At 38.0% G+C, this 72,089-nt stretch overlaps 2 protein-coding genes across 3 annotated transcripts; both read right to left on the bottom strand.

Moving 5' to 3' along the window:
• Positions 1-31,813: 31,813 nt before the first annotated feature.
• On the bottom strand, positions 31,814-33,655 carry LOC103713530 (uncharacterized). Its single transcript, XM_008800491.6, has 3 exons — positions 33,187-33,655; positions 32,974-33,103; positions 31,814-32,811 (listed from the first exon to the last, which is right to left on the bottom strand). The coding sequence occupies exons 1-3, from the start codon at positions 33,314-33,316 to the stop codon at positions 32,082-32,084; spliced, it is 990 nt and encodes a 329-aa protein (XP_008798713.3). The 5' UTR covers positions 33,317-33,655; the 3' UTR covers positions 31,814-32,081.
• A 3,960-nt stretch (positions 33,656-37,615) lies between these two features.
• On the bottom strand, positions 37,616-56,595 carry PNG1 (peptide-N-glycanase 1). 2 transcript variants are annotated; one of them, XM_089925336.1, is made up of 18 exons: positions 56,405-56,595; positions 56,243-56,296; positions 55,992-56,150; positions 55,818-55,916; positions 55,624-55,710; positions 53,774-53,856; positions 50,932-51,045; positions 49,115-49,169; positions 48,898-48,984; positions 47,269-47,324; positions 47,095-47,154; positions 46,864-46,951; positions 46,019-46,762; positions 45,860-45,920; positions 43,412-43,465; positions 39,710-39,812; positions 38,001-38,132; positions 37,616-37,925 (listed from the first exon to the last, which is right to left on the bottom strand). In XM_089925336.1, exons 1-18 carry the CDS (start codon positions 56,480-56,482, stop codon positions 37,841-37,843), a joined length of 2,199 nt encoding a protein of 732 aa, XP_089781462.1. In that variant the 5' UTR covers positions 56,483-56,595; the 3' UTR covers positions 37,616-37,840. The 2 variants fall into 2 exon arrangements, with proteins under 2 accessions (XP_089781462.1, XP_089781463.1); XM_089925337.1 differs by lacking the exon at positions 43,412-43,465 and having other exon boundaries at positions 56,405-56,593.
• Positions 56,596-72,089: the final 15,494 nt, after the last annotated feature.

The raw sequence follows: 72,089 nt of genomic DNA, 5'->3' as shown, positions 1-72,089 counted from the left end.
TTTTTGTCCAGGCCCGACCCAACCTTATAAATCTGGTCCCAGGCCCGACCCGATAGGCCCGATTTTTTTTTTTTTTGGGAATCTAGAAATGGGCCAAAATGGCCCAACAGCTTAATGGGCTCTCTAAAACTGGATGTATTTTTCTACCTTTATTTTATTTCTCCAATGGTTAATTGGTTAATGTTAAGCATATAACTAGCCTATTTCAAATAGATAGTGTTGGTGGTGGTTTCAAACTTTGGAATTTGGATATATCTACAAACATTAAAAAAGAAAAAATTTGCATCTTCAAGCCAATAGAAAGAAAATAAAATGTATGAAATATTATTGTCCAGCTGAAAATTACAACCCAACAATAAAAACTATAAACTTAGACAATTACATATTTAGACAAAATACAAATTACATTGTCCCATTAACATTATAACAAACATGCATCTTTGTGCATTCAAAAGTAAATGTAATCATAATTCTTGAAGCTACTTCCATAATAGAAAACTGTAGAAGAACATCCTTGCATCTTCTAACTCTCAAAACCTACAAACACAAAATTGAAACATTAGCAATTGGGATAGTAGTATTTATCATAATAAAAATAAAGCCCCATCCAACCGGCAAAAAAAAAAAAAGGGGGATCAGGAGCCCATCTCAGCCTGATAGCCGCTCCCTGAGATTCTCAGGTCAGGGGAGAAGAAACCGAGAGGAGAAAATTAAAAGAATCTGCACCCTCCAAGAAGTCCATCTCCAATTCCCCTATCTTTCTTCCTGATGGCCCAGCTGGAACCGGAGCAATGTGAGGGAAGGAAAACCAAGACCAAAACCAAAAAAGAGAAGGGATGAAAGATCACTCTCTTCCTCAGAGTTCAGACGTGTGTATCAACTATCAAGCCAACCAAATCCCTCCTCCCTCTTTCTGTCCAGTCTCCACCGGTCCACCCAAAACAAAATCCATCCGGGATCGAGCTCGAAGAGGAGGAGAAGGAGGAGAAAAATCTTACCGGTGACTGTGAGTCGGTGACCGGAGCCGCGGAGGTTGCCGTCCGGGGGAGAAGGACGCGAAGAGCCGCCGGTCGGTCGTTGAAGAGGCGACGATACCGAGAGGAGGCGGCGGCTACAAGGAAACCGGCGGAAACCGGCTACAGGGAGCGGCTATCAGGCTCTCAGCGAGGGAGGGGGGCTCTCAGCGAGGGAAAGGGAGGGGGGGGGGGGGGGTTTGGGGGGGGGGGGAGGGGGGGTTTGGCGCTTTAGTTTTAGGGTTTCTTAAATTTTTTTAATATATTATATTTTATATCAGTGTTTTATAGCCGGGCCAGGCCGAACCGGGCCATTTTTAAAAATGTCCAGGCCCGACCCGATTTTTTTGGTCGGGCCATTTTTCCTGCCCAGGCCCGACCAATGGGCCCTTTTTCAATGCCCAAGCCCGAAAAATTTTGGGCCGGGCTGGGCAGGCTGGGTGGGCCAAAAGGCCCGTGATCACCTCTACTTAATATACAAGGGGTGTTAGATAAAAAAAAAATGAGGAAGAACACTCAAGAAGAAAGTTTGGAAGAAAAATAATTTTCATTTAACTCACATCCAAACACAATTAGAGTACATGGATATTTATAGGGACTTTAGATGGTCTTTTAACCTCCCTAATTGAATTAGTCATTACACCATTCATAACCCCAAATAAATCTCAAATAACTCTCTCTAAATAAATTTCTTATAACTCCATGTAACTCCCACATGACCAAAAAACCAAAAGACATGTAACTCCTCACCATACTAATATGCAATTATTGAAATAAAACCATAAGTTACTAAATATTATGTGGAGTGATTGATTAAAACCCTATTTGATTTTGATGAGCTCAAAGCATTTGAGTATATTTCTTGTTTACTAATGAATTCAATTAAGTGTTTCAGTGAAAATCTTGTCTAAGTGTCTCAAGACTTGGTTCATAATTTTTGGATAAGTTAAGAAGTCAGCTTGAACCAAAGTCTGAGACTCGAGTCGACTCCAGAGTATCACGAGTCGACTCCAAGCGTATCAAGTTCACTGGCACGAGCTCGAGTCGACTCCGGATCAGTACGAGTCGACTCCGACTGAGAACAGACAGACGAACAGAAAGCTTCAACTCAGAACCTGTCAACGAGTCGACTCCCGAAGTGTGCGAGTCGACTCCGATGTTCACCGAGTCGACTCCAGGGTAGTAAGAGTCGACTCCAAGAGGAATACAAAGAAAAAGTCAGAGAGCAGTTTTCGGGTCTGAGATTCGAGTCGACTCCAGTGGAACGCGAGTCGACTCCGATGGTTGGCAGGTCGACTCCAAAGACAGCAAGAGTCGACTCTCAGCAGTACACAAAGAAAAAGTCAGAGGGCAGATTCTGGACTCTGAGATTCGAGTCGACTCCCGCATTACGCGAGTCGACTCCGAGACTCCGCGACCACAAAGAAGACAGAAGACCAAGTTACTGCCTCTGAGATTCGAGTCGACTCCCAGACAGCTAGAGTCGACTCCAAGGCAGCTTCACATCAAAAGGGCAGAAGACCAAGTTTCGGAAACTGAGAGCCGAGTCGACTCCGAGGAAGCTCGAGTCGACTCCAAGACTGGACGAGCCAAAAGACAGAAGATAGGGAGTTCGGGCTCTGAGCGCCGAGTCGACTCCCAGGACAGTCGAGTCGACTCGAGTGGACCAAATTCAAAAATACGTCCACGGACTTCATGGGATGAGCCGACTCCGAGAAAGCCAAGTCAGCTCCAGAAGTTGGCGAGTCGACTCTGGGTCAAGACGAGTCGACTCCCAGTCGCGAAGGCAACTTTAATTCAAATCTGGAACAGTTGCAGAGTCGACTCCGGAAAAGTATGAGTCGACTCCCGCTACAGACGAGTCGACTCCTGATCGCGCGAGTCGACTCCAACCCACCAACGGACACATTGTCAGACTGTACAGACTGTGCAGAACGGGCAGAAAAAGCTCTCTAACGGCTAGTTTCCGTGGGGGTTGGTTTAAATAGCCACAGAGGACTGTAGCAAGGGAGAGAACAACCATTCCACTCCAAGTAATCAAGCTTTCAATCTCTGCAACTTGTTCTTCAACGAAAAAGAGGGAAGAGCAGCATTAACTGCATCCACCTACTTCTTCCCAACATTGAAAGAGCCTTCTCCTGCATTCAAGTCGACTACACATTCAAGAGGAGACCCGAAGTTCAAGAAGCCCTTCCTCTTCTCCAACTTAAAAGCGTTTGAGGGCTCTTAACTTCGTTATTGTTCATATTGCCATTTATCTGCTTTTGAGAAGCTGTATTTTTCTGTTTGTCTCTTTTATCTACACCTTTGTCTTTGCTTGGTTCAATCGGGGCATTGAATCAAGAGTATTGAGGTTGGTTGGTGAGCCGAGTGTAAAACCAACGTGTAAGGGTTCGATTGTGATCCCGGGAAAACAATCGGGGTTGGTTCTAGTCGGTGAGCCTGGGAAAACCGACCGAGTTCGTTGTGAGCTCGTAAAACAACAAGTTTGGTTGTGAGCTTGGAAAACAACTGGCTGTAATCCAAGGGGTTATAGTGAATTCCCAAGAGAGACTTGGGGAGTGGACGTAGGAGCAAGGGTTAGCTCCGAACCACTATAAAAGCTTTGTGTTTGTGATTGCTTGTCTCTTACCATTACTCTCATTTCATACACATCACAGCAACTAATTAATCATCTTGTAAAAAGCATTAATTAGTCACCCACAAACGCTTTAATAGTTAAAATTATTTTAAAACCCAATTCACCCCCCCTCTTGGGTTGTCTATCTGGGCAACAAGTGGTATCAGAGCCTAAACTCTTCCACCCAAGAGTAAAAGATCAAAATGACAACCCCATTTGGATCTTCCCACATTGAGGGTCAGTCCACCCAAAGACCCCCATTCTTTAATGGATCCAACTACTCATATTGGAAGGCTAGGATGAGAATATTCATCCAAGCCCAAGACTATGAGATGTGGACCATTGTAGTAAATGGGCCATATATCCCATCCATATATGTAGAGGGTGTCACGGTACCCAAACTAGAAAAGGATTGGGATGAACATGACATGAGGAAGGCACAACTAAATTCTGAAGCTATGAATGTGCTTTATTGTGCCTTAGATAGAAATGAATTTAATAGGGTCTCTACTTGCAATTCTGCAAAAGAGATTTGGGACAGACTTGAAGTGACCAATGAGGGCACGAATCAAGTCAAAGAATCCAAAATAAATATTTTGGTTCATAAATATGAACTATTTAAAATGGATTCTAATGAAACAATTACATGCATGTTTACTAGGTTTACTGACATTGTCAATGGCCTAAAAAGCCTTGGCAAGAACTATACTAACAGTGAGCTTGTCAGGAAAATCCTTCGGTGTCTACCAAGGTCATGGGAAGCTAAAGTGACCGCAATCCAAGAAGCCAAGGACCTGAACAAATTACCACTTGAGGAGCTTCTTGGATCCCTAATGACGCACGAGCTAACCATGAAACAACACAACGAGGAAGAGTCCTCCCATAAGAAAAAGGTAATAGCTCTAAAATCTACTTTATCTAACAAGGACTTATCTTGCAGTAGCAGCAAGTACAAGAAGAAGAAGGCTCTTGTCACGACACTATCCGACTCAGACTCATCATCCTCTTCATCGGATGAGGAACAAGAGGAAAAGGCCAATTTCTGCTTCATGGCCAATGAAAATGAGGTAACGCTCGAATCGCCTTTAGATTTTACTTTTGATGAGCTTTATGATGCCTTTAATGAACTAATGATTGAATATAAGGCTATAAATGTTAAAAACAGAGAATTAAAAGTAACTAACCAAACTTATATCCGTAAGTATGATTCATTAGTTAAGGATAAGGATTTAATCACCAAAGAAAATATAGACCTTAAGACAAGCAACCAACTTTTAACTCAAAAGACTAATACCTTAACTAAGGATAATGAAAAACTAACTAAGGAACTCTCAGAACTTAAAAACCATAAACAAATCTTAAACAAGGATCTCACAAAAGAACTAAATGATCTAAAGGCAGAAAATCAAACACTAACCAAAGAACTTAACAAATACAAACCCTTAGTTGAAAAATTTACATATAGCTCAGAAAAATTGAATATGATACTAAATAGTCAACGAGCAGTATTTAATAAAGCGGGTTTAGGATATCAACCAAGAAATAAACAAAAACTTCTTAGTAACTTCTTTGTTAAAGCTGGAGAAAGTAAAGCTAAGAAAATAACCTGCTTTTGTTGTGGAACTATAGGTCATAAAGCAAATGTGTGTAATTTTAGGAAAGGTAAAACAAAAAGGAAAATTAAAAGGGTATGGGTTCCAAAAGGAACCAACTTGACTAACCATGAAGGACCCAAGAAAACTTGGGTACCTAAGATGACATGATTTGCTTGTGTAGGAGTGTCTTGCAGCCAAGGTCAACAAAAACTGCTGGTATTTGGATAGTGGCTGCTCAAGACACATGACGGGTGATAAGGATCAATTTTTCACCCTTGAAGCTAAGAAGGGAGGTGCTGTGACTTTTGGAGACAACAACCAAGGTCACATCATTGGTATTGGTAAAGTTCAAATCACCCCTTCTACTTTTATTGATAATGTTAGATATGTTGATGGTCTTAAGCATAACTTGTTAAGCATTAGTCAATTATGTGATAAAGGGTATGATGTTATGTTTAAACCATCACTATGCATTATAACAAACCCTAATGACAATAGTTTAGTCTTTAAAGAAATTAGACGTGGAAATGTATATGTTGTAGACCTTGAAGATCTTGCAAAACATAACCAATGTTTAGTTGTTAATGAAACTAAAGATAATGATGCTAGTTGGTTATGGCACCGTAAGTTAGGTCATGCAAGCATGGACACAATAACTAAACTAGTTAAAAGAGATTTCGTGATAGGTTTGCCAAAATTAAAATTTGAAAAGAACAAAATATGTGAAGCATGTCAATTTGGCAAACAATCTAGGAACTCATTTAAATCCATAAAATGTGTCTCTACCTCTAGACCTCTAGAATTATTACACATGGACCTATTCGGACCAACTAGAACAACAAGCCTAGGTGGAAATAAATATGGTCTAGTTATTGTAGATGATTATTCTAGGTACACTTGGGTTATGTTCTTAGCACATAAAGATCAAGCTTTTTCAGTATTTAAAAAGTTTCATAAGGAAGTAACCAATGCTAGAGATACTTCAGTAATAGCCATTAGAAGTGACCATGGTACCGAATTTGAAAATCAGTTATTCAATGAGTTTTGTAGTAAAAAGGGAATAACTCATAATTTTTCTGCACCTAGGACACCACAACAAAATGGAGTTGTGGAGAGGAAAAATATAACTCTAGAGGAAATGGCTAGAACTATGTTATGTGAAAGTAACCTCCCTAAGTACTTTTGGGGAGAAGCCATTAATACTTCTTGTCATATATTAAATAGAGTTTTATTAAGACCCATTATAAAGAAAACACCTTATGAACTTTGGAAAAACAGAAAACCAAAGGTAAACTACTTTCATGTTTTTGGATGTAGGTGTTTTGTTCATAATAATGGGAAAGATAATCTAGGTAAATTTGACTCTAAATCTGATGAGGGCATATTCTTAGGTTACTCTACAACTAGTAAAGCCTATAGAGTCTTTAATAAAAGAACCCTAGTTATAGAAGAATCTATACATGTTGTATTTGATGATTCTAGTGACATCTCCTCTAGTAAGAAAGTTAACTTTGATGATGATGCTGAAATTCTTGAAGAAAAGATAGATGAAATGACATTACAAGATGATAATCAAAAATTGATTGAAGGAGCATCATCAAGCCAAGAGGCTATTGTGGATCATGGGCTAACTAAAGCTTGGAGGTATGCTCACGGGCATCCTAAGGAACTAATTCTAGATGAACCATCTCAACCGGTTAGGACTAGAGCATTTCTTAGGAATTTAAATAACCATCTAGCTTTTGTCTCACACTTTGAGCCCAAACATATAGAAGAAGCCGAAAATGATGTAAATTGGATAAATGCAATGCAAGAAGAATTAAACCAATTTACTAGAAACAAAGTATGGAATCTAGTTGAGAGACCTTCTGAATATTCAATTATAGGTACAAAATAGATTTATAAAAATAAACTAGATGAAAATGGAATCGTAATAAGGAATAAGGCTAGACTAGTAGCAAAGGGGTATAATCAAGAAGAAGGTATAGATTTTGATGAAACCTTTGCTCCTGTAGCTAGACTTGAGGCTATTAGATTATTATTAGCATATGCATGCTCTAAGGACTTCAAACTATTTCAAATGGATGTAAAAAGTGCATTTTTAAATGGGTATATTAATGAGGAGGTATATGTAGAACAACCTCCTGATTTTGAAAATCATCAATACCCTAATCATGTTTATAAATTGAACAAAGCACTTTATGGTTTGAAACAAGCACCTAGAGCATGGTATGAGAGACTTAGCAAATTTCTATTAGAACATGAGTTCTCTAGGGGTAATGTAGATACAACTCTATTTCTGAAAAAGAAAAACCAAGATATGCTGTTAGTACAGATTTATGTTGATGATATTATTTTCGGTGCTACTAACAATCGTCTCTGCGAAGAATTTGCTAACTTGATGCAGAGTGAATTTGAGATGAGCATGATGGGAGAGCTGACTTACTTCCTTGGACTCCAAATCAAACAATCTGAAGGAGGCATCTTCATCAATCAAGCCAAATATATCAAGGAGATGCTCAAGAAGTTTGATATGGAGGGAAACAAATCAATCAGCACCCCCATGAGTTCATCATGCAAATTAGACCAAGATGAATCAGGTAAATCTGTAGATCAGAAACTGTATCGAGGTATGATAGGATCCTTATTGTATCTTACTGCAAGTAGACCTGATATTATGTTTAGTGTTTGCATGTGTGCTAGATATCAGGCTAATCCTAAAGAATCACATCTAGTTGCAGTTAAGAGAATTTTTAAATATTTAATAGGAACTAAGAATATAGGGCTATGGTACTCTAAAGAATCTAGCCTAAACTTAATAGGATACACAGATTCAGACTTCGCTGGATGTAAGCTTGATAGAAAAAGTACCAGCGGGTCGTGTCAATTTCTAGGAGAAAACCTTATCTCATGGTTTAGCAAGAAACAAAACTCGGTTGCATTATCTACTGCTGAAGCTGAATATGTTGCAGCCGGGAGTTGTTGTGCTCAAATCTTGTGGATTAGACAACAACTAGAAGATTATGGCATTAAACAAGATAAAATTTCCATTAATTGTAATAATACAAGTGCCATTAATCTAACTAAAAATCCAATTCAGCATTCAAGAACTAAATATATTGAGATAAGACATCACTTCATAAGAGATCATGTATTGAATGGTGATGTGACACTCCAATTTGTTTGTACTGATGATCAATTAGCAGATATTTTTACAAAACCCCTAAGTGAAGAGAGGTTTAGTGTGCTTAGGAGGGGATTAGGAGTGATTGATCCATCCTAGTGGTAGTTTCCACTAGATTCGTTGATTTTGATGATTAGATTGTGGTTAAAATAGAGTTTCTTTTCAATGTTCATCAAATCAGATCATAATTTAGTGATTTTCTCTCATTCGGCACGAACATAGCATGATTTTTAGGTGCGTGCCAAAGTTAGAGACGACTCGAGTAAGTTTCAGAGTTGGCTCCTAAGGGGGAGTCGACTCGCGCATTTGCGGGAGTCGACTCGCAAAGATGGCAGCAGAGGGGGAGTCGACTCGCATATAGTCGGGAGTCGACTCGAGGTCTACAGGCGCATAAGAAGAGTCGACTCGCGCATATTCTGGAGTCGACTCGAGGTCGAGTCGACTCGCGACTCAGTGGAGTCGACTCGCAGTCGGGATCCGACTTTTTAACCCTAGCTTTGTCGTTTCGAAAACACTTTCTTTCTCAGCCGCCACTGTTCACAAGCCCTAGAGCCGACTCCTAGGTCGTCCCCGATTGTCTCCAAGCCCTTTTCCGTCGACCTTTCACCGTCCCTTAGGGTTTTCCTCCCTTTCTAGGTCGTCCCCAAGACTTTCCCGTCGGTTCTTCACCGCTCATTAGGTTTTCCTCCCATTTTAGGTCATTATGCCGCGTAAGACCGTAGTCCGGAAGAGGTCCCAACCCGAGGCCCGTCCCGAGCGGCGCTCCAAGGCTCGGCACGATCCCGCGAGGCCACAACCTCCGGCTCGTTCCCCGCCTAGGGCGGTTCCCGCGAGGCCATTAGCCGGGAAGGCCGTCTCCACCGAGAGATATGTCGATTTCGACTTCCTCTCCCGGGAAGGGTTCACTATAGGTGATAGACTTAGGGCCCAGGGCTTAGAGTACTTCCTCACCTTAGATCTCCCCACATATCCAGGCCTCATTAGAGAGTTCTACGGTACCGTCCATCGGGGAGATGGAGGTATCGAGGGCACAGTAGCCGGTGTCCCTCTGTTCATTACGGAGGATCTCATTGCCCACATCCTCCACCTTCCACAAGTCGGGGTGGCTCCCACACACCCCGAGGACAGGGTTGAGGCCCTTACGGCCGTACTAGGGCATCCACCTCAGTCCCCCCTAGACGAGGTATCTGCTAGCTCACTTCCGATTGAGGTGCGGATCCTCTTGAGTATATTGTCTAGGTCCATCTTCCCTAAGACAGGGAGATTTGATTTTGTAAATGAGAGAGACCTAGCTCTTATGTTTTATATTCTTCAGGACACCCCAATCAACTTCCCCAAACTCATCTATAGGTATCTGTGTGAGCCCCTAGATAGACCTAGGCTCACCCTCCCATACGGCATGATATTCGCTCTTCTGTTCTGGGAGTACGAGATTCCCATTCCTGAGGGGGAACCCTCTAAGGCATTGCGATGGACAGATCGCATGCGAGCGGGGACCCTACACAGGATGGGGTTTCGGAAGAGAGAGGGGATCTGGGTTAGGAAGTCATCCATCACCACACAGACCACCAGACCTTCCCCCAGTCCTGAGCCCGATTCTGACTTTCCCGACGTACCAGACTTTCCATCCACTTCTGCTCCTACCACCTCCGCCGAACCCTCCTCCTCAGCTCCACCCACTCAGCCTATGGAGGTCCGGATCTCGTCTGAGCAGCTCCGGGAGCTGCGGCAGGAGATAGTCTGAGATCTGCTCCAGGAGCTCCGGGGTTCAGTGCCTGCTCCCACTCCTGCACCTTCGTCAGCGTTGGTCCCTTCCTTGACAGCCGTGACTGACATGACGGCCCATGTGCGGGAAGAGATCGACAATATACGGTTCCTGGTCCAAGCCCAGTTCTACAGCATGAGTGAGGTCACGAGCACCACTCGACGGATGCGGGATGACATCGGCCGTGACATGTCCACCACCACCGCGGGGGCCGAGCGCTTGTCGAATGTGCTCATCGACAAGCTGGACGGACTGCAGAAGTCAGTACTCAAGCTGGATACGACACAGAGCAGGGCCATCCAGGCCATCATTCGCCAGCTAGAGAACGTGACCAATGCGGTCCAATCACTCGTGGAGCGCATGCCTCGAGGAGATACATCCTCGAGAGGAGGAGCCACATCCTCGAGAGGAGGAGCCACATCCTCGAGAGGAGGACCTACATCCTCGAGGAGACCGTAGCTACTTTTTGTATTTTGCTTTGACATGTATTGCTTTACGTTACTTATTGTATTCTGAAATGTACTTACATACAAATTAATACAATGAGTAGCCGCATTTTTCTTCAATAATGTGCCTTTTGATCTATGTTTGATTGTGTGTTCTGTTTACCTCCTTTTTGATATGATGACAAAAAGGGGGAGAAATATGTATAAAATATGTAAAAGGGGGAGAAATATGTATAAAATATGTAAAAGAAAAAATATGTATAAAATATGTAAAAGAAATCAATGGAAATCAATAAAAAGATAAACTCTTAAAACACACAAATTTGTTCTAAGTGGATTCGGTACCTCGAGGCTCATTATCTCTCTTTTGGGGCTCCTAATGGAGTAATCTCCAGAATCTATTCAAGGGATATTCGGAGATTAGCTGAATCCTACTCAAGAACAAATTGACAGATTTTTCCTCTAAAAACCAAAATTTCAGTTCAAAAACTTCAAAGCATTAAAAGGAAATTCAAAGAATCAAAACAAAGTAGAATGCATATGTTGAGGGGGAGAATCTGAAATTTTAAGAAAGCTAAATCATTAATTATATATAAGCCAAACAATTGAATGCATGATATGAAGGCTTATATAATTCCAAATGAAAGGGGGAGCTTTAACTCCGAAATTTATTGTTTCACTCCTTTCAAGCTTGGATAAATTGAATTACCAGACATTTGAATTCATTTATGGATTTTATTTGATTGTTTATTGTGCAATTCACTTTACATATACTCAATGTTTTGTCATCATCAAAAAGGGGGAGATTGTGGAGTGATTGATTAAAACCCTATTTGATTTTGATGAGCTCAAAGCATTTGAGTATATTTCTTGTTTACTAATGAATTCAATTAAGTGTTTCAGTGAAAATCTTGTCTAAGTGTCTCAAGACTTGGTTCATAATTTTTGGATAAGTTAAGAAGTCAGTTTGAATCAAAGTCTGAGACTCGAGTCGACTCCAGAGTATCACGAGTCGACTCCAAGCGTATCAAGTTCACTGGCACGAGCTCGAGTCGACTCCGGATCAGTACGAGTCGACTCCGACTGAGAACAGACAGACGAACAGAAAGCTTCAACTCAGAACCTGTCAACGAGTCGACTCCCGAAGTGTGCGAGTCGACTCCGATGTTCACCGAGTCGACTCCAGGGTAGTAAGAGTCGACTCCAAGAGGAATACAAAGAAAAAGTCAGAGAGCAGTTTTCGGGTCTGAGATTCGAGTCGACTCCAGTGGAACGCGAGTCGACTCCGATGGTTGGCAGGTCGACTCCAAAGACAGCAAGAGTCGACTCTCAGCAGTACACAAAGAAAAAGTCAGAGGGCAGATTCTGGACTCTGAGATTCGAGTCGACTCCCGCATTACACGAGTCGACTCCGAGACTCCGCGACCACAAAGAAGACAGAAGACCAAGTTACTGCCTCTGAGATTCGAGTCGACTCCCAGACAGCTAGAGTCGACTCCAAGGCAGCTTCACATCAAAAGGGCAGAAGACCAAGTTTCGGAAACTGAGAGCCGAGTCGACTCCGAGGAAGCTCGAGTCGACTCCAAGACTGGACGAGCCAAAAGACAGAAGATAGGGAGTTCGGGCTCTGAGCGCCGAGTCGACTCCCAGGACAGTCGAGTCGACTCGAGTGGACCAAATTCAAAAATACGTCCACGGACTTCATGGGATGAGCCGACTCCGAGAAAGCCAAGTCAGCTCCAGAAGTTGGCGAGTCGACTCTGGGTCAAGACGAGTCGACTCCCAGTCGTGAAGGCAACTTTAATTCAAATCTGGAACAGTTGCAGAGTCGACTCCGGAAAAGTATGAGTCGACTCCCGCTACAGACGAGTCGACTCCTGATCGCGCGAGTCGACTCCAACCCACCAACGGACACATTGTCAGACTGTACAGAGTGTGCAGAACGGGCAGAAAAAGCTCTCTAACGGCTAGTTTCCGTGGGGGTTGGTTTAAATAGCCACAGAGGACTGTAGCAAGGGAGAGAACAACCATTCCACTCCAAGTAATCAAGCTTTCAATCTCTGCAACTTGTTCTTCAACGAAAAAGAGGGAAGAGCAGCATTAACTGCATCCACCTACTTCTTTCCAACATTGAAAGAGCCTTCTCCTGCATTCAAGTCGACTACACATTCAAGAGGAGACCCGAAGTTCAAGAAGCTCTTCCTCTTCTCCAACTTAAAAGCGTTTGAGGGCTCTTAACTTCGTTATTGTTCATATTGCCATTTATCTGCTTTTGAGAAGCTGTATTTTTCTGTTTGTCTCTTTTATCTACACCTTTGTCTTTGCTTGGTTCAATCGGGGCATTGAATCAAGAGTATTGAGGTTGGTTGGTGAGCCGAGTGTAAAACCAACGTGTAAGGGTTCGATTGTGATCCCGAGAAAACAATCGGGGTTGGTTCTAGTCGGTGAGTCTGGAAAAACCGACCGAGTTCGTTGTGAGCTCGTAAAACAACAAGTTTGGTTGTGAGCTTGGAAAACAACCGGCTGTAATCCAAGGGGTTATAGTGAATTCCCAAGAGAGACTTGGGGAGTGGACGTAGGAGCAAGGGTTAGCTCCGAACCACTATAAAAGCTTTGTGTTTGTGATTGCTTGTCTCTTACCATTACTCTCATTTCATACACATCACAGCAACTAATTAATCATCTTGTAAAAAGCATTAATTAGTCACCCACAAACGCTTTAATAGTTAAAATTATTTTAAAACCCAATTCACCCCCCCTCTTGGGTTGTCTATCTGGGCAACATATTAAAAACTAAGTTTAGTAACCAACACCCCCCCCCCCCCCCCTTAAACTTGGTTTTGCAACTCCAAGCAAACTCCTTAACTTGCAAAAAGTTTCACTCTTGAGGGGCTTAGTGAATATATCCGCTACTTGATCTTGAGATTTGACATGTACAAGCTCGATCTCCTTGTCCTTCACGTGCTCTCTTATAAGATGATATCGAGTATCAATGTGCTTGCTTCTTTCATGATAGATGGGATTCTTGGCTAGTGATATGGCAGATTTGTTGTCAATGAACAATTTTGTAGGTTGTTTTTGTGGACATTGTATCTCCTTTAGTAGTTTCCTTAGCCAAATTGCATGACAAACACCGGAGGAGGCAGCTACATATTCGGCTTCACATGTAGAAAGAGTAACAATTGGCTGCTTCTTCGAACACCATGTGAATGCAGTGTCTTCCAAGTAAAATACATAGCCGGAAGTACTTTTTCTATCATCCAAGTCTCCTCCCCAATCGCTATCCGAGTAACCTACAAGACAAAAATCTTTGGAAGAAGAATAAAATAAGCCTTGTCCAATAGTACCTTTGATGTACTGAAGGATTCTTTTAGCGGCCTTCAAGTGATATGATTTTGGCTCCTCCATATAACGACTCACAAGTCCAACTCCATATAATATATCCGGCCTTGTGCATGTCAAGTAACGAAGACTTCCAACTAGGCTCTTGAACATAGTAGGATCAATCTTTTCTGTATCACCATACTTCGTTAATTTTGTGCCACATTCCACCGGAGTGTTTGCTGGATTACAATCTTCCATCTTGAACTTCTTTAATATTGCCTTTGCATATCCTTCTTGTAAAATGAAAATGCCATTTTTAGTTTGCTTCACTTCTATGCCCAAAAAGTAGGACATAAGGCCAATGTCTGTCATTTCAAACTCCCGAATCATAGATTTCTTGAATTGCATAAACATGTTTGGATTGCTTCCTGTGAAGATCAAGTCATCAACATACAAGCAAACAAGAAATATATCTCCATTTTCATTCACCTTACTATAGAGTGCATGCTCATAAGGACACTTCATAAAATTATTTTCAAGAAAGTAAGAATCAATTCTTCGGTTCCACGCCCTTGGAGCTTGCTTTAAGCCATATAAAGCCTTATTTAGCTTGAGAACTTTCTCCTCTTCTCCTTTTTTGATATAACCTTGTGGTTGTTCAACATATATTTCTTCATCAAGAAAACCATTCAAAAATGCCGATTTTACATCCATTTGAAATATTTGCCATTTAAATTGAGCCGCCAAAGAAATTATCAATCTAATTGTTTCCATATGAGCAACGGGAGCAAATACCTCTTCATAATCAATACCATAACTTTGACTATATCCTTTGGCCACCAACCTTGCTTTGTACTTTTCTACATCACCTTGTGCATTCTTCTTCATCTTGTATACCCATTTTACTCCAATTGCCTTGTGCCCATCTGGTAAAATAGCTAACTTCCATGTGTCATTTTTCTCAATAGCCTTGATTTCTTCATCCATAGCCTTCTTCCATTTGTGATCTTTAATGGCTTCTTCAAAATCTATAGGCTCACAATTGGCAAGAAGACAAACAAGAGTTAGATTATTTTCATTCTCTGTTACCTCATATATTTCACTTAGTCTTCTCATTTTGCTTGGCCTTGAACTTGGTTCTGCTGGGAATGAAGATGAAGATGGTGTAGGTGCTTGTAACTCTTCATTTTTTGGTTGCTCTTCTTCAATAAATGTGCCGGATTGCCTTTTTTCTTCTTGAGAACTCCAATCCCATATGCCTTCTTCATCAAATTCAACATCTCTACTAACAACAACTTTTTCATTACATGGATTATATACCCCTTTGAGCGAGCATCATAACCAATGAAAACATATTTAGTACTTCTATCATCAAGTTTAGTTCTCTTTTCTGCCGGTATATGAGCATAAGCAATACTTCCAAAAACTTTTAAATGAGAAACAATAGGCTTCTTACCGGACCATGTTTCTTGTGGTGTGATATTCCGCAAGCCTTTTGTGGGGCATCTATTCAAGATGTAAATGGCATAATTTGCTGCTTCGGCCCAAAATTGCTTTGGCATACCTTTGCTTTTCAACATGCATCTCACCATATCAAGAATAGTTCTATTTCTTCTTTCTGCAACTCCATTTTGTTGTGGAGAGTATGGAACCGTCAAAGGTCTACGAATTCCATTCTCTTCACAATAAGCTTCAAATTCTTTAGAAGTAAATTCTCCACCTCTATCGGATCTTAAGGATTTAATAGTATAACCACTTTCTTTCTCAACATATATCTTGAATCTTTTGAAAGTACTAAAAGCTTCAGATTTGTTTTTCAAGAAATAAATCCATATTTTTTAACTGAAATCATCAGTAAAAGTGAGAAAATATTTGTGCTCACCAAAAGAGGTAGGAACAATTGGCCCACAAACATCTGTGTGCACAAGTTCTAGTGGCTCCCGTGCTCGATATATTGCTTCATTTGGAAAGCTCCTTCTATGATGCTTGCCGAGAAGACAACCTTCACAAAGCTGCTTTGGATCTTCTATGAATGGCAATCCCTTCACCAAATCATGCTTAGATAAAAGCTTTAAAGCACCAAAGTTAAGATGACCATATCTCAAATGCCAAAGCCATGATGAATCTTTAAAACATGCCTTCAAAGACATAGCAACTTCACTTTGAATGTTTAGAAGAAACATTCTATTCTTTGTCATTTCAATATTTGCAATCAATCTATTTCTTGAATCTCTTATAGAAAGAGTACGATTTTGCATTTGAATATTGTAACCTTTTTCCAAAAGTTGCCCCAGACTCAAAATATTATTCTTCATATTTGGCACATAGAAAATATTAGAAATAAATGTATGAGTGCCATTCTTCAAACGAATCAAAATAGTGCCTTTGCCCCTTACCGGAATTTTAGAAGAATCTCCAAAAGTAACTTGACCACCGACTGATTCATCAAGCTCCACAAATAAGCTTCTTTTGCCACACATGTGATTGCTCGCTCCAGTATCAAGATACCATGCTTCCTCTTTGTTGCTTTCTTCTCCTTTATATGCTAATAATAGAAATGGCTCTTCTTCTTCATTTCTCTTTTCACCATAATTAACATTCTCATCAACTTGATTAGTAGCACTCCAACAATTTGAAGAGTAGTGCCCAAACTTCTTGCAATTATAACATTGAATATTAGATTTATCATACCACCTTCTTTCATGTGGCCTTCCTCTACCACATCCTCTTCCTCTTATAGGATTTGAACCTTGCTCCTTCTCTTCATTGCTTGATGAGCCACGATTGATTCTTCCTCTTCCTTGTCCTCGGCCACGGCCACGACCTCGTCCTCGGGCTCTTTCTTGAGTTCTCCCATAATCTTCTTTTGTAGTAAGCTTCGTTTGTAGAACTTGCTCCAATGGCTTTTCTTCCTTTCTTTTGTTAAGCTTTTTCTCATGAACTTGCAAAGAGCCCATAATTTCTTCAATTGTCACTTCCTCCAAATCTTTGGATTCTTCTATGGCTGCAACAACAAAATCAAATTTCGGGTCCAAAGACCGCAACACCTTTTCCACCACTCGAACATTGGTTAGAGTTTCACCATTCCTCCTTAATTGATTAACAATCATCATAACTCTTGTAAAATAATCAGCAATAGATTCTGAATCTTTCATTTGTAAAGACTCAAAATCACTTCTAAGGCTTTGAAGACGAATCTTCTTTACCTTATCAATACCCTTGTATGCTTTTTGAAGAAATTTCCAAGCTTGTCTTGATGTTGTAGTAGCTCCAACAGTCTCAAAGGTGGCTTCATCTAATCCTTGATAAATCAAGAAAAGAGCTTTCTTGTCCTTCTTCCTTGACTCCCTTAGCGATTGCCTTTGATTCTCCGTCAAAGTCGCCTCATCTTCAGGCTCCACATAGCCTTTTTCAACCATCTCCCATGCATCTTGCGAGCCAAGAAGTGCCTTCATTTTGATGCACCAATTTTCGTAGTTGTCTTTGGTGAGTTGAGGAACCGAAAATGCCATCGTATTGTTGGCCATTGGATCAATCTAGCTCTGATACCACTTTGTTAGATAAAAAAAAATATGAGGAAGAACACTCAAGAAGAAAGTTTGGAAGAAAAATAATTTTCATTTAACTCACATCCAAACACAATTAGAGTACATGGATATTTATAGGGACTTTAGATGGTCTTTTAACCTCCCTAATTGAATTAGTCATTACACCATTCATAACCCCAAATAAATCTCAAATAACTCTCTCTAAATAAATTTCTTATAACTCCATGTAACTCCCACATGACCAAAAAACCAAAAGACATGTAACTCCTCACCATACTAATATGCAATTATTGAAATAAAACCATAAGTTACTAAATATTAAAAACTAAGTTTGGTAACCAACAAGGAGGATCACTTTTAGGTAATTTTGCATATAATCATGAAAATTAAAGAAAATCACTTGTAAAATGGATAGTTAAGGATGAATTACTTTTTAGTTTATGTGAATCTTTTAATTTTGAAGAATATGTTCAATTAAACCTACAACCTGCTTACAAAAGAACTAGTAGGCGTACATTTAGAAGAGTAGCTATGACTAACTTTTTAGCAATGAGACAAAGTTTAATTGAAACACTCTCTACTTTAAATGTAAAAGTTTCATTAACTTCTGATATTTGGTCAGCATCTGTAGGTAGTAATTGTTTTATTGCTATTACTGCTCATTATATTGATAATGATTGGCAATTAAATAAACGTATTCTTCCTTTTCGTGCTTTTGATTTTTCACATTCTGGGCAACAAATTTCAAATGCCATTTATCAAACTGCATGTTCATATAATATTAATGATAAAATTATGTCTATGACTTTTGATAATGCATCTAATAATAATTCTACTGTTATATTATTAAAGGACTCATTGCATCCCATGTTAAATGAAAATTTATTGCATATTAGATGTGCATGTCATATCTTAAATCTTTCTGTTCAAGCTGGCATGGGTATGATTTAAGATGTCATTTCAAAAATTAGAAATACAGTTTTTTTTTATTCATTGTTCAAGATCAAGACTTTAAGAATTTAAGAAACTATGTATAAATCATGGTAAACGTTTTAAAAAATTTAAATTTGATGTAATTACTCGTTGGAACTCAATATATAGCATGATACATGATGCATACCCACATAAAAACTTATTAAGTGCATATATTAATGATCGTGGATTAGGCTTTACATTGACTGAAATTGATTGGAATAAAGAAAAAATTTTGGAAGATTTTTTGCTTAGTTTTTATAATGCTACTAATGTTCTTTCTGGTATTTATTATCCAATTTTATGTTCATTTTTACAACAAGCATATATGATTAGTCAAAAATTTGCGGAATTTAGATATGATGATGTTTTAATGCCTATTATTGAACAAATGGAATTTAAATGGAATGAGTATTGGGACAAGATATGTCCTATGCATAACTTAGCTGCTGTATTTGATCCAAGAGTTAAATTGAATGGTGTACTAATTTTACTTGATGCATATTGTGAAAATATGATTCAAGATCCTGAACCTGCTAAAATTGAGGTAAAACAACTTCTTTATGATATTTATGCTATATATGATGAAAAAATTCGTGGATCTAGATTCTCCGTACAAAGCTCTATTTCTTCTTCTAGTAGTTCTCGTTCGTCATCTATTTTTTCATTCATTGCACAGAGAAAACACAAACATGCTTCAAGTTCATCTTCATCTTCTTTATCTTTAAGTAGTGAATTAGAATTTTATTTACGAAATGATCTTCAGTTTGCATATGATGAAAATCAAATAGAGAGTCTAGATGTATTATCTTGATGGAAGAGTGTTAGAAATCAATATCCTGTTATGTCTGCAATTGCACGCGATATTTTAGCTGTGCCGATGTCCACAGTAGCATCAGAATCCGTTTTTAGTGCAGGTCGGCGTGTTCTTGACGAAAAGAGAAGTAGGATGACTGGCGAAACGATTGAGATGCTTCTCTGCTTCAAAGATTTGTTGGATGCTGAGGCGAGACTTCAAGATAAAGGTGGACATGATACAACATCCTTTGATGATGATGATACAAACACTACTGAATAGTGAATACTGATGATTAGTAAGATTTTGATCATTTATTTTTATTTTTAATTTTTTATAATTGTACATTTTTATTTTTTTAATTGTTAAAGTGAGTCATCTCTATTTTTTCTCCTTTCTTATTGTATTCTGGAGGTCAGACCAAGGTCCAAACCTTCCTTCATGTACCATTTTGATTTAAATTAATAAACTGGTAGGGGTCTATGCCAAACCCCCCACCATTAAGGTGGCTTTATATTAATAAATCCTTAGTTCCCAATATTTATTAATTTATTAAAAAAAATTTATTCCCATTTATTTTAAGGGGGGCGAGCCGTGCCTGGTCCGGCCCAGGCCCAGTTCATGCCCTTATGGGCCGTTCCGGGCTGGCTCGCGGGCCGTGCCGTGCTTGGCCCACGAATCGTGCCAGCCCAGGCTCTTATGGGCCGTGCCGGGCTGGCTTGCGGGCCGTGCCGTGCTTGGCCCACGAATCGTGCCAGCCCAGGCCCTTATGGGCCGTGTCGGGCTCGGCCCGCGGGCCAAGAATTCTTAACTCAGCCCGACCCCCTTTTATGGGCCGTGCTAGGCACGGCCCGTTACTGTAGCAAGCGGGCCGTGCAGGCCATGGGTGGCCCGACCCAATGCCCACCTCTAGTAAGGACTCAGGTGGACCTGGCAGGAAAATGGGATGGGATACCATCCCGAGTACTAGGATACGACCGTACTGCCATTGTTCCAGTATTCCAATCGGCATATCTTGAGACATCTACTGTCCTATGTCGGGACAAGGTGGGACGGCAGCGCATCTCATTTCATAAAAAAACTGGGATAGCTCCATTCCATAGGATTGAAAATCTTGCTCGTAAGTATAATGAGTTAATTGAAAGGAACCCTTGCGGGCTGGGCTGCATGCATGATTTTAAAAAATTCCTAAAAATCAGTGGAAGCAATTAAAAATTAAACTCTTTAATTTTCATGCATGCTTGAGATCTAATCTCTATCATAAATTTAAATACCAAGATTTAAATGTTTATGTAAAGCATGAAACTATGATTGTATGTCCAACATACAATTCTGAAATTTCAGCAAAAATGTTTAAGATCTAATCTTAATTTTTAAGATCAAATCTCATATCTAATTCACTGGAGGTCTTTGATGACTCCTTGACCATGCTTTATTGCCGTACACGCGTCCGGCCTCTATGAATCATCCACGCAAAGTTCTCGGAAGATCGTCGTCTGTGGGAGTGCTAGCTTGCGCATAGGTGCTGCAATGGTTGAACATTTTCTTTCGAAGCACTCAACCTTTAATTTTTCTTCGAGAAGATGAAGGAGAGGAAGGAGAAGAGGAGGACGACCCAATCTTAGAATTTTCAGAACCCTTTTGAAAACCCAATAAGCATATCATGAACCCTAGGCGTGGAGGTCCTTTTATAGTCTTGGACCCACCCACGCCACACCTCTATTTTTGCGAACTTATTTGGTTGATAAAATCCAAATTCTGAGAAATACGGCAACTAAGAGGAGAATAATTACTTTTAATTTCATGGAACACTCCTTCTCTAAGAAGGATTACCAAGGGGATAAGGATGAGGTGTCAATTTCCTTCTCCAAGAAGGAAAGCTAGGTTCCTAAATTTTAGGGATTGATCTCTAATTCAAATTATGAATATTTGAACTTAGAATCCTTATCAGATAAGGACCTTGGATCAAGCCCAATCCAATTGGGTCAAGTCCCATTAATTAGGTCAAGCCCAATCCACTTGGGTTGTACCTAATCCAATTAGGTCAAATCCAAATGTAGCCCAAATTGAATCTAATTCAACTTGGCTCAACCTAAGCCCAATTACTCAATCAAATTGAGTTCATTAGCAATCTAATTGCTAATTAATCCTCTAATAATTCAATAATTATTTTACTGCAACTTTTGCTTAGGGTAATTTGTCAATCGAATTGACCAAATTACCCCTGAATGATTCTTAATCATCAATCAATCAATTGATCAACCTAGAAACTTCCATGCGTGTGACCCTATAGGTTCGAACCTAAGCCGGTAGCATAAGAATGATTTCCTGTACTAATCGAAGTAACCATCTAGCAATGGTACCCGACGTCCGGATTGGCCGAATGATTGTAAAGCAATATTCTGGAACCCTTGGATTATGGTTACCGTATAATTCATCCCTATGACTCCAAATGCCTAGGATGACTTCAGAGTTCACTGTCAACTCTTTAATCAGTTCTTCCAATATGTGTTTCAACTTTACAAATCCTGTGACTCCTCACAAAAATTACTCTGGCCAAGGTTTTACTAAATTGAACACAATGTCATTTTCTTCTGTCACCAGAAGGGGTCAATTCTGTTTGTTATAGCCGAGTCATCCGGAGGGTGGGGAATTAATTTCCCGTATATTAATTATATCGGACATATACAAGGGAAGAAGCATACAAAACCAAAGATAACAAGATGTATCTAGCATGACATTCTAGGCCAACTTAAAATTAGATAATAAGCGAACAGTCAACATAATAAACAAATTTTCTTAATAAACTATTCCATTGAGTTCCAGCCAGAGACGACATAGGATCAGGGGCGTGCCAGGAAAACGTAATCCTTACTTCTGCAGAGTGTCGTCTAAAGATTTCAGAAATCACATGAACCTTAATTACTCTGTAGCACTAAAGAATACTAGATGATGATGCTCAACTGCAAAGCAAGATTTATAGAAATATATGAAATGATACTAACTGTTGAAAGTTCCCTTGCATGAATTGGCTGGCAAGAACGTGCAGTCACAGGTTCCTGATATTCACTGAATGTAAACCAGTTGTTAGACTGCAAAGACAAAAAGGAAAAGAACATGTATAATGTTAGTATTGCATCATATAGCTAATTTTGCAACTAGAATGGGTTCATAAATAGCATATCAGATTTAATTGGAGGCAACTATGATCATACTAGATCAATTGCAAACAGCACAGGAATATTTTTCACCAGTGATAATTCTTTCCTCAAACGAACTACAACCCCAACTGCAGCATGCGTGTAAGTAATTCCAGTTTGAATTAGATCATATAATGTAGAACCTTCAAGCGTTGCCATGGAATCAACCCCTTTCATCATTCCAACACCAGCACCTTCTCCCAAGGGAATGGGATCAAAAATTTGGCAAGATAATTTTTGTAAGAAAGACTCATTGAATTTCAGAAAATCCTGGAATTAAAGAGACCCTTAAATTTTGAAGACTCTATATAGTAAGAAAGTTTTGAGGATGATTTTTTTTTAAGAGGAGAGAATGCAATACCTAGCTCAGCTAATAAGGAACTGAGCCTAGTTCACTTGACTGACCCAAATATAAGAGTTGGAGTAGGAGACAGGCAAAAAAACAGATAGAGCCCTATTCAACTTGAAGTAGGAGATGAAAAAATGTTTAGGACCCTATTCGACTTGGAATAGGAAACAAACTTTTTTCTCTATCATGATTTTCTACAAGAGCTAGAAAATCTAGCCTCTAATGACTATTTAAAGAACCTCACACCCCCTTTCGCCTCACTACCGACAAGTTTTACCGATCGCCACTGCTAAACCACTGCCAATTTCTTTCTCCTTCTCCACTGGGCGTCCCATGGCCTTGAATCCAATGACCGGAGTCTTAGGTTCTGAGAGGATCGTCAAAATTAATTAGATATGTAGTTTGGTTTTGCTCTTAAATTAAGTATATCTCTTTTTCTAGATTTATCAACAAATTATATAATATTTATGTTACTGAGTTTTGAGTCGTATTATTTGTGATTTATGAACTTAAAGCATCGTATTTATTTGTTGAATATATCTTATTATGGAATATTAATTGATGCATATTGAAGGTATTTTTATTATGAATTATGTTTAATTAAATTCGATATTGAATGGTTTTGCATATTTTCGATTTGAAACATGAAAATGATTTATGGAAAGATTATTTGATTCAAGATGGTTTCGCAACTTGACTATGTATCGATACCTCGCCAATGGAGTTTATGCACTAGTACATTGATTCCCTACTAATAGATGTTATGCATTGGTACGTCGATACCAGGCTAGTGGGGGTCATGTGCTAGTATGTCGATATCACATCAGTAGGGGTTATGCGCTAGTATATTGATACCTCACCAGTGAAGGTTATGCGCTGGTACATCGATACCCTGTCCGTAGAGGTTACGCGCTGGTACATCGATATCCTTTCAGTAGAGGTTATACACTGGTACATCGATACCTCACTAGTAGGGGTTATACGTCGGTATATTGATACCCTGCCAATAGGGCTTATGTACTGGTACATCAATACTCTGCCAGTAGGGGTCACACGTTAGCATATCGATATCCTACTAGTGGGGGTTATATGTTGGCAATTTGATTAATATTGATCTCATATTCTGATCCAGCCATAGGGTATACATGTGGTCATAGTTTATGACTGTCGAGATGAAGTTGATGATCTCGAAGAATTTAGACTTATGAACAAAATTTAATTTTGAGAAAGATTGAATTTGGCATGCATAATATTTTGATAGTGTTGCATACTGAAATTTGGTTTTGAATCAATAATTATTTTATGTAAATAATTATTTAAATTATTGTTTGATTAATCTGGTTAAAGTGTTTATTACTTATTGGGATGTCTAGCTCATTACTCCACATCTTACTATTTTTACAGATTCTAAGAACTAAGATAATATGGAGTTATGATCCGGAGAGAGACTAGAAGCCAAATTTGATATCTTTAATTTAGATCAGAATTTGACTAGAGTTCGATGTAAGTCTTTTAAATATTGATTGGTTGTATGAGATATTAAAATTTGATTTTAGTTATTTAAATTAAAATTTAAATATTGATTATTTAAATTTATTCTGCTGCTTGCTTTAAGATATCGTGTTGAGATATCTTGCATGCTTGAATGAAGAGTTTTCAATAAGTATGGGGTGGTTGTCTGACTCCCCCGACTCATGATCTCGGTTCGGAGGTTGACAATATTATTCCTTAATACTAAAAATTAAAAATAAAAAACTCCATTAAGTATTTACTTCTAATAAGAAGTGTATTATCTGAAATTTTAAAAGTTTTTAAACTCTTAAGTAGTTTTTTGGGAAACTTCTAGAACGTTAAAAAAGAATACGTAGAGTTGCATTGTTTCTGAAAAGATACAAGCGTAATATTTGGACTCCAGAAAGTTGCACCGCTCCAAACATATGCAGTGTTTGGACTCTTATAAATCTATCAAAACATGAGAAACCGAGATATAACTTGCTTCCTTCTTCCGACTTTCTATTTTACTGCTTTCCTTTTCTCAAACTTTCCTTCTGCACTTCATCTTTTTGGGCATAGGTTCTTGATCCAAGGTGATTAAGAAATGTAATCTTATATCACCTTTGTGTTGGGTATTGTATCCTGGGGATAGGATTTTCAAGAATCCTTTTGCACCTATAAAGGAAGAAATCAATATCTTTTAAGAAAGCTTTCTGAAGTGCCTTACCCAGCTAATTTTTTTTTCTCCATTACACTCCTTTCTTTTTCTTTGAACCAGCACTACAGCTTGTCATCCTGGCATTCCTTTCTCTAAATTCTAATTACAAGAGCTACCTTTTGGTTTCTTCTCCTCATGCTGGTGGACAGTATTGTCCACAGCCCAGAGTAGATGTCAGCATTATCTTCACCTAAGATCTTTCACTCAACGCTCTGGGGGAGCTTGGAATCTTGGATGAACACTGTAGTATTCCTTTCTTAGATTTTCAGCATCGACAAAGTCCTCTGCATAGAATTTGTTTGTAACTAAAGTTTTATGCGTGATGTCTACAACTGTACTACATTTAGATGAGCTTTGTCGTGAGCATGAAATACCTGACGCTAGATAGTGTTTTTTAGAAGAAACTGGTTTGGTAGGTCGTCTAGTTCTTGTTGTCACATCCAGCCCTCGGAAAACTTCTCTCACTCAATATTTCACAGTCCACCAGCACGTCCGATAGCATGTTGGAAACACACATCTAGACTGGTGGCATGCTAATCTCTATCTTAAAGGGGTAGGTAAATCGAATTTCCACTTTTTGAAGGCTAAAAAGATGGTCTAGAATATTGTTGCTCAGTCGGGGTTTAGAGGATCAAAACCGTGTAAACATGCATTGATAATTATTTTCTTGAATCCTACGGAATCTTGGTGATGAAAAGTTTACACACAGAGCCTGTCGCATGTGAACATGTTTGGGTTCCAGATTGGGTTCCATGGACTGAGTTTTTCCAGTCCAAACATGAAATTAAATGATGCTCATGTTTATCATTTTATATACGTATTTTATTAAGATATTTTCCTGTAAGGTTTATAAAGCTTTTAAAATAGGTGTTGTCCCACTAATACTCTTTCTTGCATCTTTCAAATTTCTTCCTCCATTTAGATTACCATCCATTGCACTTTTAACTTGTTTAGATACTCAGCGCGTAGAGGATACTATACGTTAAAGTTTTCTTGACAGAATCTCCAGAACAGGACATCAAGCTATCCAAATAGTTTTTCTTTTCTTTTCTTTTAGAGACAATTTTCCCCTTGCATCTGGATTTGAACTTTTCTGTACATCTCTCCTCTCTAAGAGCTAACAGTTTTCCAATCTACAGGATTTTTTTGTTTTTGTTTTTTGTTAGCTACAGGTTTATGGTATTAGAGAGCACTTGTCTGCAAAGGCTGTAATTGTTGCATATAATTTTATTCTCCATTTATTTTCTTTGAAAATGGTTCCCAACAATATAAATACAGCTCTACACCATAATAATAACAGAACAATAAATAGAATTCCAGAATTCAATAATCACGAACAGAAATGCTTGGGCTCTATCATGCCTTCTTTTACAGGTGGGCGGCTTCACTCTTCAGCAATATTTGCTTAGCGTCGCAATTCTCTAATCATCTCAATCCATGCAATGGCTTCTCCTCAGTCAGCTATATCTCCGGCTTTCCAAATCTAAATCCATCAACCAGCAGAACCATCATAAACTTTCCCAACAATCTCAATAGAACCATACAGTTTGGTTCCTCTCGCAACATTTGCACCGACCAGGCTTAAGCCTCCTCGTATTAGTTCCAACTCATCCTGTCTTTTCTCCCACCTCAATCCATGCAACGCCTTCTCCTCGTATTAGCTGCCGATCATGGCCTCTAGAGTGAAGACGGAGGCGTGGGTCCCGAAGGGGTCCAGGCCGGGGTGGCGGTGCTGGTGCCTAGGAGGAGTGGGCGGGCGTGGCCTAAACGGGGGAGGAGCTCCTGGGTTTGGAGCCCTGCCATTTGATAACATTAACGTGGCCTGACTACATACACCCTTGCTATGAATTTGGGTCTGGGGTCCAACAAAACCTACTTGCAGGCTTACTAGTCCTGGTCAAGTGGCCACAATATATCAGTCTATTTGTTGGTTGGAACTTTGGAATATTGAACATTGGTGGTACCACATTCAACTTGGAGTGGTCTAGCCACATCTTTGGAAATTTCTTTTGCAGCCTCTTCTAATTGAGGCCAAAAATATGGAGATTATGCTAGTTTGACTTGCTTCTCGGGTTTGTTCCAGGTTAGGCTGGAAAATTAGGGTTGGATTGAGCTACCTAATGAGATAGATTGCGCTCATTTTGGAGACAAGTTATACATTCTAATGCTTGAGAAGCCTTCCTTGTTCTGAGGATGCCCAAGAGTGTATTCTTTCCAAGTGCAGAGAATAGTGGAAACAATATTCTTTTTGCTTATTGGATTTTTCTTTTACGTGTGAGAAAGGCCAAAAAGAAAAAAAGGAGGTAGCATGGTGGAATTCAACTTTTGTCTATGATATTCTAAATGAGGGCTTTAAAAAGTTTTCTTGAGTTTTCTTTGGAAGGTTTGCTATGACTAATGTTGAAAGTTAAAGGTATGCTCCAAGTTTTCCAAAAGCAATAAGAAATTGGAATACTTTTTCTTTCCTATATTTTAATAGGGCGCCTTGTTATTACATATCAGTAGGTTCATTGTTCCTAAACATAATAGGCCAACTAAAACTCCTAGCGGTTAATAACCTCTAACCTACAATTTCTGTATGATACTCATACAATTCATATATATGTGGCTCTAATCTTATACTCTTTTGAGTAAAAGAACATTTTCTTGTTAACTTTGATGGATTATTTAATCTTTTCAAATAAGCTCTAATATTTCTTTGATGTGTAACTTGTAAACTTTATAATTTCCTTGCAAATAAATGAAAACCTCTAGAACAAATTGAGATTATGCTTGGAAGAAATAAATTACGGTTGCTATAGTTTGTCGTACTCACCTTTCTCATGCTTGTCACCATGTTAGTAACTAGTTAAATATTTCAATACTTGACTTCTTTATTTCTATTCTTCTAATTCTTAGTTATCTGAGTTCTTTCATAACTTTTGTCGAATTTTCAATATCTATTTTCTCAGATTTCTGAATCATTACCTCTAGCTGAATCATTCTTGAATTCTGACAGTGAAAAAAATATTATTTGATGAAGTGGACATAGAATAAGGAAGATTGCAACTTTATGTAGTTGGGAAGAATAAATAAGAACACAACGCAAGGAAGGCTACTTGTGCTAGTCAAATATTTGTTAACATGAATCATTTGAGTAAATTATACTAAATACTTTAAACGAATAAAGAGACTTGCTGAGAAACCTAAATGAGGAGTAGTAATTTGAAAGGATAGGTAATAAGTACTTATACATGAAATTATATGATTATCTCATATTTTTTGGTCAACAATAAATGACTGTTAGAAGGAGATTTCCTATCTAGATATTTATTGGTCTAGGAAGCCTTCTTACTTATAAACTCCAAATTCATAAAAATATGCACGTATTTATAAGATAAAAGTATATCATAATGAATGCTGATTTAGTTTTTCCAAGAGTGAAAAGGGTCATAGATGACTCTCAAATTAAGCAAATCATATTACCTAGAAGACAAAAATATATAACAAGGTGATAAAGCTTTAACACAATATAATAATTAATGCCTTTTTGTCTACCATGATATATCATTTCATTAGCATGAATTTGTGAACAAGAAGAGGAAAAAATACTAGAAGGAATTATGTAGTAAGAAAAAAGGCTTATTCAAAATCTTTAGACCGACCGGCCTTCTTTCATCATTCCATTCATTCATCTGCCCTCTTCATGATAAAGTTTTGACTTACTTTGCTTGTTGGCTTTTAGCCCACAAGCTAACTTTCATAAGCCAATGTGTGAAGATTAATCTGTACAAAATATCACATGTAGTGGCACTCCTTCATTGGTCTTGTTCCTTCACCAGGAGCCCTTAAAACTCTCTTCGACAAAAGAACCCTAGAAGGGTCTTTCTTCAAGGTTGGTGTCCAATATTCAAATTAATAGCTATATGCCCTTAACACACATGCTTTCAATTTGCTTATTTGAGAGATCGTGTTCCACACCTAGCGTAGCCGATTCCTCCACCACCATGAACTCCAGTTAGATTCAGGCATGCATGATACACTTTTTATTTATTGAGAGAACCCAAATATCTCTTGTGGATCTATGAAACAACTCTTAGTAATCTTTTTTCCTTTTTGGAGATATAGGAGCGAAACAATCAACCAATTAATATTGGAAGATAAGGGTTGAGATAAGCCACAGATTGAAACCCTTCTTTCCAAAGGATTCACCATGCAGATGCAATTGTCTTTCAGATTGGTTAGGTTAGAAGGGCTTCCCACTAGGAGGCCTGCTATGCCAAAAGCAATAAAAACTACATCCCTCTCTTTCCTTTTTGTTTTGTGCCCCCATGAGCCAATTTGGCATTGAAAAAAAAAAGTGCAAGATGCCCTTTTATAATAAATGGTTCAAATCATTTTATAGATATGGGTGTTGTAAATCAGATAAATTACCAATTATTCATATTTAAACCATCTTGTTAGCATTGATAGAAAGAGTGCCATGTTTAGACAAGTTAAAGAGCTAACAACAAAAGAAAGAAGCAAAGACTTGTTCATATCCCTATGCTTCTATAGTGGTTTTAGCTTCCTAGTTGTGAGGGAGGTGACGAGTGCAGGTTCTATTTAGGAGAGTTTTGAAAGGGCAAAGGAGAAAGATAGAGGGAAAGAGATGAAGGGAAGGGCAGCTTACTATATTGATAGGGCAAGGGTTTCCAATTCCGATTTAAAATACGAGGCTATGGATATAGTGACATCTAGAAGCAAGAAAAGACAAGCTAATCGTTCAATCAATACAGACTCGATACTGGTAACTGGTGAGTTCCTAGTTGGAAGGTTGCAATTTGCTGACCACTACAGTTTCCACTCCTGCAAATAGTTTAGCATATTTCTTGTTGCTACTATGAAGCTCAAATAATTTTATCTTCTCCATGTTGCCACATCCCTATAGTGAATAATTTTCTAATGAGGAGCTACTGAACTCAATCATTTGTTGCTACTCAATAGTTTTCTGATGAATCTATGCTACAAAGGTACTCAAATTGGATTAGGATTTTGAAAGTGATCAAAGCTATTTGGGGTGTATTGACCAGTTGAGTGGAGCACGAGCATTCCATGATGTTTAGTCAAATTTGTTATTGTAACATATTGTGCTATTCAACTTTACCAATCTTATTTTGTATAGAAATGAAGGATTTCTTGCTTGCTCTGTTTTTTGATAATTTTGAAATATTTTCTACTCAGTAATTTATTATCCTTATGCATGGTCAGTTCCTAGTTGGAAGGTTGCAATTTTTTGACCGCTGCATTTTCCACTCCTGCAAATAGTTTAGCATATTTCTTGTTCCTACTATGGGGCTCAAATAATTTTGTTTTCTCCATATTACCATATCCCCACAGTGAATAATTTTCTAACGAGGAGCAACTGAACTCAATCATTTGTTGCTACTCAATAGTTTTCTGGTGAATCTATTTTATAAAGATACTCAAATTGGATCAAGATCTTGAAAGTGACCAAAGCTATTTAGGGTGTGTTGACCAGTTGAGTGGAGCACATGAGCGTCCCGTGATGTTTAATCAAATTTGGTACTGTAACATATTGTGCTATTCAGTTTTACCAATCTTATTTTGTGTAGAAATGAAGAATTTCTTGCTTGCTCTGTTTGTGATAATTTTGAAATATTTTCTACTAGGTAATTTATTATCCTTATGCATCGTCAGCTCCTAGTTGGAAGGTAGCAATTTTCTGACCCCTACAGTTTCCACTCCTGCAAATAGTCTAGCATATTTCTTGTTGCTACTATGGGGCTCAAATAATTTTGTCTTCTCCATATTACCATATCCCCACAGCGAATAATTTTCTAATGAGGAGGAACTGAACTCAATCATTTGTTGCTACTCAATAGTTTTCTGGTGAATCTATTCTATAGAGGTACTCAAATTGGATCATGATCTTGAAAGTGACCAAAGCTATTTGGGGTATGTTGACCAGTTGAGTGGAGCACATAAGCATTCCATGAAGTTTAGGCAAATTTGGTACTGTAACGTATTGTGCTATTCAGCTTTGCCAATCTTATTTTATATAGAAATTTAGGATTTCTTGCTTGCTCTGTTTGTAATAATTTTGAAATATTTACTACTAGGTAATTTATTATCCTCATGCATGAAGATAATAAGTTCGGTCTTTGTGATTGGATTTTATTACAGATTTCTTACCATATTCTCCATAGGGCCCTCTTCTCTCTTCCTTCTCCAAGTGACAGTCTGAGGGAAAACACCTACACGTATTGGTAATAGGGAGAGTCAAAACCGTTCAGCTGTTTCATTCTGTTGCCAAATACCCACAACTTAAACCCAGCTATCAAGAATGCACTTCCTTGAAGTTATTTCAAAAACTTTCAAACTTTTATTCAACCAAACAAGCCTAGAACTAGAAAATGCCTATGTCAAGTTATACTGCAAAAAAGAATGGCATGCACGTCTGCTTCTAACATTAACTTTTTCAAAATTTCCACTTTCTCCCCATAGTCATATTGTCCATGTTAATAGACTAGTCAGAGTTATGACGCATTAATGAGAGTAATGCTTCTATTAGTTTCTAAAATATTCTGAACAATTGGTTGCAAATTTGTTATTATTATCATTGAGAAAAAACTCCAAACCAAGAATTTATTCTTCCGCCGTAAAAGATAAGACACAACATACCTTGGGAAAGTGGAAAAAGAATACTATTTGCAATTCGACTTTGATGCCATGGATGTTCTGCGCCCGTGCAAAATGTGTTGTTTAGTTGAAGAAATTTGGAACGACATGCATGCAGAGACAAGCGGATAACACGAACAAGAAACAAAAGTAACTAGCTGAACTTTCATCAATAACAACGCATGGAATGAAAGAAAATGTGAGAACTTGGAATTGATCAAGTCCATGAAAAGTACTAATGAACATTTAGAGTCGACATCAGGCAACCTCAAAAAATGTTTTGCAATGGAATGAACTTCCTGATCATCTCTCCAATTGTTATTTCTGGTTCAAACTGCCTCATTCTACCTGTCTTGCAACTAAAATTAAAAAAAGAGAAAGTAGGAGAGAACGAGAGCTAGCAATCCCACTGCAGTTGCTCAATTGAGCTCCCACCGCAAAAGACTCCAGAAGGCATTAATGCAGATTCCATGAGCTCGATATCGAAGGTTGAACTGTTGTAGGAGCTCTCCATCTCTAGCCTCTTCTCCTCATTGGGCCCATCGAAGCCCATCTTGCATGCTAATGCTTGCGCTTGGCCTTGCCCTTGTTGGAATTCTACCTCATTTTGCCTTGGGGCTTCCAGTGGCTCAACAGTACTAGCCCACATGCAATCATCCATAAATCCAGGCTGATGGAATGAAGAGGAGGACATGTTTGGCTGGTCTAAAGAAGAAGAACCATGGGTAAAGTCGATTGAAGTGTGCGAATTTTGATCTTTGTAGCTCATCAAGACGTTGGCATCTTGGTATTGGAAGGTGGAGATAGGTATTGTCTCATGCAAGGGAAGAGTAGGTGGGGGAGGTAATGTGACCAAAGAAGTGTTCATGTCCATTGGGGTGCTCTGAGTTGTCTCAAAGCTCTTGATGGGGGAACTAATGGTGAATGGTGTGGTTGATGACTGGGGGTGGTGGAACTGAGAGATATTGGCTGAATTGATGCTATTATTAGGGCGAGCAGCAGGGATTAGGTTGTGGGTCTTGGGATCCAATCCTTGGGCAATCAGTTTCTTCTTTATGCATGAATTCCAAAAGTTCTTCACCTCATTGTCTGTCCTCCCTGGAAGATGCTTTGCTATCTGAGCCCACCTGAATAGATCAAGGCACACAAAGTACTCATGAAGAGAGTATATATACATGCAATTTGAAATGAGTTTTGGAAAGAAAAGAAAATAGAATTAAAACAAGTCCATGGTGTTTGGCTATTAACATTCATGCAGGTTCTTCTGTCAGATTAGGGTTTTGTTGGACCTGTTGCCTAGGATCCTGTGCACATCTATGATGACCCTTTCTTCCTGTGCTGAGAAGGACCCCCTCTTGAGGTCAGGTCTCAGGTAGTTGATCCACCTCAGCCTGCAGCTCTTTCCACACCTCTGCAGGCCTGAAATCCCAAACCAAAGAGACTGAGAGAGAGGGAGAGGGAGAGATCGAGAGATCGAGAGAGAGAGAGAGAGCGAGAGGGACCTGCTTGTTTTGGGACAGAGCTCCAGCAGCCATGGCCATGGGTAGTGATGTATTTGCTGAGCTTCTCATCTTCCTCAGGAGACCACAGGCCTCTCTTGACCTTCTGCTTGCTGCAGCAGTGGTGACCCATTGCCAGGACCCGAACTGCCCCTCTTTTGGCAATCCTACACAAAATATAGATCTAGCTCCCACACCGAGTATGCGGACAAAGGGCACCATGCATGGACGGTCATAGGCATGTTATATATGATGGTTAGAAGGGCATGGACCACGTCCATGAGAAAACAAGGAAGAAACTTGGGAAATAGCTTGGTTTGTACTCATGGAGGACTCGGCCCTCATGAACACTCACTTGTGTTGCATCCAGGGCCTTTCCTTTGCCATTATCTGAGACTTGGTTGCCTAAATTTCTTATTCAACACATCCTATTATAATAATATAAGTCCAAAGAAAAGGAAGAGAGATCCTTGAGGAAGCAGCATTCTTGAAACATAAGAAGGGAAATTAATACGAATCTTGTGTTGGAATCGATCGCTGTCGGTGTGGGTTGATGAGCGAGCAGTTGTGTCGGTGGAAGACTGTATCTACGATCTGGTCAGCTCGATCATGCTAGTAGTAGCTTTATATGATCAAGTATGGTTGGTATAAATCTATTGTTAATAACCAATTGAGAAGTGATTTTGCTTACTTGAAGTCATCTTAATGAGTGCAAGCATATGCATGAGCACCCAATGCAGACTCAAATTCAACAGACTTCTAGTATCCTTATTTAAAGTTACACCAACTCCAGTTAGCCCAACAAGTACACAATGAGGAAAGCAGATTATGAGAATCGCGTAGCAAAGTATGAGAATCGCTTCAGTGGTAGCTAGGTACCAAGTTTCAAAATGTGTTTTACTCCAATAATTCTAGTTGCTGAATGATATATATCTCTATATATATATATACATCTATCTATCTATCTATATATATGTATATATATGCGCGCGCACATACATGCCTTGTATGCATACATGCATTAGTGTTCTCATTGTGGATATTTTTTATCATGCTCTTCGAGTTCAGCCATATTTGCTTTACGATACTCAGAAAGAAAACTCAATACTTCATCAACATATGTATGAAGACCATGGGGGGTAAACATGACATTCATGCATGCATATACAACCAAAACAAACGAGAGAGAGAGAGAGAGAGAGGGAGGTATATCAAATGAGGAATGATATGAGGAGGATGTAATGATGTACCATGGAGGTAACCCCACCACATCATTTCTTGCATCCTAGTTCAGCATGCAGGCAGGGTAGCAACTCTCAATCACATACAAAATCTGGTGGTTAAGGCCCAGTGCAGTGGCTTTCTACTTGGTTTTCTCTCGCCGAGCCCACTTAACTCTCTCTCATCGTGATGGTCTTGAAAACAAATCTAATAATCTCATTCGTGATTGTCTCTCTTTCCTTCACTCCACGATTGCTTGTCCTTGTCTATTTCGTGGTGTCAACGTTGTGAGGGATGATTGGGTATTCCCCTTCTTTTACTTTTCTCCTCCGTGTCTTCTTTTGCTTTCCCTTTTTATTCCTCTCTGGCTTGTCAGAGCGGTCCAAGAAAACAAATCACGTTGAAGGGCAGCAGCCGTGGGCGTAAACATATTTCGTAATCAATAGCCTGAAGCAGGTGTAAAGCTTGTTATAAAATATTCCTTTTCGTCTTCGGTGCATACAAGTTAAGTTGGCCTCACGGGTCCCACCCGCCGGCGATAGCTTCCAAGCCTGGAGGCTTTTCTCACTTAACGCTTGTTTCTTAGCATATTTCTTCAGATCTACTTTCTGAGCAATTTTTATTGACAAACTTCTTATGTTTATTATTCGTTGAATTATACAGCTTGATATCTCGGCAGCTTCAAAAATATGATACAAAGCAGGACAAGTTGAACGGGCGCATCAAGATTAGGGATGCGAACTCAATCATGCGAAGAATGCCCTAGAATTATTATGATGAATCTGATTGCATGTGAGCTAGAATTATTTGAGAATGCACTAGAATGGATCATTAGATCCAATCCACAGCCATCGTCGCATGCGTTGCATGGCGCTTGCAAAATCCTTTCATGTACTGGTAGGCTTGAATATGAGGTGAGAGGAGGTTGTCCCAAGACCAGCCAAATACATAAATGTATCTAAGGTAAGTTAAGCTAGTGCTACGTTTAATATAGAGTTCCATAGTTGAAGAGTAGTATTAGTAAGTAGGGATCTTACTAGGCCATGAAAAATAAAATGCTGTGCTTTGATATGACTTATGCAAGTGGATAAATGTACACTAAGTTTATGTTAATACACTATTTCTGATTCTCCCTTTTGAATAGAGTTTAACCAACCTGGATACATTAAACAGAAGAATAAAACTTTGCGGTGACAAATTTTTATGGTTGACTGATTTGCTAATTAGAATGCTTCAAAATTTATATGCACTAAGGACTCGTTTGGTTCGTGAAATATTTTTTTTCTAGAAAACTGATTCCTGAAAATATGATGCCTAGAAAAATAGTTTTGGTATGTTTAATTAACGATAAGAAAATAGTATATTTTAGAGTAGCTTATATTTGGTTGAGCATCTATTTTTCTGGAAAAATTATATGACATATGTATTATATCTTTAATAAAAGAAAAGATCTTATCTATGAATTTTGCAGGCTTAAGGATAATTTTGAAAAAAAATATTCAAATTTCCAACCAATAGAAAAGTAATTTTTCATTGTCCCTCATAGTTTTTTTGTTCCATGAAACAAATCTTATTTCTCTAGGAATACTATTTTTCCATCTCCCTCCTTTAAAAACTTCCACCAAATAAAAGATCTTTCTTCGTTTTCTCCTTAACCATACTTTCCACCTTCTTTTCTTTCGAACCAAATAAGTCCTAATTGTCTTATGAGATTCCCCCTTGAAGCTATTTCTCTAGCTTTTGCATTCCAAGGTGCTTTTGAAATGTACATCACTCGAAAGAACTGAAATATTTAACTACATCTAGCGTTACTACTGAGGCCTATTTGATGACACTTTCAGATTGCCTCAGTACGCGTGGAATCTTCAATGATTCTTAATAAGTGGAATTTTCAAGGTGCCAAGGTTTCCATAACACCGACAATCCTAAATATCAGACTCATTCAAAATTTTATTTCCTCTTATAATAGAATTAGCAGGTGCTGTTCGTTCACATCAGGCCCCAACTGAATTTTTATTTGACAGTCATATAATTGCAGTCATGACTTATGAATTGATATCTGTCATTACCGCTTATAACACGAAATAATGAAGAACAAGCATCTCTATGTAATGACATCACTGTTAATAAAAAACAATCTTGTTCCTCCAGTTGGCACTAAGATTTGAATTCAGAATATTATTTTAGTCAAAAAAACAGTGAAAAATGATATGCAGTAAGTGTTATAAATATTATGTAATAGCAGTATATCAGGATAATGGTTAGACAACAACTGTTATTTTAAAAACCCTTGCGTGTGTACACTGGAGGGCACAAGAACTGCAACGACTACCATTATAACATTTTAATCGATGTTATAACTTGGAACAGTTGGCCGTCAACTGTTTTTAGGACTCGCAAGCTGAAACAAAGAAAAGGTAAACTTGATCAAGCTAAAGAAAAAACACAAAGCCATCAAGATCAAGTCATAGTGACACCATTTTGATTGACACGATCAATTAAACTTGGAGTATCAGGATTAATTTTAAAATTGCAGAACCAGGAGCAACATCAGAAAGCTCTGAGAGAGATACAAGGCAAGCGCAGGATTTGATAAAGCCAGTTCAATGCAGCTGCTATGTAGTGGGAAGGCCATACACTGGATCCTGACTGTCTCTTGTGATGCGAACTTGAAGACCCAAGGGATGTTCCAAATTGATCGTTGCATACCAAAACATCAAATGCCTTTATCTCTGAAAATATTACTTTTACCCTTTCTCCATCCAGGAGCGGCCCAATGTATTTGGGGGCCTAAGGCCGTTTTGTCTTTGAGGCCTTCCCTACAGTGGGCCGTCCTAAGACGAATTCACAGGGGGCCTTTTTTTTCCATTTTGTCTTTGAGGCATTTCTTGCGGTGGGCCTTCTTTGGGTCGGGGCCTTAGGCGACCGCCTCAGTTGCCTAAGGGTTGGGCCGGCCCTGTCTCCATCATATAGTTTATTTGACCTAATCGTAATGATCAAGCAATATACGTGATACAATTGGTAGTGAAGCAAAATAGTCATCAAATCTACAGTGTTAGGTGCCCACAGCAATGTCTGCGCAACACACACATACACACACACTCAGAGAGAGAGAGAGAGAGACGGGCTGAAAAACCAAATTAATGAAAGAAAACAAGTTAACAAATAACATGCAAATACCACCATCGAATCAGCAAGATAACAAAATAACTTGAAAAGAACGTGGAATTTCAATTGTCAAATAGTATTATCTGCAAGTTAGTGAAGGCTCTATAGAAATCATTCATAAAAATGTTATTAATCAGAATCATACAAGTGAAAGAGGGATAGCATCCTCAAATTATGGGTTGACTTATTCTGACATCCAATTCTAAGGAATTTACATGCCAACCACAGCTGCATGCACATGAATCTTCATGTGTAGAATTAAGACAAACTAACTGGATTTTCCATACAGGTCGATGCTACCTATCTGAAACCTTGAAGTTGCTTTAGGATCTCTGACCGCCAGAAAATGGAATCTGACATTCCAATATGTGATATAAATTAAGCTGCAATGTGTATTATTAAAAGAACATTTGGATGACTGATTTTACCTGAATGCGTTACACATGCGCCTTGTGCCTACACTAAATGTTTTGCGCTGGAAACGCTTTTCAAATATCTGAGAGCTCCGCTTGTCTAAGACATTCCAACTAGAGCCTCCATCATCACTTCCTTCAACTATCCTACAAAGCACAATATTAATGCACATTAGATGCAAAACAATGGAATTGTATGCTATTACTTTTCCTCATTATATGGAGTTATTGGTCGGATCTGCTTTTTGTTCTTAATCTCATCATCTTCAAGATTTAACTTTTGTTATTAGTTATGAAAGAGGCTGATACTAGTATCAGGCAGAACTAGAAATATAAGATTGCATGTCACAACTTCTAGATTCCTCTTCTCTTAATTCAAGAAACTAAAAATCATATACAGATAAGTGTCTATATCAAGGTTTGGAAAACCAAGTGCACTGTGCTATATACCACCTGGTAGGGTCCCATGCTGAGCGCCACACTACCCCATATTGGCAAACCATTAGTAGAGATGGTGGTGTATCACAATACATACCTTGCTGGTATATGACTGGTAGAACACCTAGGCTAACACTACACAACCAAACTGATCATGGGCCAGAACACCCCTATTGGGAGATAAAGTGGACCTTTACTTGAAGCAGAAAGCTCTATAATGCTTCAAAGCCCACAAAGGTGAACAAAATTACCAATATAGAATAAGACCCCTGTACTACAATACTTCAAACCAAGGTTCGCCGTACCGGTACCGAACCCCGTACCGGTGCCGCATTAGTATAGGCGTACCGAGTGTCGGTACGGTACCGTACATTCGGTACCGACCGTACCGACATTGGTGTACCGATACCGGTACCCACCGGTACGGGTACGGTACGCTCCGTACCGACCGGTACCGACCGGTACAGCGAACCTTGCTTCAAACCTTCTACATGTATTTACAAAATATGTAAATAGGCTGGGATAAGAGGAAAAACGACTACTCCATTAAATCACAAAGTATGGAAATAAAATTTTCAATTTTTTACCTAAGATGAGCAAATTATGTCATTTTTGGACAGTTTTAGAAATTTGCAGCTGTTGTGCCATGTTTATTATTTCTCAAATCCTAATTTACATGGTATTAAATATAGGCATAACATTCCAAAAAAGATTTGGACAGATATGTGATGACAATTGTTGAGCTTTATATGTTGCAAAGTAGTCCTCTCAATTTCTGAATATTAGAACTTTAATGCCTCAGCACCAAGCTAATAGGAACAAAGAAGGAAAAGAGATATCTTCACGTACTTCAAAGAAATGAGGAATCAAAAAAAGTTCCAAGCCATTCTGTGTTTTATTATCCAGTTAAGCTAGAGGCACCTAAGCAGCTAAGACAACTGACTGCTAAGGCAGCAATTCTTGAGCCTATATTAGCCATGTAGTTGCAGAAAGACCATAGGGATAAATAATTGAATCCTGTAAACTTGACAAGAGTAAGGAATTAAAGTTTTCCATTTATGAAGAATTTTTTTAAAACATAAATTTGGAATATAGACAAAAAAATGGAGGCATATTATATTAAAGACTGCTATTGCATTTCTGTCATTATATAACAAAATTTAATCTGGTATTATAAGGTTAAAAATAAAAATCAAACATTTTTACTCTCACCACATGTTACTAGATGTGTTTAATAGCACAACAAGGCAACTAATGAAAATATACATGCAACTGATATAACCTACCAGTCCACTGGATCTCTTTCTGGGGCGTCATTGGCTGATGTTAGATCATACGACTCAAGATCATACATCTGGTCATCGATCACTTTGTATATTAGCCAGCAACCTGTGAATTTTAAATATCACAATGTAATGAGAACCAGTGGAAGTTTAAAGAATTTGGAAATAAACATGATTGACAAGATAGAGGGCAGCCTGGTACACAAGGTTTCCGCCACTGCAAGGTTTGGAGAGGGTCAAATCGTATGCAGCCTTATCCTACATGTAGAGAGGCTATTCCTATGTTTTGAACTCATGAAACCCAGATCACAATAAGGTAACCTTACCGCTGCACCAAGGCCCACCCTCAAGCATGATAGGCATGATACAAACTATAAATCAGAAAATTTAAAATGGGAAAGCTAGGATATGTGAATTATCGTTTGAATTAAATTATTATAAAATTAAGAATCAATGAAAAACAACATGCTACAATAACAATCATTAAAATAAGAAGTGACTAGAAAATTACAAGAACCATTATGGAAGTATAATCAAAGGACCAAAATTCTAGTAAATAAGCAACCTGTCTCACTAAAAATGTTGTTCCTACAAACCTACATTACATGCTAAGAAAGATATACCCTACCAATATCTAAAAAAACAAATGCAACATAGTGAAACTAGAAATTAATACAAGCCTAATACCCAAAACCAAGGGTCAACAAGAGTCAGTTTCCAAGATAGCATTATACAGTACAATAATTTAACAGATTTGGGATTCAGTGGAAACCCAATGAAGAAACATTAGGTGGAGCTGTTGGAAAATGGAAATGTTCATACTTAAAACATTGACAGGTCTAGTTTATAAGGGTGAATATAAAGCTTACGCTCTAATACTAAAAATGCAATTCATTAATAAGCCTTACCTTCTTTCTTTTTTCATTAAAGGTCCATCAAACCAGTACTGAGTGCCATATTGGTAGGTGACTAGTACAGCATAGTGCTGGTTTGGTAACTTAAGACACTTGATATGCTATGACTTATCGATATACCATTTTGTTTATTTTATTTTTTTCATTTCTTTTATTTTTCATTCCTTTAGTCTTGAGGGATTATATTAATGATTGTGGATGTTTGAATTACAATTATGATGCTACTTTAATGTTTTTTTTGTCATGTTGATCTCGAATATGATATGATTGATCGATGAATGCAATTGTAATATAATTGAATGCATTAGTACAAATAATTGAATTTAGATATATCAAATGGATTTGAAGTATAAAATATATACCAACACCTAATTCCTCGTAAAGTGTCTATCACTTGTAAATATGACAAAGTAGCTCATATGGTAATCCCTACTAGATGTAAGTCTTTGTGCATTTGGTAATCCCACTTTTGCTCAATGATGTCAATGTGCTCATTGACATGCCTTAGATCAGTCTTCCTGATCTTGACTTGAGCATCCCTCATCATATGATACAAAAAACCCATCTGAGGGTATCTCTCGCTATCCACGATCCTAAGAACTCAATATAATAGTGCAATAGACTTAACTATTTTCTCGACCCACTTTCAAAACTATTGGCTTGTCACTAAGCCCTTCACATGACTGCTTTCGTGCCAATACGAGCATATTTGCTCTCCTACCACTCAGCACTCATGAATATCAGACATGGACCTACCTTATTTTCAAGAAGGCTATCAAATACAATATAGCGTGTGGCAAAGCAGGTGAGTGTTGGCCTTAATATCCCACCTCCAGTGTGCTTTCTCATCAAAGATAGAACATTTGTGTCATTATATATGAATTTGTAATAGACTGGGCTATCTCCACAACTTGTTTCAACCCACAGATTTGTCAATGTCTATCAGAATCAAGTCTATACATTAGGCAGCAATGGGGTCCAAAAAATGTGGCCTCACGATTTCCAGGAGCCTTAAACTATGATCCATTATCCGCAACCGCCTGCACAACATATCAGTCCCCTAGATCAATCATTTCCTCCATCAAGCTAAAGATGTAATAGGCATCGTGCATCTTACTTGAAGCATCATCTGACTTATGGAAAAAGATCGTCTTATCATAATATGTCAAAAAATAGTGATGCTTTGACTACTTGGCCTTGTCCAACCATCACGTCAGTCACATCATAGGTGTCCTACTTTCTCTAATAAAAGGCTATTCATCTCTCTAGCTTCTCTTTGTTACTATCCAGTAGCTCACCATGTATATTCTTCAGCCCAGGAGGATCTCCACCGACCAGCTTTCTAAATAGAGTTGAAAGTAGACCAATAATATGTATTGTATGCAGCATTGGCATAGATGTGGCTGAAGTGAAACCAGAAAACAATAGCTCTTCACATATCTTTTTCTTGTCCTTTACAAATATAGTATTAAACTATCAATTCTCTGCTGCTTAGAATCTTTGCTAGAAAAGGCATGTAGATCTACGTCATGAATGGTGGCCCCTTCTAATATATCTCTAGACTTCTTTCCCTTTCTGTTGTCGAAGCCACTAAATGTAGATACAATCTGGCAGCCATCTTTTTCCAGCAACCTCTCTAACCAACTCCCATAGCCTAGATCTACCCTGATAGATTCGAAACCAGAAACCCACTCGAACTATGAGGCCCTAAACTAAGCCCTATGCCTAGCAACCTTCTCCCTCTACCACTAACATTCAAGCTCTCCCATATGGCAGGCTAAATCTGCACCTCGTCCATGTCATATATTTTTTGTTAAATTAAATTATTTAAATAATTATTTAAAAAATTATATAGTTTACAATGTAATGCAAAAAATGGTAGACTTACTTCAAAAAATACTTACAAATTTACTATACATAATAATATTTTAAATTTTTTTATAGTTTTAAAATATTTTATATATTAATTTTAATTAATAAACTAATATTTAATTATAAAATAACTAGAAAATTAATTCTAATTTGGATTAGTGTAGCATCCTATTAGGGATACTACGTATAAATTTTTTATCCTATGGGAATGCACTAACCACAACTTATTTTTCAAGTTTTATTTAACTTTTGGATTAGGTTCACATAGCCATGCTCATGCCTAAATTTAGATAAATTGCTATCAAATTGATATAGCAACTAGCATGCATACCCTCAAACATGCTACCAATTTTTTTTAAAAAAAATTATTTATTATTATTTTTAATCCAAAAGTATATTTTTAATATATAAATTTATTTAATTAACAAAATATTATATTTTCCGGTATTGCATAGATTATCCTTAGATCTACCGCATATCTTGAAATTATGCCAAAATATAAAATTTTAGCACGATTCCTCTCTTTTGCCCTTTTTACCTATTTTAGGCTTCAAAAAGAGAGAAAAAACATAAGAGGGAGGGAAAGAGAGAGTTTTACTTCAATGGAGTTGGATTTCGAATGAAATTCATAAAAATATGGGTTCCTTAGTGCTTTTTTGTTTGGGAAAAAAAATAAGAGTGGGAGGGCAGAGAAAGCGAAGGAGGCTTTCTCTGTGCCTTCCTTAATTAGAAGGGCGTTACGGGTAGTGAACCGCCTAAACTGCCCAGAGCCTTGAATCAAGTAGAACTAGACAGTTCTAGTCAGTTCGTGTCAGTCAAGCTAGTTTTGTTCCTATCCTGACCTGAACACAACATCCATTCTAGTTTCGCCCTGGAACAGTTCGATACATACCCCAAAAGGCGAGGGGGGATGAGATACCTTTTTTATCTATTCTTTCCAGGTGTAAAGGTTCTTTAGTCAATTGCATCTCGGCTGCATAGTCCAGAGAAAGTAATAAAATGTAGTGGACCACTAATGAGAACAAAATCAAAACATATGCATCGAAATAGCAGTAATGTAGTCAACATGATGATGAGCATTCCATAAAATAAACAATACGAAGAAGTAAACATACTTTAGATGCAAGAAACTAATAAATTCATGAGTCACAAATAGAAAATATATGAATCCATCTTGGAAAATGGATAACTCCTTTTGACGACAAGGACTCAAAATTATAGAACTAAAAGATTATAGAAGTAAAAGAAAAGTCTTCAAAATGATTTTATAAAGCCCTCATTTGATGTGATCCCTCATATAAATATTAGGGTTGGGGTATAGATGGTGTTGTTTTCAATAAGATTTATAGCAAGTTTTATAGCACATAGATATGTCATTGGAATCTTTTCTAATTGCTACATGCCAATAAAACTATAAGGAGGACTCAACTAGACATTAAAGCAAGGTTTTAAATCCCGTGGGACAGGAGCATCCAGATTTTCCCACGGAATGGAACATCTAAATCCTGCCCCCTCCTGGTGGCCGTCCGGGTCAAGTATCTTGGCACTCACTTGGGACACTCTTTTTTATATTTTTCTATTTTTTTCTTAACATATATATATTAAGTTTATTGTTTTATTTATTTTTTAAACATATTTAAACTTCAAAAGTTGGCATATTTCTTAACATACTATCTTGCTCATACATCTACTTAAAGATGACACTATAATTTCTTGTAGCCTTCAAGTTATTGGAGATTCTTTCTTGATTATCAAGCAATGATCTCCTATAATTGATATTACACGACTAATTGACAAAGACAAAGACAAAGACAAGGCAAAAATGATGTCGATTGATGAAAAATGGCAATTTTTATTGCACAAAGTTTCATCGCATAACCAGCCCCTTTTACCTTTCAATACTTTAGCATTGTAACTTATAATTTGATACTTAAATGGCATATGAGTGGCAGTGAAGTAAGCAAGACTGTCATATGATGTGAAAAAATAAGGATAAGTAAAATTTATTTAAAGTATGTTCTTAAGTTGTTGCTCAGATAGTTAGCATAGTGACCTATACTAGAGAAGAGGATGAGCAAGAAACATTATCTAAATTTTCACACTTATGAGAAATAAAGGTTGAACTTACTTGGAATTTTTTTATTTTTAATATTATGTTTTAGAATATATAATATTATATATATGTGAATAATATAATATGTGTTCTCCTTTTTGTGCTTTATTTTACATTGTATTACTTTTTAAAATATAAAACATTGTATATTTTTTTCTATTTTTATTATTTATTTTTTATATGATAGTTTTGAGGTAAAACTTAAATGCAAAATTTCAGGTTCAAAGTTTGTGCACCCAAAACCTAACTTCCTCCCTCTAACCACTCACCCAGACCATTTGTTGTGTTTTAAAATAATAACTAAATTATACTTAAAGAATTTAAAGCTAGGTAAGGAGAAAAAATATAAAAATTCGATCACTTTTTCCCACCAGCGTGACTTAGGAGAGCCTAACAGGACGTGAGACAAAGGCTCCGAAGAACACATCCTCAGCCGGATCTGTGGGGAGGGGTAGAGGAGGTGAGAAAATTGATCACTGCTGGCATTTTGGAGGCCTACGATCACCACCAGCATCATCCTCCGCAAGACGAAAGAAGGATGGCCATATTGGCGCATGTCTCAGCCAGGAGGAAGGCGTCATGCACCTGTCCCAGGTCCTGTAATCTCAAAGGAATGGGATGGGATGGGTTGCTACCGGGACTTCAACCCTTGATTTAAAGAACCAGGTAAAATTTATGCATCAAAGTTACTTGGAAATAATTAATCTATTTGATGCGCATGTAAATTTTACAAGAGGATTACAGACAAAGAAAAAATAAACTTGGAATAAGGCACCTCATCTAATGCTTAGTTTTAATGCCATGCTGGAAAATGTCTTAGACCAATTTAAGTGGCTTGGTCGAAGGATATCATTCCACTGGCATTGGTGCAGCTACCAGCGGCCTGTGCCAACTGCCAGTTGCCAGCAAGGTAGTACCTTGCCATAGCATGATAGAGCAAAAGTAAAAATAAAATAATAAAAAATAAATTTGGCACAGCACCAAGTCACATCAACCGTGCCAAACTACTACAAGTTAATACAGGCTGGCATGCCCATTACCTGGTACTACCCCTAAAAGCCTAGCGGTGGTACCAACCAGCATGGGCCAAGCACTTGAACCCATAATTTGATTAGGTGCAATTTAAAATCTAGAAAAGATGAGAAACCTAGGAAAGTTTTAATATAGGTACTGTAAGATATTGAATGAATGCAGAAAAACTTTCATGTATTGAAATTATGGAGGGAAATATTATGCTAATCTGCTTAGTAATACCTTTCGCTCCATTGGGTTCTTCCCATTTAGACAAACGAATACCATCAAATGCTGATGTAGCCTGAAATCATTTGAAATATTAGAATGGTCAAAGCTGGCAATAACTCAGTATGAACAAATATACCAAGAGATCAAGGCCAACAATTTGATGCTACTCACAATTCCAATAGGAAGTTCTTCACCACTTGCAAGAACTGAGCCAGAACATAATCGATTCACTTTTGGAAATCGTACGTCTTTGGCAGAAAAGTTAGTAGATTTATAATTATCAATTATCTCATCAACTGCATCTATAGCCACTGGTAAAGCTATAGAAGTATGAACTGGATCACCAGCTAAGGAAATGCAAACCCTTCCATCATTCTCCAACTCCCCCTTTAAGGATATGGCAGAAAACAATTCTTCAAGGCAGTGCATCATCTTCTCAGAAAACTGGAATGCATTTTGATTTAAGAAAGATCTCCGTTGCCTGAAAGAGATATTTCTAAGATCCAGTAGCAATCTTTTAAAAATCTCTAGGACTTCAATAGTTTTAGCTTTTGGAAGATCATTATCAAGAAAGTGGGTTGAAAGAAGAACAAAAGCATTGTAGATGTTTCTAACATGAGCATCCACACATGCTCGGACTGGACAAGAAGAATGGGTATATGAACTATTTTCATTAGAACCCAATTCAGATCTTGCTTTTCGCCATTCAACAGCCCCACTTCGCCTCCCCGGCAATGACATTGAAGCATCAATTTGAAGATGGATCCCACTCTCAAGTTCCTCTGCTTCTTTCTTGTCACGATATTCCAGCACTGAAAGTGCTTCAGATGAATATCCAGCACGACATTCTTTTGTTATAGAAGAAAGAATAGCAGAGGCAGATGCTTCTGTCGTAATGTCACGTCTAGACAGGACCTGCAAATGAACCAAAGAAATAACTAACTAAATAAATAAAATAAAATCTCCTTAGAAATTATGGTGAAGGTCGAACAATTATTGAAATACTATAAGTTAACCTCATGCCACTTCCTTGTGTAACGTTTTGTGACATCATAAACTCCATCCTTTGCAATAGCAATTATGTAATTCAGCTTCTTATTCCAGCTTCAAGAAAAGCATATAATGTATCATCTATTTAGTAGAAAAATATGGATAATAACATAATAAATTTTGAAAGCTTTTAATAAAGTAATAGAAAAATATATTTCAGTAGGAGAATAAATTTAGCAATCAGGAAAAAAGCATACCCCTTTTCGTATAACAGTGGATTATCATATAATCCTTCGCATGGGTCAAGATGCATCCACCTAAACAAGTTTCCAGAAATTAGCAATGGTACAAACATTGTTCAGTCAAGAATTATTACAAATCTTAGTTATGGAAAATTTTGAGATGCTGCAGCTGAGTAGATGTCATACTACCTCCCCAAGTAATGTGAAAAACACTCTGTCCAGACATGATCGGTGAAGTCCAATATCTGAAAATGAAACATGAATAAGTTCATACATTCCTCGTATGCTCAATACCCCTACAGACTCTTCCATCTTGGAAAAGGTTAAAGCTTTTTATTGAACCTTCCCTCTACAAGGGATCATGCAAGGTCAGCAGATATGCCTTTGTATATAATAAATATCTAGAAAGGAAGAAAACTTATAAGAAAAGTAGTATTAATGAATGTTATTATTGAACTTTTATAGAACATCACTAAGGATCTATTATCACATACTCTAACTATGGGGAATATTTGATGAAAACAAGGTCCACAACCTTGGTACTAGGTACCGTTTCAATACCTTATCAGTTTGGTACGATACAATACAATATGCATCCTATACTAAAATAGCTCTAACCATTTTTCTCAATTTTTATTTTCCTGCACCTCGATATAAGTCGGTACGCTTCGGTACGGATCGGTACATACTTCGGTACATCTCAGTACGCCTTAGTACAAGGCAGTACACCTCAATATAGGGCGGTATGCCTTGGTACCGAGCTTGTACCGACTTGGAGTTGAATTTTGCATGGTATGGTACCGGGTGGTATGGCAAACCATAGATGAAAACACTTATAAAGATGATTTTTGGTTCCATATTAACACAATGTTTCTGCAATATCTCAAAGTACACATTCCTAAGCCTAGTCTTTGGAGGCCACATACATCATGTAAAACTATAAAATTAAACTTTCTTTTCAATTGATAGAGCATATCTTAAACCACCTAAGCCTCTTTACACAATGTATGCATCATTATATGCAGCGTCATCCATGAGGTTTCAAGTTTTTCCATGAAGCTTCATCCCAAGATGTGAGAATGAGACCCAGACAAGTTGGCCTCAACAATGCTTCATTATAACAGCATGAAGTGCGGGAAGTCCAATACCACAATTTGAGTTGGTTTCTTCCCATCTAGAATTGAGCTTTGTTGTTAAATGAGTGTTATTGAGGCTTGTCTAGCATCAGGCTTCTCTCCCCAAGAACCCTTCAGTCTCAATGGTGTGGCTATATAAAGTGGGGTTAGGCCATTGATATATGCATTGAGTGGCTTAGCTGAGGCCCAACCATAGCACTTTCTTTCATGCCTTTAACCAGTAACAACACACTAAGTTTGGTGATATGCCAATTAAAAGAAAAGGATGATATTATAGGCCCAAATGCCAAACTTAGGAATAGGTTAGGTAATTGACTTGCAAAAAGCAAGTGCTGTTTGAGTTTGGACTTGACAATAGCTACAAAAAAGAAACAAATTAAGCTTATCCCAAAAAGATTCTAGTAATAATCTTGTAAGTCACCGATACATGCTCTTGCTTAATCAGGTCTTGCATATATTTAAGGCATTCACGAAAGACTAGCCACAACAAAAAGATACATGTCCAGGTATGTTTTCATTTTAATGAAATTTAACTTTTTAATTTGCCTTTCAACAAGCCATTCTTCAAAAATTATAAACTCATTTCAACCTAATGCTCAAGAAACTGATTCATGAAGATGAATACATACTTCTTCTTATAGACATGATAGTCTTTCTGACAATTTAATGATCAGTTACTCACCAGACGAGATTCATAACCAAAAGCTCGACAATAGAGCGTAAAGCAATTAGCCCACTCTCCACAACGCCCTCTCCTTGTTTCTAGAAGCTGACACAAGCAAGAAAATTCAGATTCATAAAGCAATTATTTAAATATCAACACCTAATATTGAACATATACAAATACATATGGAGGACATTCAGATAGTTAATACCAAAAACACCAAAGGACTCCATACCTTTAATGGATCATTATATCGAGGAAAACGAGTAATGCTCACACAAACCTTGCACCTGGAGATTATTAAGTTGTCAAGGGAAATTTAGTCCACATGGATAATAGAGTATCATTCTAGTGTACTTAAGATGCAAAATATGCAAAAAAGAACTACTATCTCCCATGGTCCAAATATAATGGATAAAACCAATTTATTAGGAGTTGGGAGGTGGTCTCAAGTTTTCAGAAAGCCATGCCATGAATTGAACCAGCATATTTTGACCTATTTATTTGGCATTGGCCACCATAAGTGCGTTATTTATTGCTATTAAAGTGCTACCTCCTCTGTCAGCAAGCTCCTTCGGATCCATTCTCACAGCTTCCATCCGAGTTAACTTGGACCTTCCCCTCATCCTCTAGACCCTTTCCCTTGCAAGGACTTCCAAAGATGTTGTTGCCCATTTTCATAGACTGAATACATTTTTAGCCTTTATCCTAATCAAGTGCAACTGCTACATTCATTAGACATCAGTTCTAACTTTATTTCTCATGATTCTCTGTCAACAAGTTACCTCGATATTCTCATTTGAATGACTACAAATTTGGACCTTCTTTACTGCCAAACATGTTGATCCATCTGGTTTGGGAGTTCTTTAAGTCTTAAGAGGCATGTGATGATAAGAATAAAAAAAGGTGCCGCTAGCTTCATCAACCATATCTAATTCTTAAAACTACATCCTCATTTTTGTCTTGGTTTCTACGTATAGTAGACCTAAATTATTAAAAACAACCACCAAAACTATGTCCTCGACACCAGTGATGCACTTGAGCAGTTGTTAACCGCTCTTCAATCTTTAAGCATTCAAAATTGAATGTAAGCCACTTTCTATAGAATAATGATTTGAAATAGTAATTACTGAACTCAAGGACTTGACTCTAAGTGGAAGCTATTTCTTAAGAAACATGGGGCATCGTATTATTGTCAAACTTTGGAAACAAAATTAAAGAAGACAAATATGAGCGGCTGCTAATTACAAACAAAATCATGATGATGATGAGAAACACTAGGGGAAAAGTCAGTTTGGACAATTGAAAAAGAAAAAGCGACATAAAACAGAAATCAAGGATAAAGGGACAAAACTAAAGGCAAGAATATGGAGAGAGGAAAGGTGGCAGTTAACATAATTCCCTTGAGCAAATGGAGGGCAGAGGGGACTTTTCTACTATTAAGGCAAACAAAATGGATTTCTTACCATGACTCCATGAAAAGGGGTTAAGGTGGGCAGCATTCAAACCAAAGACCACTTTTCCCTCTTCCAAGGATATCAACCATAAAATGAATAATATATTATGTCTATATATATACAAATAAGATACTATATAGAGCAAGGTTCGTCGTCTCGGTACCAGACCCCATGTCGGTGCCACACTAGTACAGTGTCGGTATAGTACGGTACGAAATTTTTTTGGCGTACCGACACTCGGTACGCCATCCGTACCGCGTACCGATACCGAACCAGTATAGTACGGTACACTTCATACCATCCGGTTCGGGCCCATACGGCATACCATAATATAGAGGATGGGTTTGGGCTCAATGGTAACGCTGCTCCATTATGACTTGGGAGCCATGGATCCAAAACATAAAAATAGCCTCTCTGCATGTGAGGTAAATGTATACATCTAATACAAAGACCCTGCAATGATAGCAGCCTCGTGCATTGGGATGCCTTTAATAAGAAGCCATATAATCGAGAAACAATATAAAAATTGAACTGAAATCAAAGTATACCATTCAAAGTTATATCTTAAACAAGAGATTTGCACTTATTATTATACCTATAAAGCTCAACACGAATGCCACCAAATTTAATCTCAGAAGGAAGTGCAGAACCCATGCCAATAGGGCTAGTCTCACCACCACACTTATCACAAGGGGGTGAATTAACCCACCTGCAAAAATAACCATATGAAAAAGAAATACATGTTAAGTAACTATTAGCTGACTAATGTTAAAATTCAGAATAAAATAAAGGTACCAAAGGCTGAGTTCTCATTGAGGTCATACCAGTAGCACGAATAAGATTAAAAAAAAAAAGAACAAAACGACAATATAAAAAGTTGATTCAGAGTCCATAAGGTTAGAGAGTAGGTAGTAAGCATAACCTTTTTCGAGTGTATCATTCTGAAAGACAGATAAAGTGTACTCAATAAGCATTACAATGAACGTGCAGGATTGGTTGACTCATCCATCTATTTTGACAGGTTAGGTCCTTGGTAAACATTTTTTTTGAAAATCCTTCCTCAAAACTAGCATCTAGGTTTTCTTAGCTCTTCCCCTCCATTGTCATGGCCAATTGATAGAAACAAGTCTAACTTAATTATTTGACCCTGTGTACCAGGTTTAGATGTGGTTGCTGTCGGGGCTCGCAGACTTCTCCAATTCTGCTGGTTTACAAGATCTTCCTGTGCTCCGAGAAGTCTTCCATGTTGCCTTGCACCCCTTTGCAAGCCCCACAAAGAAAGCTGATTACCCTAGATCAACTCTCTACTGATGGTTCTACACCATTCAACTGGAAAACAATCTGTGGAAGTGAAATGCAAGTATTTAGTGATTTAAGCTCACCATCATCCTCCCCTTGATGAGAAATAAACATGTAGTTGGTCTTCCTATCCTTGTTGATGTGGTTATTGAAAAAGAACTGCAGGATCCTTGATTGTAGGCAGACCCTATCACCAACAATTTCATTGATAGAGATCTGCAATTTGTGAGTGTGGCTTCTTCTTTCTTCTTTTGAATCAAACTGAGCCAAGACTAGATCATATATCCAATGACGGCCCTTGGCCATTTGATGACCACCTAATGATGCTGTGTGACATGCTCCAATAATATGTGGAACTATAATCTACTATCATCACTACCTATTGGCTAAGATTTCCCTAAGTTTTATGCTACAGTCACAGAAATTATTTGTGGTATTTGGTTTTTCTGTCCCTTCTGCATATATAGACCTACTGTCGATGATATAAAGCTTGCATATGTGAGGTTTCTTTGCACTTCTTACACAAAAAACGGCTAATATCAGAGCTGACTGAGTTGCAGGCCGTGAGTTGGCAAAGCAGTACCAGATCTTCGCTCTGAAAATACAGTCCAAGAAACTCTTCTGAAACTCTTTTAGAATCTATAATGTTTAATCAATCATATTTTGTTTCTCTCAAGACAAATGGTTTTTTATTGTCCTATAGAAAAAGGTAGTTGCATGCCAGGTTACATAAGTATCCTGCACCAGCAGTAACACAGAAGCGTTGCAGTCTTCTGCAGATTTAACAAAACATAGAACAAGCTTGTTCCAGAAACCATTAGTCCAACCTACATTTTTAGATGAAGTTAAGGAGGTTTTGAGAATGCAAGCCCTATTATAATTTGGATCCCCTGCATATGTTATTCATGATCCTCCAACTTGGAACAGAGGTCTTGTTTCTGATTAACCTAAGCTCTTACATAGCTTTTCCTGATAAAGGGGGAAATAGCATCACTAATACTGCAACTACTATGCACATTTTAAATACCAACACATCCAATTTCTTAAACTGGCCTTTGCTGCATAGAAATTATTGAGGTCCACCTCTTTCTTTAGAGTCTTAAGGTCAAAACTTAAGCTTGGTTAGAAGTTTCAAGCAGTTGTACTGAATATTTGGAGGCTAGCAGGTGCATATGGCACTACATGAACAGCTAAATTTGGTTTCACCAATGCAACTTTCTTCAACAGAGAGCAGAAGAGAGGGTGCATGTGCATGCATACTTTACAACTACCATTCATTTTATCTAATATATAAATAATAATAAAAATTAAGACAGACAAGATATTAGATTCTATGAAAACATTCGGCACACACTGACTAGATCAAGACTTTAAAAGTTATTAAAATCCATAGATGAGAGGAAAAGAAATATATATTGCTATGCATCAATTCCAGAAGTAACAAAGAACATTACGTGTACGACTAAGCATATAAAACTTGAAGACATCTAATTGAGAAAACTATACCAGGAAAGAATCCCATTTTCCAGAATGGATGTCGACTAGCTTAAATAACAACCATCAGGCCTATCAGACAAATGAATGCCATGGCAACATTTGGTTCCTAGTTAAGAGGTGGATAAGGGATAGTTACCAGCTTCACCAGCCAAACACCACCAAAAAAGTGGTGGATAACTTCATTTGGTCAAAGGGGAGAAAAGCTAGGTAACCTAGCTAACTTAATTTCATAGGAAAGCGTGAAATAAAGTTAACCAGGCTGGCAGCCCCTCCAGCCCCTATGTTTTATCCTATTTTTACTCCGAAAGCCAACAATTTGCCATACTTTTTCACTTTCACCTCTCACCCTCCCCAAGTTAACTACTACCCCTCTCTCATCTCCTTGGCTCCAGATCTGTGTAGGCCCTGCTGTTACCTCTTTAGTGGTGGAGTAAGTAAGCACCAGCCAACCAGCAAATAACTTTATTCACCTGTTTCCTGGTTAGGGGGTGAATACCAATGCTTATTCTATTCAGAGAGTGGTTATCTATTCAGCAAAAAAATGCTGCCCAAGTGTTCAATAACCAATACTTTATTATAATGAAATACTGTTTCAAAGAAACTTTTGGAAGTTAATAACATAACCATGGCATCTGTATAACCTGAATGATTGCTTGAACCAGAATAGTAGTTGCAACAAGAAGGCATGATCTTTCTCATATTTTGAAGGACTGAAGTTTCCCTCCTGGCATAACAGAAAAGTCAATGTGATCATCAAGTTTGTTTAACAACACATAAATCCACAAGATAATACACAAGACCATGAGTATGCATCTATTTAGCATCATCCTAGTATCGACATGCAGAATTAACAATGCACTTTTACACATAGGAGAGTAACCTTGCTGCTGAAAAGATACAGGTGCATTTATAAAGCAATTAGGCTAAAGATAATGTAACAAAAATGCCATATGTAAGTGCCATGAAAAATGTTCATAAGATTTAAAAATATGTGCCTTGGAAGAAAAAAAAGAATCACCTTGCTACTACTAGTATATTGATGCGTATAAAAATGCATGTCCATGGTTAAAGACGTCCAATAAAATTGAAGTACTTATTTGCATGTGTCAGAAATGTTCGGAGACATTGTTGACAATGGGGGCATGACAGGGGGGAGGAAATAGAAGAAATTTACTATATGTTCTAGGATTAAAATGTTGCATGCAACAAAACTGATTATATCGTCATATTTTGTTCACATCACTATGTCTATAGTTGCTTGCAAGCACTTTCCTGCTCTATTTTTTCTATTAATTCAAATGCCTCATTTGCATTTACGTTTGCAAGCAAAACAGGGCATCTCAATAGATAATTTTTCTAAATTCAAAAGAAAATATCCTATCAATACTTAAATTCTAAGTATACATACAAAATTTGTTGAGGAAAAACTTTGCATTTTAAGCATTAGGAACTTATAAGTTCACTTTCTATATAGATCATGTGAATGTGAAATCTCATCATCAGGTTAAATTGGATCGAGTGTTCAAGTATTGAAACCATTAGCATTCTGATTTTGATTGATACATGGTAACCTGCTGGCACCAGATGGTAAACCATGAATTAAATTTGAGTTTACTGGTTGGATCAAAAAAAATTAAAAACTAATCAGGAATAAAATCAAGAGAAGATCAAGAAAAAGCAATGTCATTTTTCACTATATCTACAGAAAGGGTTTTAGTAATAAAGAATGTTAAGGAATTAGATAAAAGCCAAGGAATTGTGAGAAAATTAAGAAAATCAAAGTAGGGAAATAAATCCTTCATGATAACTCTGAGCATATCTAGTGAAGGGTTTGTACAATTCCAAGACTAGCAAGAGAGCAGTACCATAATGAGCAGATACAAGCAAAATTAATAAAGTTTGAGAACATTTTATAACTGAATAAAAGACATCTAAACTAAGAAGAAATTTCACACCATTTCTCATGTCAGTACATGTACAAAGCTAGTTATACTGTACTAACATGTGATGCTAATTGAGTGCATCAGGTCTAACAATCATGCTGGACATCAATCTGCACTCAAGTCCATTAGGATGTTTCATGATCAACATCCAAATTTCAAAAGAAATCTAACAATCACATTTTTTGCCAATTTCAATTTGAGCAGATTCATGAAAGATTCACAAAACTTTGCACATACTTTGGCAACATAATTTGTTTTATGGAAACTTCTTTGATATAAATCAACAGAAGCTTCTCTGGCATTAATCATATTGCATGCCAATTTATTTTATAATTATCCTGATGCATGTTGTTAGCCAGTTGATTCTTTAAATACCAAAATAACTGCAATAAATCAAGTAACTACACGATGAAGAATCCTTCTTTAACCCCACATTTTCTGTTTCCACCTCCTTATTTTCCTTTAAAGAAAAAGCCACTTCCAGATTATGCCTATCAAAATAGAGATAAATAAGCTCATGTAATAAAGAAAAGACAGAAAAATTGTACCTTGGCAAGAGAAACTAATGCCTTCTCCTCAATCTCATCAACAGGAACTGACTTGCGGGCAGCCTCTTGGCGATCCGGGTCCTCATACTATTTGAAGGCAAATATACATATTAAAATTCAAATGCAAAAGAAAATATAATATCATATGTTAAAGAACTATGGGATGAGAATCGAGATCAAAATCAAGAATTTACCATAAGAACCTGTTGGACATACGGCTGAACCCTCTTCTTAAACTCCTCTCCATTACCCCAAGAGGTATACTGCTGGAAGAGCAGCGCATCCTCTTCTGCCTAACAAACAAAATTGATGATAAATAAAAGCCTTAATCACTTCTGAATTTTAAAAAAAATGAAAAAATTAGCTGCCTGCAAGCGTCGGGCCAATTCTTCATCGGATTGCTCTTGATTCCAAACCGATTCCGGCTTTTGTTCTTCTGCTTGGATCGAAACCAAGCGGAGTTTCTCCGAGATGGCTTCAAGATCGGAGCTTTCGGTGACGAGGAGACCCTCCTCCTCTGCCAAGATCTTCAAAGAGAAAAAATTCAAGCTCAGCTCACCGGATTAGAAGAACAAAGAGAAGGGAATTCAAAGCCATAAGTGAAGATAAAAAAAAAGACCTTTTGATCGTCCGGAGGGACGGAGGTCAGCGAGAAGATCTGGACTTTGAGAACCTGCGGCAACCGGGAGATTTCTGAGAGATTTCTTTAGGCTCCTCGAAGAAAGGGGGGATGAGAGGAGAGAGAATAAGATAAAGTGAGTTATTTTTTCCTTTTGCATACCTCGAGGCCACCGCCGGTGTCGTATTCGACGGAGTACTCATCATCGTTATGGCGGACGACGAACCTCCGAGCGACCATTTCTTTCTTCGCCCTTTCGCCCCTTCTCTTTCTTTCTTTCTCCTGTCAAATGGACTCCATCTACAGCCCTGCCCAGAAATACTACTGTATTAGTACGGTCTGCGAAACTGAGCATGCATAATTTTCTAAGAAAGAGACTACAAACGTGTTTCCATAAGCATAATTTTTTAGGAAAGAGACTACAACCGCGTTTCAAAAATGCAGCAGGATTCCACTGAATTTCCTGCTTGATTAGTAGAGTTGGAAATATTAACCCAATATCTCTCGGTCCAAATGAATGAATAAAAAAAAACTCTACAAAATGAATGAATACAATTAATAACCAGAGGTTTTCGGTTTGATTCTTGAGGGTTACATTCTTGAAAATCTAGATGTATTGCATAGAGTTAATCATGTATATTAACTTTAATGAAAGAAATATTTTAAATGAATTGTTCTAATCATTTCATATCATATTAATTCTTCACTTTCATTTGCTAGGTTTTTTTTAAATGAGGATCTATGATCTCCTTCACTAAATCAATTTTCGTTAGATCACTATTTTCATCAAATTTTCTTTTTCACACATTCCAAGTTCTCGAAATAACTTGTTTTCTTCCAACTTTAAAAATATCAATTTCTCCTAAAAATCTGCATGTTTCTTTTTCTTGCACTTTTCTTATATCTTGAAAGACACCTTGAGAAATTTATATACTGCTTTGCTTTGATCTCTATTTACTAATCTCATTTTGTGAATCAAGTTGGTTTGATAAGTTATTCTCCACCTTCTGATTCCTTAACCTATAAAGTCCTATACTGTTGAAAGCAAGGTGGGCCAACCAACCACACCCTTTTGGGCCTTCTTCAATTACTTCTCAATGTCATTTGCTTACCATTGCAAATTATATTGTTCTCATCTGTCAAATATAGTATTAAACACAAAGTCTTAAGTGTTCATAATAGAAGTCATCCACCTTATCTTCTCTTGTGCTCTTGCTTGTAACTACTTTGTTCTCAAATACATCCCACACACCTACTTCATACTTTAAGCTAGAGAAATAGAAAATGTGCATCTCTCATCTCCTCATAATTGAATGTATTTTATCGCATATCTAGTACTCAAATAACTAAATTAATATTTTACATGTGCCATGCATATGAAAATGAAATTGAAGGAGTGGAACTTGGGGCCTTGGGGGTGAAGTTGCACCCCCAAATTTCCATTATAATATTAGATAATAAAATAGTTTTATTATATTATAGAATCATAGATATCCATATCCATACATGTATATGCTGCATATATCATGATCTAAAAATTTTAGTGCCTCTCAACCATGAGTTTTTTTTCTTACATTCATGTGACCCCAGCCTGTTATAAGTATTCTTATATTTAATAAATCACTAGCACAGTTCACTTCTTACATTTGATGGAAAGGAATAAGAGAACTATGCTTCTTAAAATAGGAGTGTATTTTAGATCATATAATTTTTTTGGGCAAAACGGTCCCACATTTTATCAGTAAATAAAATGAAACAGAAGTAGTAAACAAGTGAAGAGACAGGAGAAAGGGGGGGGAAAAAAAAGCATAAGAGAGAGAATGAAAGGAAAAGGCAAAAAAGTTCAACTAGCGCAAAGGCCATGCTTGATCCAGAGGAAAAACAAATCTGCAAACAAGGTCCAACCCTTACAGACACTACCCCTAACCTAAACATAATCATGGACTAGTCCAACAGCAAAATGGGCCACACACTAGGGCTTCTTGGATGCGGTTAACACAACCAGCCCAATAATTTGAAAATCAAATTGGATCCGGCTAGTCTCCCTCAATCAAATAACAAAAGCACAAGGGTTGTGTCCCTCATGCATTGTAACAAGAGACAGCTCTAGTACCCCAACACCATGCACCATCCTTCATCGATCTAACTTTATGGCATAGGCTTTGCCCGCTGTCTCCTTAATTGGATCATGTGGCTTGGGCTCAACATCATCATCATTGAGCTCTAGTAGCATTTTTGCCAAGTTCCATTGATACGACAACCTCTCCCTTGGCCATCTCTAATGCCGATTGTTCCCGTGATCTCTTAATTCTCCTAATTGCCTTTTTTGGCTTCTTGATCCTCCTCACCGTCTTCAGTAGATTTTTGATCCTTCTCACTACCTTTAAAGAGTACTGTCAAACACTCTTGACTTTGGGTGCTCTTTCTCTAACCTATATGTTGAGCTTAACTTCACCTTTGTACCCCTCAATAAGAGTATCCATATGAGGAGAAGACCACTACCTGTATGTCCCAACTTCTTGGCCTCAATTGTTAACTTTGGCCACCACTTGGTCCTTCTACTCAGGATGAAGCACTATAGAACGAGGTTCAACTCTAATAATAGTCACCTTCTCACTACTATGCTTCCATGACATACCGTAATGTTTCATGACCAACTGCCTCCAACGATGCACCAGTTTACTATATTATATAAATATAAACTAAAATAAAGTTTTAATTATATTTAAAATGAGAAGTGCATGTGGCTAGGATAACAATCATGTTTGTAGCACATGTCAGGATCTAGTTGAGAAAATCATAGCCTAGCAATGGGTAATACCAGAGAGCAACTCAACAAAACCATGGATTTAGAGGGGAGAGAGAGAGAGAGGAGATTAGAAAAGAGATTGAGGGAGAGGAATTGATTGGGGAGGTGGAGAAAGAAAGAGGAGAGGAGAGGAAAAGAGGAGGGAAACAAAAGAGAAGAGTGAGAGGAATGGGAATACCAGTCTCATCGAAACTCATGAAACGAGAGCAGATACAATTTAACTATATATAATATCTTATTTTGATAGGAGGTTAAATGTAAAAATTTTACTATTCTTTTTTGATTTTTTTTCTATTTTGGAAAAAAAGCCTTTTTTTTGCAGACAAAGTTGTTATCCCAAATTTTGGACCAAAATACCCCTTGCTACATCATTTTAAAATAGGGAAAGAATAGGGAGAGAAAATAGAATGAAAATAGATGGTATGTATAAATTAACATAGAGAGAAGAATGATAGCTTATGAGAACAGGAAGAGAGAAGAAGAACCCTCATCTCTCTTGCCATCTACGATAGCCTACCACCATCAAAGATCTTCACCATCATCCACCACTATTGGGTGATCCCCCTATTATCAACAACCGCTGGTGATCACCACCACTATCCATCATCATAATTGATCTCCACCATCACTCACCACAACCTTTTATTACCATCACCGCCCACTATCACCTTTGAATCTCCACCACCACCACTGTATTGATCATCTCTAGCACCGACTACCATCATCGATGATCTCTATCATCGGTTATCATCATCAATGATCTCCACCATCAACCATCACCATCAACAATCTCTACCATTGCTCATCATCGATAACGATCACCACCATTATCGACAATATCCACTATTGTCCACTCACTTTCGCTAATAATTTTCCTCACTCCTCACCATTGCTCACAATTGCAAATGATCTCTATCACCACTCACTATCGCCAATGATCTCCACCATCATTCATGACCATCGATGATACCCATCATTGCCCATCACCGCTAATTATCTATCACTACGCACCACAAGTGATCTGATCAACATCGATGCATATACTTTAGAAAGATATGCACATGCATAGATGTTATAAAGCTGATGCATTAAAATCTAATAAACACACTTTAAAAAAGATGTGCACACATTATAAACTCTTATGTTATTTGAAATGGATGATGCCCATATGCTAAATTATTGGTGCACAAATTTTAAATCGGCGATGAATATCTTTTAAATATACGACACACGTAGTGCATAATGACAACTGATGCATAATTTGTGAGACAATAAAAATTTTATAAGTATATATTTTTAAACATATAATGCACATGTTTTAAAAAGGCAATGTATGTATATTATAAACTTTTAATGCATACATACATGCATACATATATATATATATATATATATACATACATACATGTATACATATGTGTGTGTGTGCACATGTATACACAAATATATACATATGCATACATACATATATAGAGAGAGATAGACTAAGCTCTTTATTATATATTTTTTAAAAAAAATATAAAATATATAGAAATATAGGAATATGTGAATTACTGACATTTCCAAATATTTTAAATAAAAAGTTTTCAAAATATTATAAAGAATAAAATAAATTTAATCATTTTTTATCAAAAGGATGAGGATTGAACTTTATATAAAAATGACTAATTATTAAAATATAAATTACCATAATATATTTGAAATGAGGATATTTTTATAATGTGAATAAGTTTGAATAAGTATAATAAACAATTATATAACAAAAGATAATATTGTCATAGTGGCTGAGTAGCATGCAATAATCCAAAAGGTCTTGGGTTCAATTCATTTATACAAGTGCATAAAAGAATTTTCTCTTATATTCATACAAAAATGAATATTTGGATAATATCCAACTTATTTTCAACTCTGAGATTTATCAAATTTTTATTAATTTTTTGTGATGAATGATTTTGTCACAAAAATAAAACCTTTTTAATGACAAGTTTGTTTATGTCATCATAGATTTATCTTTGGTGATGAAGAATAGTCTTTTACAAAATTCTTTTACTTTTTGTGATAAATAATATTGTCACAAAAATATAATCTCTTTAATGATGATTTGTTTACATCATTCTATATTAATCTTTGGTGACGAAAAATATGTCAGATTGTGATCAAATTGTCAATTTCTTATGATAAAAACTATTATCACCATATATCTTTAGCGATACACTTTTTTGACGAGCATCATGATGATTTTTTTCGTCACTAAAAACCTTTTATGATGAAATCAATTTTTCTGGTGATGATTTTTTTCATTAAATATATATTTTTTTTAATCATAGTGCTTGTCAATGCTCTAGTATATGTGGCCGTAATTATTTCAATACATTGTCTATGGGCATCCTTCTTTTTTAAATCACACCAATTTTTTTCTCTTGGTTTGCTATTATAAGATTTTTCCAAGTTGATAAAAACTACATATTGATGCAGACGGAGGATGGAAAGGTTGATGAACTTGAATGATGGCGGCTGATTCTCTTTTTTTTCCTTCAATGGCGGCTAGGGTTTCTCTTGCGTATGGAGGAAGAAGATGATGGACATGGCTAATTGGGTTCAATGAGTGGTGGCTGAATTGGTGGATTGGGCTTGAAGGGTTGTGGGCGGATGAAGTTTGGTTGGGACCTAAAGTTGATTGGTTTAGGGCGTGAATGCTTGGAGGCATGGATAGGGATTAAAAGTCCTAATAGGACTAAGACTCTAGGTTAGCATGAGAAAGAAATTGGTTGTGGGGTGGGAGATGGGAGGAGTCCTTCTGTCACTAGGACTCTCAAAGAAGGAAAGGATACAATGTGAGGAAGGGAAGGAATAGCTAGATGACATGAGAAAGAGAAGGGATTTGCTAGGATAATGTGAGAAGAGTTGTGGCATGATAAGGAAAGGGATAACTATGGATTTGTATGAGAGAGTCTCACCCTCACTCAAATCCAAGGGTTGGCGTGAAGGGGGTAAAGGAGTCTCACCTTCATGCCACTTCTACCAAACTTGGCATCTCACTAAGAGAGAAAAGGAGAAGCGTCTCACCTCTCATGATAAAAGCTCTCAAAAGGCTTCAAAATTAAATCAATCTAAACTCTGAATTTTATTCTTTAAACTCACCTTTATATAGAGTAAAGGTTGAAAAAATAAGGACTCTTACAATTAAAATTTTGAGAACTTCTTTAACAAGGACTCCTACTCATGGACTCTTTTAAATTAAATCAATCATTTGACTCAATCAACTAACAAATTACCTAAGACTTCCTGTAATAACCCCAAATTTTTTTTTTTTATATAAAAAGGGATAGAATAGTCCTTTAAAATTGATATAAGGGGTAAAATTGGAAGGAATCAAAAGATAATGGCATAGTTGTAGATATGTTGAAGTGTTAGGGGCAAAATGGGAATTTAATAATATTAAACAAAGGTGAATAGTGCTTTGATGTGATTTAAATGGGGTGGTTGGTGGCTCACGGGAATGAAACCGAGAGAGAGTCACAGAGAGGGGGTTCTCAGGCGTGGAGGAAAAGAAGGAAAGAAAAGGAGAAGAAGAAGAAGAAGAAAGAAGAAGAGGAAGGGGATTCGAGGAGGAGGGGGATCCCGGTTGCACTTCCAGCTGAAGGGAAAAACGTAGATCTCCTTCCCCTCTACGCAAGGACCTCGATTTCCAAAAAGAAAAAGGTAAATATCCGTCCCTATCTAGTCTTTTGATGACATTAGGCTATACAAAGGGTGGATATAGTCTAGAGGGGTCGGATAAGGGTTGTAGAGGTGGTTAAAAGAGGAAGAATCGGATTTTAACAAATTTTTCCGGCACTACGGAAAAACTGTGTCGAAGTCCCAACTTCGGCGAATTATTTAGGGGGTCAAACGGCCTCCGATGATGATGCATGTTACCTCTTTGGAATTCCCTATGAGCGTAGAATGTTAGGTAAAAATTTCATCAAATTTGGAGTCCTGAAAGTGGATCAAACCCGGGATGAAGTAACCGGCTGTCGGTCCGGGTTACTGTTCATCCGGGTGGAAAATAGGGGATTTCATGCTATAATAGGGTATTAAGTCTAGATCAAGCTAAAAGGGACCTTGTACTCGTGCAAGGGAGTCCCTAATACACATAAATGATGAGTTAATTAATAGTAAAAGAAAAAGAGAAAGAAAAGAAAAGATTTAGAGAACGGGGGAGTTGAATCAATTAAAGTTCCCTATATTATAATTGGCACGTAGATTATAGCCCTTGATACAAAACTAAATGTATTGTAAATGCATGTCACAGCTGGGCAAGAAGCTAGGGAACAAGAGGAAGAAGTCCCCTGCTGCCTACTGTAAAATTCTAGAGGCGTATCAAGGCTGTGCCGGATTGGCAGGTGAGTGGGAGTCATGTACTTTGCACCATGAGCATTCCTTATTCATTTTCATGAATGTTGCCAAGTGTGACTTGATTCCACCTGAGCCTATTGATTAATTGTTGTTGTAGATTCCTCTATATTTTGTTCTCCATACTTGATTATTCTGTACATGCATTCGAGGGAACATTGAGAGGAATTACGATGGATCTGAATTGGGAAATGACATCTTTTGTAAAGTGATTTCATTTCATCTATTTCAAAGACTTGTGAGTGGGAGTCATGTACTTTGCACTATGAGCATTCTTAATTCATTTTCATGAATGTCGCCAAGTGTGAATTGATTCCACTTGAGCATATTGATTGATATTGTAGTAGATTCCTCTATAATCTTGATTCTCCATGCTTGATTATTCTGTACATGCATTTGAGGGAACATTGAGAGGAATTACGAGGGGTTGATGAGTAATCAAATTGATTCCGAATTGTGAAATGATTTCTTTTGTAAATTGATTTCATTTCCTCTATTTTAAAGACTTGTGAGTCGTAGCTTGATTATACTCTTTTATGAGTAATTAAATTGGTTCCAAATTGTGAAATAACTTCTTTTGTAAATTGATTTCATTTCCTCCATTTCAAAGATTTGTAGAGCCTTTTTAGTGGTATATTGAGTTGTATTGCACTTCCTTGACCCTCACTTCTAACCCTGATGTTAGTTTATGATTGGGTCATGATCAAGTGAGTGGTAGTCTTGATTATACTCCTTTTTAGTAGAGTATTGGGAGGGTGCATTATGGCATTTATGCATGGCTTGGCAGTATCTGCAGGACACCTATAGTCGATGGGGGTTGAACATCGGCCTTTGTGCACATAGTAGCCTTCTGGGTGGGCGGAGCCCAGTCCCTTCCTAGGGGGGGACACGGCCCTAGGCGTAGGATCGGCCGGTCCTACGACTTATATTCTGCTTGCCGCCGGGCATAGTAAGACCCCGCGAGGTGCAGTATGGCTTTCCGCGGATGTAGAATTCCCGCGAGGTGCCGTTTAGTATATAGATGTGAGATGGATTTCTGTTCTGGATACTGGCCAGCATTTACATTATCAGTATGGTGTCTTATTCTGCATATGCATGTGACAGTGGGGAGTTGTTGCTGGTTCGCCTGGGGCGTAAAACCCACCTCCCAACAGCTGTCTAGTGATGATTTACATATTGGTGTGGTGTCATATTCGATGTATTTATATGGCAGTAGGGAGTTGTTGCTGGTTCGCCTGGGGCGTAAAACCCACCTCCCGATAGCTGTCTTGTTGATGATTCAGCCTATTGACACCTGATTTATATGATTCAGTACTATGACCTATTGAGCATATTCATGGGTAGCATATATAATTACTTGATTATTCCATATGTGCTCCAGATGTGTTGATTGGGATTGTGATGATTCACTCCATATTCTCTATATTGAGTTCATGTTCATCTTGTTATTGATCTTGAGATTTCATCTCGAGCCATGATTATATTCTGTCTCATGTGCATAGTACTCTCTACTCCACTCACTGAGTATTTATATACTCACTCCCCAGTTTGGTGTTTTTGATTGCAGGGCAGGTATTGTATAGAGAGGAGCAGGATTAGTGGTTGCCTGCTAGCTGTGCCGCTCCATAGTATAGTATAATGTAGATAGAGGTTTATACCTTTTGGTGTATTATAAACCTTCTATTGTATATAGTGCATAGTTACAGTCATAGATCCTGTTGTGGATATGGGTTTGACCATGGATGGAATGGGAACCAGATTTTTATACATATGAGTTATATGCCTGAGATAATGTATTGATATATATTGTCCAGGTTCATTATGTGACGGATTATGTGATTGCTGCTCTAACAGGTAGTGTGTTGTATGTATTGAGATAATCCTGACAGGTCACTATAGGAAAAGTGATCATTTTGTGCATGCATCATGCCAAATTTTTCAAGATTTATTGATGATTGATAGGTAGTAGGGTTCTACGCGGTGGCTGGTGGCCTTATGCCTACCCGCACCCTAGGACCGTCGCGGCGGCCCGCCGGGAACGGGGCGGGGGTCGTGACAAAGCTTGGTATCAGAGCAAAGGTTAAACAAGAGTCCTGTCAGAGCAATAGGGTGAGTCAGGATTAAGTATAGGATTATACTATGGAGCATAGGATTTTTCTGTATATTAATTTATGAGTCATTTACAATTCAGTAAAATATATTATGGCTCTGTGTAACGACTGTCCTCTCTTTTTGACTCTTTTAAAGATATATAAAGAATACTTCCAAGGAGAATGGAGCCAGATATAGCATTGGATGCGGGTTCCGCACATGTCGAGCCCCAAAGAGAAAAATCTCCTCCTGCTGATAGACGGAGGGTTAATGATCAAGGAGAGGTAGAAAGTAGAGATGCATTGATGGAACGGTTACTGGCGGAGAATCAGGCTCTGAGAGAGCAGATTGCTCGGGGGAAACCTCCTGCACCGTCAGTAGTATCCATCTCACCTCCTGTACCTGTGCCAAGAAGTTTGGCTAGGCGGGCTCTAGATGATGAGGGGATTACTGTACAGGAATTTTTGAGGCTCAGAACCCCGGAGTTTAAGGGGGAAGAAGGTGAAGATCCTCAGAGATTCTTGGAGGAGACTGAAAAGATGATACGGAGACTGCCCTGTTCTGATGCAAGAGCTATAGAACTTGTAGGGCTCACAATGAAAGAAGATGCCTGGGGCTGGTACCAGAGGCACGTGGAGGACAGATTGTACAGTAGGAATCCTCCAACCTGGGAAGAGTTCAGGCAAGCAGTGATGGATGAGTTTTTGTCTCCAACTGAGAGGCAGAATCGGGCTCTTCAGTTTGAGAGGCTGAAGCAGATGCCCGGAATGAGCGTATCTGAGTACGCTCGTGAGTTCACTAGATTGGGAAAGTATGCTCCTTACATCATCCCCACTGAAGCTGCCAGGATAGAAAGATTCAGGCGGGGTCTGATTTCTCCGCTTTATAATGCAGTACTGGCAGTAGAGGTCCCCACCTTGTCTAGGCTGATTGATAAAGCAAAACAGTGGGAGACCAGAAACAAAGAGAAAAGAGCTGAAAGAGAACAGAGGAAAATGAGTATGGGGAAAGGGCAAAGCAGTAGAAATAGATCTGAGGGAGTAGATCTCTCGGAGGGCCCGACGGAGCAGTCTATACGCTCAGCTCCACCTGCCCCACGTAAGAGGAAATGGAGGGAAAGAGGTCAATTACAAGATACTTTTCTGCCATCAGTACCTCGTCCTCCGGTCACTATGGCCAGAACGGAATCCAAGTTCCAATCATGGCCAGTATGTGGCATATGTGGGAAGCAGCACCCTGGCAGATGCAGAATGGGTCAGGGAGTGTGCTACAGATGTGGACAGCCGGGTCATTTTGTCAAAGAATGCCCGCAGGGTGCCACCCAGCAGTTTGTGCCTTTAACATCCTACCCTTCTGTGCAGATGGACAGGCCTAGTAGTAGGGAGCCTGTAGGCAGAGGTAGAGGTCAAGCACAAACATCACAGCAGAGTGCTGGACCATCTCAACTGTCAGCTCCAGTAGGCAGAGGGCAAGGAAGGGTGTTCACGGTAAATCCACAGGAGGCACAGGCAGCTGTGACAGGTATGCTCCTCATTGATAAGATTAAAGCTAGAGTGTTATTTGATTCTGGAGCTACCCATTCAGTCCCCTTATTTTGCTAAAAAGTTAGCTAAGGATAAGATATTAATGCATATTCCCTTAGCTATTAGTACACATGTAGGGGATAGTATAGAAGCGAAGTATGTGTATCCTACCTATGTGGTAGAGATAGAAGGTAAAACACTCCCAATTTATTTGATTTCCAATACCACACCGAGCAGAATATGAAAAGCAAATACACTCACCCCTTTGAGTAATCAGGTAATTTACTTTTTTAAATTCGAGGACGAATTTTATATAAGGAGGGGAGGATGTAATAACCCCAAATTTTTTTTTTTTATATAAAAAGGGATAGAATAGTCCTTTAAAATGGATATAAGGGGTAAAATTGGAAGGAATCAAAAGATAATGGCATAGTTGTAGATATGTTGAAGTGTTAGGGGCAAAATGGGAATTTAATAATATTAAACAAAGGTGAATAGTGCTTTGATGTGATTTAAATGGGGTGGTTGGTGGCTCACGGGAATGAAACCGAGAGAGAGTCACAGAGAGGGGGTTCTCAGGTGTGGAGGAAAAGAAGGAAAGAAAAGGAGAAGAAGAAGAAGAAGAAAGAAGAAGAGGAAGGGGATTCGAGGAGGAGGGGGATCCCGGTTGCACTTCCAGCTGAAGGGAAAAACGTAGATCTCCTTCCCCTCTACGCAAGGACCTCGATTTCCAAAAAGAAAAAGGTAAATATCCGTCCCTATCTAGTCTTTTGATGACATTAGGCTATACAAAGGGTGGATATAGTCTAGAGGGGTCGGATAAGGGTTGTAGAGGTGGTTAAAAGAGGAAGAATCGGATTTTAACAAATTTTTCCGGCACTACGGAAAAACTGTGTCGAAGTCCCAACTTCGGCGAATTATTTAGGGGGTCAAACGGCCTCCGATGATGATGCATGTTACCTCTTTGGAATTCCCTATGAGCATAGAATGTTAGGTAAAAATTTCATCAAATTTGGAGTCCTGAAAGTGGATCAAACCCGGGATGAAGTAACCGGCTGTCGGTCCGGGTTACTGTTCATCCGGGTGGAAAATAGGGGATTTCATGCTATAATAGGGTATTAAGTCTAGATCAAGCTAAAAGGGACCTTGTACTCGTGCAAGGGAGTCCCTAATACACATAAATGATGAGTTAATTAATAGTAAAAGAAAAAGAGAAAGAAAAGAAAAGATTTAGAGAACGGGGGAGTTGAATCAATTAAAGTTCCCTATATTATAATTGGCACGTAGATTATAGCCCTTGATACAAAACTAAATGTATTGTAAATGCATGTCACAGCTGGGCAAGAAGCTAGGGAACAAGAGGAAGAAGTCCCCTGCTGCCTACTGTAAAATTCTAGAGGCGTATCAAGGCTGTGCCGGATTGGCAGGTGAGTGGGAGTCATGTACTTTGCACCATGAGCATTCCTTATTCATTTTCATGAATGTTGCCAAGTGTGACTTGATTCCACCTGAGCCTATTGATTAATTGTTGTTGTAGATTCCTCTATATTTTGTTCTCCATACTTGATTATTCTGTACATGCATTCGAGGGAACATTGAGAGGAATTACGATGGATCTGAATTGGGAAATGACATCTTTTGTAAAGTGATTTCATTTCATCTATTTCAAAGACTTGTGAGTGGGAGTCATGTACTTTGCACTATGAGCATTCTTAATTCATTTTCATGAATGTCGCCAAGTGTGAATTGATTCCACTTGAGCATATTGATTGATATTGTAGTAGATTCCTCTATAATCTTGATTCTCCATGCTTGATTATTCTGTACATGCATTTGAGGGAACATTGAGAGGAATTACGAGGGGTTGATGAGTAATCAAATTGATTCCGAATTGTGAAATGATTTCTTTTGTAAATTGATTTCATTTCCTCTATTTTAAAGACTTGTGAGTCGTAGCTTGATTATACTCTTTTATGAGTAATTAAATTGGTTCCAAATTGTGAAATAACTTCTTTTGTAAATTGATTTCATTTCCTCCATTTCAAAGATTTGTAGAGCCTTTTTAGTGGTATATTGAGTTGTATTGCACTTCCTTGACCCTCACTTCTAACCCTGATGTTAGTTTATGATTGGGTCATGATCAAGTGAGTGGTAGTCTTGATTATACTCCTTTTTAGTAGAGTATTGGGAGGGTGCATTATGGCATTTATGCATGGCTTGGCAGTATCTGCAGGACACCTATAGTCGATGGGGGTTGAACATCGGCCTTTGTGCACATAGTAGCCTTCTGGGTGGGCGGAGCCCAGTCCCTTCCTAGGGGGGGACACGGCCCTAGGCGTAGGATCGGCCGGTCCTACGACTTATATTCTGCTTGCCGCCGGGCATAGTAAGACCCCGCGAGGTGCAGTATGGCTTTCCGCGGATGTAGAATTCCCGCGAGGTGCCGTTTAGTATATAGATGTGAGATGGATTTCTGTTCTGGATACTGGCCAGCATTTACATTATCAGTATGGTGTCTTATTCTGCATATGCATGTGACAGTGGGGAGTTGTTGCTGGTTCGCCTGGGGCGTAAAACCCACCTCCCAACAGCTGTCTAGTGATGATTTACATATTGGTGTGGTGTCATATTCGATGTATTTATATGGCAGTAGGGAGTTGTTGCTGGTTCGCCTGGGGCGTAAAACCCACCTCCCGATAGCTGTCTTGTTGATGATTCAGCCTATTGACACCTGATTTATATGATTCAGTACTATGACCTATTGAGCATATTCATGGGTAGCATATATAATTACTTGATTATTCCATATGTGCTCCAGATGTGTTGATTGGGATTGTGATGATTCACTCCATATTCTCTATATTGAGTTCATGTTCATCTTGTTATTGATCTTGAGATTTCATCTCGAGCCATGATTATATTCTGTCTCATGTGCATAGTACTCTCTACTCCACTCACTGAGTATTTATATACTCACTCCCCAGTTTGGTGTTTTTGATTGCAGGGCAGGTATTGTATAGAGAGGAGCAGGATTAGTGGTTGCCTGCTAGCTGTGCCGCTCCATAGTATAGTATAATGTAGATAGAGGTTTATACCTTTTGGTGTATTATAAACCTTCTATTGTATATAGTGCATAGTTACAGTCATAGATCCTGTTGTGGATATGGGTTTGACCATGGATGGAATGGGAACCAGATTTTTATACATATGAGTTATATGCCTGAGATAATGTATTGATATATATTGTCCAGGTTCATTATGTGACGGATTATGTGATTGCTGCTCTAACAGGTAGTGTGTTGTATGTATTGAGATAATCCTGACAGGTCACTATAGGAAAAGTGATCATTTTGTGCATGCATCATGCCAAATTTTTCAAGATTTATTGATGATTGATAGGTAGTAGGGTTCTACGCGGTGGCTGGTGGCCTTATGCCTACCCGCACCCTAGGACCGTCGCGGCGGCCCGCCGGGAACGGGGCGGGGGTCGTGACACTTCCAAACGACTTGGACTCTTTAAGGTGCATGGAATAAGAATCCCATTCACGCTTGGAATCTTAGCTTGCGCATGCCCAAAGAAGGACTTCATGCACGCCTTAAATTAGACTTCATGTACACCCTCAATTCCAATCCTAAATTTAGATTTTGGAATGAGTCAACAAGCAAACAACTAATTAAGGACTCTTCCTAACTTTGGACTAAAATTTTTGGATTTAATGTAACATTGGACATGCCCAATGTTAGACCCAAACTTCTTAACTCAACACTCCTAATTAACTAGGACTTTTAAAACAACTAAGACTCTCAAAGACTCATGCACATGCTGCATCATGGTTGTTGTCCATGAAATCCCCAAACATGAACGTGGCCTGCCCCATGGAGAGTCTTTCTTTGAGTGGAATAGGTCCCCGCATTGGCACCCCTTGGACTGATGGTTGATGCCATTGAAAAGCCTCAAATATGTGAAACAAATTTGCTGGTTGGAGCTGTTTGAAGAGTCCTTCTATGAGTGGAATTTCCTCTGCTGGTTGGCACCCTCAAAGAGTCCCAAACTGAGTGGAATTCTACTGCTGATGGGCACTCCTTGGAAGGCCCCAAATAGTACATATCATGCTGCTACACTGGCATCTGAATGGCGCACATGTAGAGCCCCAGCCAGGGTGGAACTAGGCTAATATGTAGTGCGCTTGATGAATCCCAAGTGGCTAATCGCTGATCACTTAAAAAGTCCTCGTTGGACTGAAACTCCTTGACCCAATGTGTTTGGGCACAGAAACTTGTGGACCCAATGTATTTTGAGCACGCCCAAGTAAGGATCCAAACTCCATGCACGTCCTTGATGACTTGGGATCCTGCTCCCACATCACATAGAGACTTTTCTTTTCTGTATATTTTTCTAAGTAAAAAGATATTGTCCATTATTAATCTCTTACGAAAAAATCCAAATTGGTTATCTAGAACAATCATTATTTTGTAATTTTTTGTTCAATTACTTTTTCCATATTTACATTAATTGACTTATAGGCTTAAATATTTCTCAATATTTAGAATATTTTTTTACATCACCTTTGTTCTTATAGATAGGTATACCACTGTACTTTTTCTTTAATCATGTGGCTTCAAAGTTAGTAAGCTAATTTAACTTAATATTTTTTTAATGATTTTCCAAATATCAATAAGTATATCTATAAAGAATTTTCTCTTCTATTAATACAAAAATATGAATATTTGGATAATATCCAGCTTATTTTCTTATCAAAGTTTTATTGATTTTTTGTGACGAACGATTTTGTCACAGAAATAAAACTTTTTTGATGACAAGTTTGTTTACATCAACATAGATTTATCTTTAGTGATAGAGAATATTCTTTATTTACAATTTTTTTTACCTTTTGGGATAAATAATATTGTCGTAAAAATATAATCTCTTTAATGATGGATTGTATACATCATTATAAATTAATCTTTGGTGACGAAAAATATATCATATTGTGATAAAAGTGTCAATTTTTTGTGATAAAAACTATCG

Source organism: Phoenix dactylifera, chromosome 9, assembly GCF_051530095.1.
Source record: "Phoenix dactylifera cultivar Ajwa chromosome 9, Ajwa_hap1_PhDact_Kaust_v1.1, whole genome shotgun sequence".
NCBI classification, from domain to species: Eukaryota; Viridiplantae; Streptophyta; class Magnoliopsida; order Arecales; family Arecaceae; genus Phoenix; species Phoenix dactylifera.
This window is presented reverse-complemented; position numbering and strand designations above follow the sequence as displayed.

Coding starts and splice junctions, on each gene's coding strand:
- PNG1 (XM_089925336.1), bottom strand. CDS start 56,482: ATGGTCGCTCGGAGGTTCGTCGTCCGCCATAACGATGATGAGTACTCC. Junction 47,325..48,897: donor TTGGTTATGAATCTCGTCTG/GTGAGTAACTGA, acceptor TTTCATTTTCAG/ATATTGGACTTCACCGATCA. Junction 45,921..46,018: donor AAGAACTTCCTATTGGAATT/GTGAGTAGCATC, acceptor AAATGATTTCAG/GCTACATCAGCATTTGATGG.
- LOC103713530 (XM_008800491.6), bottom strand. CDS start 33,316: ATGGGTCACCACTGCTGCAGCAAGCAGAAGGTCAAGAGAGGCCTGTGG. Junction 33,104..33,186: donor CTCTGTCCCAAAACAAGCAG/GTCCCTCTCGCT, acceptor TTGGGATTTCAG/GCCTGCAGAGGTGTGGAAAG. Junction 32,812..32,973: donor CACAGGATCCTAGGCAACAG/GTCCAACAAAAC, acceptor TGATCTATTCAG/GTGGGCTCAGATAGCAAAGC.